Here is a 72,089-nt window from a genome sequence, read left to right on the forward strand (position 1 = left end):
TCTAAATTATAAAACATACCTTCTCAGGCTATGTTTTCCTACTTTTTCCTATTAAACTTCCGCACCCAACAAATTGAAGATTAATAAGTCCAAGTTCATTAAGCACAAGGAATCCTAGATTGATTTCATTGATTCTTAAATCTATCTCTAGCATTCAATACTACAATGGTGATTATTCAAGAAGCTTAACATGATTCATTTCTCAATCTCATCATATTCATCAAATAAATTCCATTAAAAATAGAATAACCACACAATCTATGTACTAGAATATGGAAATAACAGTAATCAATTCATTAACCCATAGAAATCCAAACTTAATCAAAACCCTAACCCAAAATGGGTTAGTTCATAACTAAATCAAAATACACAGCAAGAAAAACAACAAACACAATGTTCAACATATTGAAATGTAGAGAAAAGAGTAGCGATCTCCCCTAGTTGAAGAATCCATAAGATTTAAGCTCAAATCTTCTCTCTATATATCAAAATCAATTCCAAACTCAATGAGAACAGACGAAAACTGGACAACCCCTACGAAAATGGTAAAGTTTCTCTTTTATACCTCGCCCAATGACCTAAAACTTTCCTAAAATAAAACTGTACGTTTTGGAGAAACTAAAATTCACAAACTTTGCCGCGGCGAAGAAAGAGTTTTGCCGCAGCGACGAGGTAAAATGAAATCTCGTGCTTAACAGTTTTCGCTGTGGTGAAGAATAGACTTCGCCACAGCGAACCTTTATGAAGAATTCTAAAATTACAGAATTGGCCTCCGCTTGCTTCTTTGCTTGAATCTTCAATCTTCGATGCTCTCCCATAGGAACAAGCTTCATAGTGCTTCACTCTGCTTCAGAACTCTCCCAACTTCTGAGATCCACTTACTTCTGGGTCCAGAAACTCTAATTCACTCATTATTTTCTCAAAATGTCCATTTTGGCTTGAACACAAAATGTAAAGAATTAAGTAGCAATTCAAGCAAAAATGAACTAAGAAGTATCTACAATCCGGCCAAAAAGCCTAATAAAAACGGTATAATTCTCAGATTATCATATTTGCCCTATTACCATTCTATAGCCAAATTGATGGTTTGGCAGTGAAGTTATCAACCACAACAGACTTTGAACAATCATAATTTTGGACAATGGTTAGGCTACCAATTTCATACAATTTGTTAGACAATTTTTGATAAGTTATAACGAAAATGAAATGTCGAACTCAAGGATATCTTGATCTATTAGAATTCCATAGTACAATAATGATCGAACCTAACAATTCCATCTGTTCCTATATTGGTCACTCTCAGGTTATTTTTTATAGTCAGATTAAGTATTGAGCAGTGAGATTTTGAAATGAATAACATGTTGATTTAAGAAGAATAAAATCTTATTGGAAAAACATTATAAGGATAGATTCGATAAGTTGTTAAACATGTAAACAACATTTATACAAAATGGTTAATCATTCAACTAATAATAATAGGATAAAGGTTTGTTCAACAAACGTCTTATTACCATTCTATAGGCAAATTGAAGAATAAAATCTTATTGACACAAGTTCAAAGGATATTACCATTCTACAGGCAAAGTTCAAAGGATATTACCATTCTATAAGCAAATCGATGATCTTGTGGTGGGAACCGAAGCACACGTTGAACAAGTATGATAATGGATAATGGTCACACATCCACTGTATCAGTTCTTCCTAAAAAAGTTATAACAAAGTAGAAACGTGACTAATCAGATGGTGCGTGCTTGGAAATCTGGTAGATCAACGTATCCTTGAGTTTAAAATTCCACTGCCAAACCATCATCATGATGTGATCACTCGCATTTCTAATTCGTTCACATCATATATAGAACACAATATTATCAACCAAAAATGAAACAACAAACACCAACAAAACAAATAACAAAATTAAAATAGATCGAAAACAACAAATTCCCCATGAAATACATATACACGATACAAAACTTTACATGATCCAACTTCGCAATCCCAAGTGTTCCTATATTACAAATAAATTTTATCGAACCAATCTTAACGGCTCATCAAAACCAAAAACCCACAACAATAAAATATCTAAGTCCTCAATTTCCAGCCATCTTCCACTCCAACATCGATTCGGTGTGCTAACTCTAGCACACATTTGTAGCGGCACTATTTACAGACGAAATGTTAGTTTCCCTTTTTGATAAACCCAGAGGAAATCAATTCTACCTTACCAATATAAAGCATGGAATAGTCTCTCAACAAATATCACAATATGTTACTCCGTATAAACAATACAGACAAAAATTAATTGCTTGACATATTAATATACTTTAAGACATATACTCACAGTTTGGCAGGGCATAGAAACACCCTCATTTTTATTTCATTAATACACATGAATATTTTCCAAGAAGACAAAATTGACCCAAATTTAAGGGATTATCATATCAAGACTGATAAGAAATAAACTTATAATTCCACAGTACAAAACCAACTATTAATTCAAATAACACCTATTAATTGGAAAATGGAATCAGCCAAAATTAATTCATTTAACATATATACTCGCACATCAACGGGACATAAACAATTAATCATTCATCTAACAAATTAAAATACATGAATGTTTTTACAGAAAACATATTCAACACAAATGAATTGTTTCTACTAATATAGATATGACGCATACTTACAGTTCGACAGACAATATGATTATCCTCGATTTGATCTTAGTAAAGTACATGAACATTTCCTTGAAAACAAACATAACAAAATTTAATCGATCTTCATGTTAAGATTGTTAAGGAACAATTATTCATTCGTATAACAATTGTTACCTGAAACAAAATCAATAAAAGTTAATTAATCTTCATATTAAAATTGTTAAGGAACACGCTTACCGTTCGGCAGGACTAACACAATTAATCATTCAAATAGATTGACCGAACAAAAACAATCATTCAATCAAATAATAACCGTTAAAATAGTTAGGAGATATACTTACAGTTTCGTATTAAATAAGTTAGAAGATATACTTACAGTTCAGAAGAATGAATCAAAATAACAACTCATTTGAAGATGTCAATCAGACATCCTACCTTTATGAATGAATCAAAATAACATCCTACCTTTATTCCATGCCAATTCATGAATCTGTGACCTGTATACAACAACAAAAACATAAATAAATAAAAAATCATCGATTAACAAAATCATGAAGAACAGGCGTATTATTGACACAAACTAATAAGACCTATAAACAATTAACAAAAGATCAGACGTATTGTTGACACCAACTAACATATTGCGATAATACTAAGGGTGGGATAAATAATCTGAAAACCGGACCGAACCGGTAACTGATCCAAAACCAAACCGAAAATTAGGTTTGTTTACAAACCGGTTCGGTTTCGGTTTGAAAATTTCAAAAAACCCAAAAACCGGTTCAGTTTTCGATTTGAAAAATATTCCAAACCGGTTTTACCTAACTATATAAACAAAAAAATTATTTCACTCTTCTCTATTTCTCTTCAGACTCTTCTCCGCCTCTAAATCTCCACACTTCCAGTCTTCCACAATGCACACTCCATCCATCCACACCATGAGCTGACTCCAGTACTCCACTATTCAATCTTCATTAGTCACTCCATTGTCCAGTCACCACTCCATCTTCATTCTTCATTTCTTCGCAATTCGCACGTTCGCTAGCACCCAGCTGGTCCCAGCAGACTCCATTCTCTAGTCAGGCAGTCATGCCATTGTCCCACCGTGAGCAGACTCCACTCTCTAAGCTCCGATCTTCATAATCCACACTTCATAGTCTCCGATCGTCGCACGTTCGCCAGCACCCAGAAGACTCCAGTCTCCAGTCATGCCACTATCCCACCGTGAGCAGACTCTACTCTCCAAGCTCCGATCTTCACAGTCTCTGCCATTCGTTCACGCTGTACTTTTTTGGCAAGATTGGAGTTTTGTTTACTGAGATTTTGAAAGGAGATCGTTTGTGTGTTATTTGGAGGTTGTTTGGGATCGGTTAATAAGTGTTTTGAGTTTGTTTCCTGGGATTGATGGAATTCGTGGAAGGATGATCGAAGCTTTGTGAATTTTTGCACTCCACCTGTTTGTAAAAATTCCCAAGCAACTCCCCTATGAATGGTGGATTTCTCTTTTTTTCCTTTCCTCCCCATTTTTCTTTTCTCTCTTTTTTCTTTGATGATTGATTGATAGTATGTATTTTGTATTATGTGATTAAATTGTTTAATAGATTATTGATTTGGATTGGAAGTGTTCGTAATTAGTGGTGGTTTGTGGCGGTGGTGATGGCTGCATGGGGTGGTTCTGGTGGTTGGTCATTTTCAGTTTGAATATTTAATTTGGAAGGACCATTCTACCTTTTACTATTATATTAATCAATTGTCTATTAATTTAAGAGTGGAAATTAGAATTTATTAAACAAGGTGGGAACTTGCCATTTCAGAGTTGAAGCAGTGGAAGAGAAAGTTTTCAATGATCAAGGCAGTGCTCAATGATGCCGAGGAAAAGCAACTGAAGAACGAGGATATGAAAATGTGGTTAAATTTATATTTGTATTTGAGTTTATTAATAAGTATTAAAAATTGAGTAATGTGTAATTGAAAATGTGGTTAAATTTATGTTATGTATTTGAGTTTATTAATGAGTATTGACTATTGAGTAATGTGTATTTGAGTTTATTAATAAGTAATTTAATGTATTTTTCATACAAAGAATACAACAATAATACCAAAATAAAAGGGAAAAATAGTATGAAATTATATATAAAATAATAAATATTTGAATTTAAGGACTTAAATGAAACATTGAAGACTTTTAGGGATTAATTTGAAAACCGGTTAACCGGTAACCGAACCGAATATTCCGTTTGGTTTACATGCAACTGGTTTATAACTGAAACCGGTCTGGTTTTCGGTTTGCATTTTCTCTAAACCGAATAATCGGTTCAGTTTTCGGTTTTGCTTATCCGGTTCGATTAACCGGATTATCCCACCCTTAGATAATACACAACTATAGACCTTTCGAATGCCAACGCAATTAAATATGAATTGACTACGAAGAAAAGTTTGCAATGTCAATACAATGCACCTATATAATTATTAATAGCAATCCTAGACTGGTGTCATTAGACCAAAATTATTAATAGCAATCCAATGCACCTGTATACTTGTTATTAATGCACATCCAACACGTCAAAATGGTTACAGCTTTGGAATGTCAATGCAATGCACCTATATTATTATTATTATTAATTATTAATACAAATCCAATAATTTTTATTAATTATTAATTATAGATGGAGTAATAAATACAAACTCAACATATCAAGATGAAACAATTTGATTGGGCTAATTAAACCACAAATCCTAGCTGTCAATCCAATGTGTCAAGATGAAACAATTCTACATCCCCAAAATGAGTTCTAAAATATGTCACGTGTCAAACAACCAAAGGGGATATATATATATATATATATATATATAGCTAAATAATAATTATTATTATTAGGTTCATTACTAACAATAATAATTATTATTATTATAAACGATAATATTATGATGTTGTTATTGTTATTGTTAGTCATTATTATTCCCTTAGCCTTTCCGAGCATCTTAGCTCAATTATGATCAAGAATTCAAGCCCTTACGTCTTTACATCTTACTTTACGAGCTAATTTATGATACTACAGTGGTATGCTAACGTTACAAATTAATGCATTAATGTTACGTAATTATTGTAGATAATAACCATCAATCACGTTTAATGTAAAGATAGATAAGAGGGAAAAATATTATGAGATATCATAATATTATTGGATGATAAAATGGATGATGTGATATCCGGTGCCATTCTAGATTTTTCCCTTCATATCGATCCCTCGTTGTAGAAGAAATCACATTTATAGTAAAAGATATTATACAAGTGTTGTTATTTAAGCCTCACTAAATTTATTTATATACCCCAATAACAATTGTAGTTGCTTATTTTTCGTTCTCAGTAAAATCGTCCTTTCATTCGGACTTTGAACCCAATGGCCTTCATCTCAACTCACTTGAATACCTCAAACCTGGACTCTGCAAAACAAGAGTAAACGACTTTTTCCCACCCAAGGTTGGCCTTAATGACACTTTCCCACCCAATCATCATGTTCCGTTAGTAAATTCTGTTAAACACCCCTAACTGTTTGACTGGAAAATGTGTTTTATTAGTATATGTCATGTCAACACCATCAATTACCAATTTATATACCCCATTTTAATTGTGTAATTACCAACATACCCCCAACTATGTGTAAAGATTAAATTACCAATTTGGTCCCTAATGCTAAAAATCAATCGGCAACTTTTGAGATTTTAAAATTTTGAAGCAGTTGAAATTACTATTTTGTCCCTAAGTTTGATGCAAAATAAATTGACATTTATATAATGAATTTTGTCAATTTAAACCCAACAAGAGTGTAGATTTGAAAATCACAATGCGATATGTTGAATTGAAAATGAAAAAAAAAAAAAAAATGGGATGGCAATACAAAGATCTTCAATCTGGAAAAAAATACAAGCAGGTTTTAAACGAGGGGAACACAAAATTTGAGTTAAAATTACTTCATTATCATTGTCACAATTATCAATAAAAAATATCAAAGTTAATTAAATGTCATTGTCACAATTCTCATTCAAAAATATCAAATCCAATTTAGTCTCCATCTCCCAACATACCACTATCATAAATCTATGATCAGTAATATATACTAATAAAAATGGGGTATATATAGAGCAAAAATATGACCAATATTTGATCTGTCCTAGGTGACAAAAATGGTAAATAAACATCAGGCTTTAATTATGGTCCTTGACTGCAAACCTTTGATGATCTCCAAGTGTTATGACCTGAAACAAATTAAAACAATAACTTTCTCTTAGAATTTCCACAAACTTATAATACAGACACTATATAATATTTGTACTTGTACCAGACNGCTGCCGTTAGAGAAGTCAAAGAATGAGGGATCGTGGAGCTGCTGTGAGAGTGAGAGAGTGAGGGAGTGGAGCTGCTGTGAGAGGACTGGAGCAGTGGAGGTTGTGGAGCTGCTGTGGAGGAGAATGGCTGCGTTTTTTTTCTTTTCTCTAATAAGTTTTGCTATTTTACTTTAGATTAGGGTTTGAGTTGAGTGAGATGTGAGACAGTGTCACAGTGAGAGGACGAGACAAGTCATTCTGATTCAGCAGTTTTTTTTTTTTTAAATTTTGAATTTGCGGGTCAGCGGGTACCCGCGGGTAGTACCCGGTCCACCCGTAAAAGTCACGGGCGGGCCGGGTACGGGTTAATTTTTTACGGGTCGAGATATGTATTACCCGTACCAGCCCGTTGGGTACGGGTACCCGTTGACCCGCGGGTACACCCGCCCGTTTGCCAGGTCTATCCCTAATGCTAAAAATCAATCGGCAACTTTTGAGATTTTAAAATTTTGAAGCAGTTGAAATTACTATTTTGTCCCTAAGTTTGATGCAAAATAAATTGAAATTTATATAATGAATTTTGTCAATTTAAACCCAACAAGAGTGTACATTCGAAAATCACAATGCGATCTGTTGAATTGAAAAAAACAAAAAAAAAAAGGGATGGCAATGCAAAGATCTTCAATCTGGATAAAAATACAAGCAGGTTTTAAACAAGGAGAACACAAAATTTGAGTTAAAATCACTTCATTGTCATTGTCATTGTCACAATTATCAATAAAAAATATCAAAGTTAATTAAATGTTATTGTCACAATTCTCATTCAAAAATATCAAATCCAATTTAGTCTCCATCTCCCAACATACCACTGTCATAAATCTATGATCAATAATATATACTAATAAAAATGGGGTATATATAGAGCAAAAATATGACCAATATTTGATCTGTCCTAGGTGACAAAAATGGTAAATAAACATCAGGCTTTAATTCTAGTCCTTCACTGCAAACCTTTGATGATCTCCAAGGGTTATGACCTGAAACAAATTAAAACAATAACTTTCTCTCAGAATTTCCACAAACTTATAATACAGACACTATATAATATTTGTACTTGTACCAGACTTTTTTTTTTTTTTTTTTAAATGTAGATATAAGAAGAGCATTACATTGATAGGACAAACCCAACAAAGGAGGAGAGTTTAAAATAGGACAACCCCAGAAGGGCATTAAAACATTTGTATTTGAGAACAAATGTGCTTAATAGGATTTATGTCATTGTCACTGTACAAATTTGGACAAGCAATTCCATTCCAAAAAATAATTAACCAGCTTTACACATTCATCAGCACAAAAGTCATAAGACGTATCAACCACCTTAAACTTTCCAACAAAAGACAAGTCAAACCGATCATATTCCATAGTTAGTTGAACATATCCTAAAAGCGACAGAGGTCGTGTAATGGAGTTCAAAAGGAAGCATCATGAAACAATATCAAAAGATTCCTCATAGGCCACATATTTACAAAACTAACAAGATGTCTAAACTCCAACTTTTATCATGCAACCATCCAGAAATTCAATTACAAACCATTACATTTCCACTTTCAGCAATCTACTGCAACTAGTAGCAAACAACGATTACCTAGAATTCATCCTCCATGGAAGCAATTGGCATAATTCATTCACACTAAATCAAACTGATAAGTGCTTGAAAATACACTTATACTTAGTGGTTTATAGGTATCATTTGTGGGAAATTATGATTAATTCGCATGAATTAACTTAATTTTTTCATAAACACACTTTTCGGGATCACTGGTATTTTTGTTGTGTTTTCAGGGAATAAGGCTCAAAAATAATATTCAGATGAGAGATGATGTTGGCGAGAGAATTTTTGATGACTGGAAACAAACGGATCGAGAATCGGAGTTGAATTGAAGAAGTTATGGAAGTTGAAGTAAAGAGAAGATCCTAGATTACGTTCCAGCTTGAGCATGCCTCGGTATTTTGAGAATATATTGAGGTGTAGAACTAGGATTAAGATGATTCATGGACTGTTGGAAAGCTGATTCAAAGGGCTACATTTCATATGTTTACCACTTTTCCAAATTTCATCGTTATCGAGTTCAAAAATCACCATCTCTGAAAAACAGTGGAATGACATGGCACACTTTTTCCAGTAGCTACTGTGCCGCAGCACAGTGCCGCGACACAGTCACGACAGCTAGGAACTTTTCTTCCATTTTTTACTAGGAAAATAGGGTTTAAGAGTCCTAAACTAACTAGAATTAAGGAAAACAAAACCCTAACCCTTGTGGGATATAAATAGAAGTCTTTTAGCATTATTTTGGGAGAATTCTTTTAGAGATAAAAAAAACAGAGAGAACAAAGATATTCAAGAACTGAAGAAAAAGGGAGATGAAAGAAGGCTTGGAGAAGAAGAATTGGAGGAGATCATCATCAACTTCATTAATCCAACCAAGTTTCACTAAGTTTTTATTCTTCTTTGTTATTATTATTTGTTATGAACAATACAATGATGTTCTCATATTTATTCATGAAGAACTAATTCTTTTGTGATTAAGGGTGATTTCAAAACCCTAGACATGTCTTGTGATTAATAAAATCTGCATCTTTTTATCTTTTGATCCCTCTTGGTTATGTGATTATTTCTCTGAAAATAGGGTTTAACTAGATTTTTCTAATTGTTTAAGTGGCCAATTAAATCGTTAGGATTAATCTATTAATGCCAATTTAGGTTGTTTAGTACGAAATTGCTTTATTAACCTAAATACCTAGTGGTAAAGTGTATGCATGCATACATGGGGGGTAATCACTCAAGATAACTAAACCGACCATATGAGTTTAGCCTTGATTCAGTAGGTCTCTCGCAACTTAATGCTTTTATTACTTTGAATCTAGAGATCGTATCCTAGGTTATCTAATAAATAGGGAATTAGGTTATGACCGTGTCTAATCCAACGACTCAGTAAGCAGAGATAGAACTTATCAACATTTGGTATTTTCTAAGCTGATGTGATTAAGAGGGTAGAAAGTTAAAGAGTGCTTTTATTTTATGTAATTCATGTCTAGTGGTGGTGAATAAACCTTCAATCTAGTTTCTCTTATTTATCTCTTTCGTGATTGTCTGCTTGTTTTATTTTGTTTAATTTTAGTTTGATAGTTGTTGTTGAGCTTTTATAATTCGTGACAAACCTTGTTTAAAGTAGATAATTAATTGAGTTCACAAATCCTCTGCGGGAAAGACCCTTACTTGCTCTTTGCTAGTACACGACTTTGCATTAGAATTTAGAGAGGTAAAATTAGCTGTTGCATTTGCACACATCAATTTTTGGTGCCGTGTCGCCAGGATTTTCATTAACTTAATTATTTGTTTACTTTTTGTTTATTTTTAAATTTTTATTTGTTCTTTGTTTTTTAGTTGTAGGTGTTTTTGTTGAATGAACTCGCGATACAATTTGAGATCGAATCCGCATTCTGATCTAACTCCACCTATTACTCATTCGAAACAACCTTTGCATAGATCAACTCTCGATCAAGCAATCCATACCGATCTTCCACTCACAAGTGATTCTTCTAATTTTTCTAATCAAGAGGAGATGGCTAATCTAACTCTCAAAGAGATGGCTGCACCAACCATTGACCAACAACCTTTATGCATTCAATACAATGATACGGTAGGGGGAGCTTTTGAGCTTAAATCTAGGATGATTCATCTTCTACCAATTTTCAGAGGTTTAGCGAGAGAGGATCCAAACAAGCACCTTAAGGAGTTCCATGTGGTGTGCTCGAGTATGAAACCAAATGGAACAACAGAGGAACAAGTGAAGTTTAGGGCGTTTCCATTTTCTTTAGCAGATAGCGCTAAGGAATGGCTTTATTACCTACCATCTGGGACCATAACTACTTGGAATGAGATGAAGAGGTTGTTCCTGGAGAAGTATTTTCCAGCATCTCGAGCCACACTCATTAGGAAAGAAATTTGTGGGATTCGGCAATACAATGGGGAAAACTTATATGAATATTGGGAAAGGTTTAAGAAATTTGTGCTAGCTGTCCGCATCATCAAATAAGTGAGCAATTACTTCTCCAATATTTTTATGAGGGATTGATGCCAATGGAAAGGAGCATGATAGATGTAGCAAGTACTTCATCACATTTACTGATGATTATTTGTAGATATGGTTATGTCTACCTTATGAGACATAAATCTAAAGCCTTTGATAAGTTCAAAGAATTCAGGAATGAAGTACATAATATGTTGGGCAGAAGTATTAAGGCTCTTCGGTCAGATCGAGGAGGTGAATACTTGAACTTAGGGTTTTCTAAATACCTAAAAGAGTATGGGATAGTATCACAACTTACCCCTCCATATACATCCAGCACAATGGAGTGTCTGAAATGAGGAATAGGACCTTGCTTGATATGGTTTGGTTCATGATGAGTTTTAGTGATCTACCCGCATCATTTTGGGGCTATGCCCTAGAGATTGAGACTCGTGTATTGAACCGTGTGCCATCAAAGTCTGTCGATAAAACTCAATTTGAACTATGGAGTGGGCGAAAGCCCAACTTGTCTTATCTAAGGATTTGGGGTTGTGAAGCTTATGTCAAGAAATTGACTTCGAACAAGCTGAGTCCAAAATCTTGTAAGTGTATATTTGTAAGGTATCCGAAGGAGACCAAAGGATACTATTTCTACCACCCAGAAGAGCGCAAAATTTTTGTCACTCATACTGGTGTCTTCCTAGAAAATGAATTTTTCCTAAGAAGTACTAGTGGAAGAAAAGAAGAAGTCGATGAAGTTCTAGAACCACAAGATACATTAGGCCAAGGACGGGAAGATGTGCCACAAGAAGTGGTTAAACATCGTGAGAAGGTTACTTCATAATCCGTGGATCAAAGTGAACCACCTCAAGTAGCACAGGAGTTGCGTAGGTCTGGGAGAGTACATCATGAGCCCGAGAGATATGGTTTTCTCATGACTCAACATGGTGACGTATTGGTCTACCAAGACAATGAGCCAAGAACTCGGATCCAAATTCCGTTAAATGGCTTGAAGCCATGAAATCTGAGATGGACTTCATGTACCAGAACCAAGTATGGTCTCTGGTGGATCCACCTGAAGGGGTAAAACCGTTAGGGTGTAAATGGGTCTTCAAAAAGAAGACTGACATGGATGGCAAGGTGTATACTTAGAAGGCACGACTGGTTGCCAAAGTTTTCAAACAAATTCATGGTATTGACTATGAAGAAACTGATGCGTTGTTACTACAACATACATAAATAGCAAGTGCACTAGTCGCACAAAGTAATAAAGTGATGAGTGAGTATCGTTCCCACGAGGATTGGTTGCTAAGCACTAAGTTTTCTACTGTTTTCAAGTTGGAGCAATCGAGTTGTTTGGATTAATGGGAGAAAATTAAACTTAAAACTAAAACAAAATTTCTAAATATTCAAAGTTAAATTATGAAAGCAAGATTAAAAACAAGGTAATATCAGTTTAAAACAACGGGTAGGGTTTTGATTTCATTCGGACTCTATAGATTATACCTACAGATTATGCTATTTCATATTCACATGCATTGATTGTAAATCGAATTCTCTAAATTGTAAACATACCTTCTCAGGCTATATTTTCCTACTTTTCCCTATTAAACTTACACACCCAACAAATTGAAGATTAATAGTTCTAAGCTCATTAAGCACCTAGAATCCTAGATTAATTTCATTGATTCTTAAATCTATCTCTAGCATTTAATACTACAATGGTGATTACCCAAGAAGCTTAACATGACTCATTTCTCAATCTCATCATGTTAATCAATTAAAAACAGCAACAACCCACAATCATTGCAATAGCATATGAAATAATAAAAATCAATTGCTAATCCATGAGAATTGAACTACATCAAAACCCTAACAAAATGGTTAGTTCATAGCTAAATCAATACAATAAGTAAGAATAATGATAAACACAAAGTTCAACTGATAAATGAGAGAAAAGACAAGAGATCTCCCCTAGTTGCAGAATCCACCAGAGTTAATCCCAATTCTTCTCACTTTTTCAACACAAATTCGTCAAATCTAAAACTAAGAAGATGAAAAAGCTGTTCTAGACTAAGGAAAACACGACTCCCTCTCAAAATGGTAAAGTTTCGCTTTTATACCTCGCCCAAAAACCTAAAACTTTGCCTAAAATTGAAACTATGCGTTTTAAAGAAACTGAAAACTGCAGACTTCGCCGCGGTGAAGAAGAAATCTCGCTGCAACGACGAAGTGAAATGGATTCTTGTGTGTGACTCATTTCGCCGGCGAACCTCCATGAAGAATTCTGAAATTACAGAAATGCCCTCTGCTTTCTTCTTTGCTTGAATCTTCGATCTTCGGTGCTCTCCCATGGAAACAAGCTTCATAGTGCTTCACTTTGCTTCAGAACTCTCCCAAATTCTGAGATCCGCTTACTTCTGAGTCCAGAAACTCCAATTTGCTCATTATTTGCTCAAAATGTCCATTTTAGCCTGAAACATAAAATGTAAAGAAATAAGTAGCAATTCAGGCATAAATGAACTAAAAAGTATCTAAAATCCAGCCTAAAAGCCTAATAAAAATAGTATAATTCTTGAATTATTAGAAACCTTCTCACCAGTTGCCATGATCAAGTCCATCCGGATTATGCTTGCGATTGCTGCATATCATGACTATGAAATTTGGCAAATGGATGTCAAAACAGCTTTCCTGAATGAAAACCTTGAAGAGGATGTGTATATGACACAATCCGATGGCTTCGTTCGGATGGACAAGCTGATAAAGTATGCAAGTTGCAAAGGTCCATTTATGGACTCAAGCAAACTTCAAGGAGCTGGAACATTCGTTTTGATGAAGCCATAAAGGAATTCGGTTTTATTAAGAATGAAGATGAGCCCTGTGTTTACAAAAAGGTAAGTGGGAGCGCAGTGGCATTCTTGGTGTTGTATGTCGACGACATACTTCTGATCAAGAATGATATACCGAACTTGCAGTCAAGAAAGACTTGGTTATCCAAGTGCTTCTCCATGAAGGATTTAGGAGAAACAACCTACATCCTCGGAATAAAGATCTATCGTGATAGATTACGTAGGTTGCTTAGCCTAAGTCAGAGTACATACGTTGATAAAGTACTAAAGAGATTCAGTATGGAAGAATTCAAGAAGCGATTTCTTCCGATGTCACATGGTGTCTATCTCTCTAAGGATATATGTCCTAAAAAACACGATGAAAGAGATAGAATGAAGAGGATCCCATATGCGTCAGCAATTGGATCCATATGTATGTCATGTTGTGTACTTGGATTGATGTCTCATGTGCATTGAGCACTTGTAGTAGATATATATCAATCAGATCCAGGTGAGCGTCACTAGATAGCTGTCAAGAACATTTTTATGTACCTGAAGAGGACTAAGGACATGTTCTTGCTTTATGGAGGGGAAGATGAGTTCACTGTAAGAGGATACAATGATGCTAGTTTCCAAATGGATAAAGATGATTTTCGCTTGCAATCCGGGTTTATATTTTGTCTCAATAGAGTTGTAGTGAGCTAGAAGAGCTCAAAGCAAAGTACTGCAGTGGATTCTACAACTGATGCTAAGTATATCACATTATCTAATGCAGCCGTGTAGGCGGTTTGGATCAAGAAGTTCATTACTAAACTTGATATGGTTCCAAGCATTGCTAATCAAGTAAAGTTCTACTGTGACAACAATGGAGCCATCATTGTGGCTAAGGAACTATGGTCTCACCAGTTATCCAAACACTTACTTAGTTGATTCAATCTGATCTAAGAAATCGATTAGAAAAGGGGATGTGCAGATTTGCAAAATACCTACTTACCCACAGTTAAAGTTTCTGTTGCAGCAAAAGCTTGATAGGCACTTAGGGTCATTCGGTGTTGAGTACATGAATGATTGGCTATGGTGCAAGTGGGAGATTGTTAGAGTTGTTGCCCTAGAGCCAATTAATTATTGTAAAATTGACTCTTTGTAATAATGTTTGTTAATCAATAGAAGACAACTTTCTTCTATATCATGTAAATCATAATTACGTGCATTGATATATGTCCTTAGGATGGTAGAACCGTGACGAGGGTATCAAATATTTCAAATCTTAATAGTGAGAACCCTATGATCACATATAGTGGTCATTCTAGAAATATCCGTAGCTCCAGTATTATTCAGACCAAGGACACAGATAATATGGTAAGGCTATCATAGTGTTAAACGACCCTGTTGAAAGACAGTGACTGATCTCACTTGTCAAGGTTGTTTGCTAACAACCTGGACGCATGGGTGCTTGCTGCAGGCAAGTTCACTAGACAGACTCACCAGAGGATTCCATATAGATGGTAACCCTAGTGTCTATGGAATAAATCCTCTAACGAATGGTGGTGTATGTGATCCTTAGACTTGAGATCACTAGAGTGCCTTGTGCATCGATTGGTATAGTTTGACACCAGCCTAATGTAATTCTATTCAAATCTATCAATACGGTAGTGATTGGCTGTATTGAGAAGTGTATTAAGACTATAATGGATCAACAAAGGATTCATCACTCCCGAGTATGGGAGAATGACACTAAAGTTATGGCCACAATGGGATTGAGTTGTTGCTCAATCCAATTTATTATTTCGGTCATTGGTCCAGTAACTGAATACAAAGATATCGAAGATAACTGAGGTTGAAACTATTTCTGTACCTTAGCCTCGATGAGATAATAGATGATGAAAGGATCGGTTTGTACGGTAACCATATCGTTGATAGGCAAGCTGTTTCGCTGAATCCAAATCTAGCGGGTGGCCATGATACCTTGCTAGAGGCCAATCTTGGTCTATGTTTAGTGAGACGATTAATTGGTGTCAATGGCAAGACTACTCACTATCGATATGATGAGGAGCCTTCGGGTCACACACATAGAAGACAGATTAATAATGAATTGGTGAGAAATGGTATTTTCATCATTTGTGATGAAAGGGTATTTTTGTCGTTTATGATAGAAATGATATTTTCGTCTTTTGAGATGAAAGGGCATTTTGGTAATCTCATAGTGCAATTAAATTTGCTGAAGTCTTTGCCTATATTTAATTTCATATTGAAGTTAAAATTAGGGAGATTATGTATTTAAATATATTTAAATATTTAAATATTATGTATATATTATTTAATATTAATATTTGATGATATTAATATTAGTGAAGATAATATATATATGAAATATGAAATTCATATTTGAATTTAAATATATATTCAATATTAATATTTGATGATATTAATAAAGATAATATATGAATATGAAAATCATATTTGAATTTGAATAAGATGCCATGTGGATTATTACCTTGTTTGGTAATAAGGATTTACTATTCTAGTCATGGAATAAATTTATTCCTAACTAGATTAGGGTTTTAATTTTTGCTGCATATAAAAGGTAACTTAAAATTAAAATAAAATGGGAGAACACATTAATTAAATCCAAGCCACTCACCTCACTCTCTCTCACGTTTTTCACTTGGTGGAGATGAGAATTTTTCTTGAAGAAAAATTATGCATCCTTTTGCTTGTGTGTCTTGCCAGCACTTGAGACCGTAAGTCGATCGCCATCCTGTCTTCGTGTAGATACCAAGAGTTCACTCTTATCTTGGAGTGGGAGGGATTCGTATCGATTGAAGGAGCCTCCAAATGCTGGTATGAAATCTGAAAATTTTATATTCAATATCATTTCATATGTAAATAACGTAAATCAGGTATAAGGTTTTTGAATTCAATTTTGTTGTTGGGGATTTTATTTTTGTTTTCCGCTGTGTAAACCCCATCAGCGACTAACAATCTGCACACACAAGGAAACAAGCATGAAGTGAACAGGAAAACACCAGGGTGGTGTTTGTCGTAGGCACTTTGATACTCAAGTCAGCAAGACTGAATAAGACTAATTTAGTGAGGGTAAGGGAAAGAGAGGGTTACCAGAAGTTTAGTCAGAGACTAGAACTATGGCGGTAATGTATAGCTCTCAAGGGTGAGAACTAGGGAGCTTGAAAGTGTAAAAGTGGAATGCCTTATGAGAGGACATGCCTCTATTTGTATATTAGTCGTAGGATCTCCGAATCCTAATAGAACTATGAGTCCATAGTAGTAGACATTTAGTGAATAGGAAAGTCTTTGATTTCATTCCTTTGAAGGAGTTGGAATCCCATTCAATGTAAGATCCAGGATCTTAGAGGAACTGGGATATTCATGGATGTTTTAGAAAAATCAGGATTGTACCAAAAGAGGAAGTAGATGGCTTTAGAGTAAGAGTAAACTCTGGATTTTGAGAATGATTTGGATCGATGGGCCTAGACTCGAATAAGCTGGTGATGAGGCCTAACCAAATTAGGGCCTTGGTGATTGGATTTGTTCTCTGGACAACCCGATCGATGTAATGGGCTGGCCTATTAAGTGAATCTTACCGTGGGCCCAACTTGGGTTGTGGTTTTGGTCCACATAGAAGATGCTTCGTATTTGGGCTTGCTAAGGTCCATGAAATTTTTTGGCCCTAACAAGCATAAAAATAAACACTTAGAACATGAAATTAGAACTAAAAGCAACTCAAATCATATAAATTAAACTATTGTATCAAAGGTTACATCAAAACCATAACTCAATAGTTTAGATCATGGTCAAAATTGAAATAAAACAAGAGGAACAAAAGGAATCAAAGTTCATCATGGAAAACTAAACATGTTTGGAGAATCTTCTCTAAGATTTGGCTTGAATAATCACTTCTCTTCTTCTCCAAGTGTCTTCTTCCTCCTTGAACGAACCAAAGACCTCCAGCCTCATTTTCCCTTCATTTTTGCTTCAATTCATATCCCTCTCATTGAAGGACGAAGCCTTAGCAAGCCAAAATGTATCGTTTTATTTTTTTTCGCATCTGACGCAATTTCACCGCAACGAAACTTTTTCTTTGCCACAGCAAAGCTTAAATGGTCAAAATGGAGCATGATACCGTTTGAATCTGGAAATGTGGTAAACATAAGAATCTTAGTCCTTTAAAAATCACCCCAATCCGAGGTCTACATCTCAAGTTATAGCTACACTACTAAAGTACGTTCCAAAAAAAAAAAAATGTGTCATTTAGTTCGCAAACATGCCGTTCACAACTTCAAGCCAAGTTTTCACCCTCTTCCAATCAAAATTAGGAAAATCCCAGATCATGCAAGTTGTATATCTGCCTTCTAGATTTCTAAAGATCCTTGATTCAAAATTTTCTGACTTAACAAGCTCAAATTACGCCATTTACACTCAAAACCATCATTTATGCTCAAAATCATCGTTTAGGCTTGTAAAACACACTTAATAGAATCAAGTATCAATTATGGAAAAAAATGTATAAAAAATATCCTAAATCCTAAACCATACAAGTGGCAGTCAAGATTAGCACAAGTCAAATACAAAAGAAATTACATTAAACAATACATAGGAAATATAAAAAGGCTATTCTATTAGGTCTTCAATTCTAGGCAACTTGGAATTTAGCAAAACATGTGACTTTCCCAAAAGAGAAAGGGACAAGGAGCCGCCCAACATTGTCATAACTTGCTTTTGCCAAAAATAGAAAACCTTGAGCCACCCTTGTCATGCTTTGTCTCCTTGGATTTGTGAACCCATGTGCAAGGGTTGACCTTCCCATGAAGCTTCCCTCTGAATTAATTCTTTTGAATCTTTTTTTATCATGTTATATCCCAAAGTTGGATTTGGACCCATTAATTCTAGAGATGGCAATGGGCTCGAGATTTTTGGGTACCTGGCCCGGTCCCGCCAGAAAAGGGTGGGCTTTACCCATGGGTGACGGGCTTGGGCTTGGGCCTGGGCTTAATTTTAAGGTCGGACCACGGGTACGGGCCGGGCATGGGTATATCTTCAGTCCCGACCCAGCCCGCAAGTTTTAGTATCAATTTTACTAATATACCCTTATACTATATATTTAATTACAGTATTATCCTAAATATATATAACTATTTTTCCCAAACCCTAACCTCAATTCTCAATTTTCTCATCCCATTCCCTAAACTCTCTCCACCTGCTGCCCTTCCTAACAGCTAACATATCTCTCTCTCCGTTTACCGTTCTGCAACTGCATCTCTGTCGTCGCTGCCTACTTAGATAGGTAAGACTCTTGACTCTTTCTTTTTTTTTTTTAATCATTGTTCCTCTGAACTTTTGGATGAGCATTAAAATAAAAAATAATATATTAATTTGGGACCCAGGAGCATCAGAGGTGGCTTCTGTAGAGTTTGACTGCTTTTATTTACATATAAATTGGTGGAAGAGAAAGTACTTTTTTCAAGGTAGTATCCCAGTACGGCTGCATTTTGTAATGAATCTGTTGTGTATTTTGCTATTTTAAGCTCAAAGAATGGACGGTTTTGATTACATCATGTTTACTATTGTGTGCATCTGATGTGAATAATAAAGAAGAAGCAAATTTTGTGTAACTCTGAGTAACTGAGAAGTCGTTCCATTTTGCTGTTCTGAGGTTTACAAGGAATTAAAATACGCTTCAAATATTTATCATTGCTGATATTTTTTTTGATATCTTGTACACTTTGTACTTTGCATTAAATGAGCTTAAAGTTACTCAATTTCTTTATATTTCTCAAGTTTTAGCTCTTTTGTTAACTTGAAGTTATATTTCCCCAAATTTTCACTTGGAGTTGCTTGCTGAATGTTAGACTCTTTAGTTGGTGGTCAATAATATGAACAAACATCTAATTAACAGACTCACCAATTTCTATCTTTGATTGATGTTTTTCACAAAATCATCCTTTCTTTCTTTAGTTTTTCCCATGGTTTCAGCGTGTAAGACCTCCTTTAACTTTTGTTGATTCTTTTGCTGAGTTACTTTGATTCTCAGATTAATAATTTCAGTCTTTTAATTTTATCTTGTCATGAATTTCGTCGCTTTCAATTATTAACGAAATAAATCAGATTCTGTTTTGTTTGTTTGAATTTGAATTCTCTGCTTGGTTTTCTTGTTATTCTTTTTCAGGCAGTTCAATCTTTGACGAAGAATTTGTTGCTTCTTGGTGCAATTTCGTATGTGCTGTTGGCTAAACATATTATCTGACTTATATAAATTCCAATGTTATTTGATTATTAAAATTGTCCATACTTTAAATAATTGACAATTGGGACATTGTAGGCCATGCAATTCGTTAAAGTCTAAAGCTAACCACTTTACTGATAAATATTATTTTTTAACAAATTAATATGACATATCATCTCTTTTAATTTTATTTTGTAATGTTATTTGATATTCATACTTTTTGTTCATTTCTTTTAGGTTTCAACATGTCAATTCAAACTTCTTTACTTGGTAAACAAAAAAGCTTAGAGGAGGAGATGAATCTACCTTCTGACTCATCGAAAAAATTGTCAACTCCGGATCTGATTGGAAGTAATCAAAGTCAATCCCCAATTGTTGATACTGAGGAAGAAACACATGAAGAAAATGCCCCCCTTAATGATGTTGACAATTGCAACAATACTGTAAGGACAAAATCAGTTGTATGGCATCATTTCAAGAAAGTTAAAGTTGATGGCAAGGATAAAGCAGAGTGTAACCATTGTCGTAAACAACTTGCTGGTGGTTCCAAAAATGGGACAAGGCACTTGCATGCACATATTAAAATTTGTCCAAGGCAAAAGTATGGAGATGTATCACAGAAGATTCTGTAGATGACCCCGGGAGAGGATTCAAGTTCAAAGTCACAAATGACCTTAACTTCGCATCGCCGACGACTATAACTCATTCCACTAGTGAAGGAACCCAGGATTTTGATCATTAAATTAAATTTTGACGACTTTGTAACTAGGCTTGAGATGACAAAGTCTCCCAATCAAGTCTTTGGCATGAAGCCAGAGAGATCATTTGTAGGTCCGATGTGTAAATACGAGTTGTCATTGAATTGTAGCACGTTTACGGTTGATCTCTGTCCCACAACGAAAACAGGCATTAGAAGTCCAGAAATTTACTGTAATGCAAGATGTTTATAAGGCGTTTCATTATTGACTTAACCATAAACTACTTCATCTCTCTGTTTATTCGAAAGAATATATTAATTATGAATTCGAATATCCCTATCTAGGGTGTGCAGGTTCGAGTACTCGCCAAAATTCCAAGACAGAACCAGATCTGAAATGGCCAGTTCCTGGGATTTGGAACCAATCCTAAATATTTGGAACCCAACCTAAAAACAGGTCCGGTTTCGATTCTGAGTACCCATAAAAATAACAAATAAACCCCTATTACTTACAAAATGACAAATAACCCTTTGAAAATTACAATACCCAACCCATTTGTTTACAAAAATTACAAATGTACCCTATAGTCTGTTTAAAAAATAGAAATGTTGTGTGTCACCTCAGGCCAAATCGGCCTATTTGCAACGGCGTCGACCACCCTTGACACACCCCACATACTCCCTTTAACCCCCCCTTTCACCCCGTACCCTTCGCCCTGCCATTTGCCGGCCACCCCCACTATTTGGCTTGTGCGTTCAAGCCTTTTTGGGTCACTTCGTCATTGCAATCACCCTGTAATGCCCACATAGAGGTACGTAATTTAATTTATGCTCTATACCTTTAGTTGATTTTTGCTAAAGTTATTTTGAGAAAATGTGAAGAAAAGGCCTTAAACTGCATTAAGGGTAAAATGGTCTTTTCACTCAAAATTAGTTGAAAAAGTGGGGAGTGAAAAGAGATAGATTCATGGAGAATGCATAAAAAGATAGAGCATTATGTAATTGACTAAGGGACATAGTGAAATTTAAAGAAAGTGCAAGGGCAAAATGGGAAACTACCTATATATATTATATAATATATATATATATATATATATATATATATATATATTATTTTTTTTTTTTTTTTTTTTTTTTTATGTTAGATCAATTGAAGAGTGAAACCTAGCCACTCTTACCCATTTTCACGCCACTTTCACCTCCATATCTCTCAAATTCTTCATTCTTCTTCAAGGAAATTCATAGGCTTTGGGTATTTGAGTGGATTTTCAATCCCAAGCAACTTTAGGTAAGATCCTTGCACTAAGAAGTGATTTTTCATTTTTAAAGTGTTGAATTTTGATGGTTTGTGCTCATAGGATTTAAAGAAGAGAGTTTGATCAAAGAAGAGTCTTAAAGGGTTGGTTGCTCATATCAAAGGTAAGTAAATCACACCCAGTTATGATTCGAGAAATCAAGTGTGTAGGATTTTACATATATTATTGCTTATGATTTTGAGATTGTTGATGAAATTGATGAGTTTGATGATTATTGATTAATAGAATTTACCATGAGAAGTGGTTTTGGTTTGTATGATGATTAATGAAGTTTGGTTGAAGTTAAAAGAGTTGAATAGAACTTTGGGAGTGTATTGTTTGGACAGGTTTGGTAATTGTTTAAGGGAGTTTTACTCCAAATATTGGTGGCTTGAGAAAGAGGTAGAATTGTAGTCAAATTAGATATTGATTATGCATGCAATATGTTTGATCAAATGTCCAAAAGAATGTATGCATGAGTTTAATTCATTTATGAATTGATTGTTTTGTAGATGGTAGAGAAGAAACTTATTTTTATGCTACATGGCATCCTTGCATTTAAACATTTGCATTTAAAAGAATTATAAGCATGAAACCATCTACATGCATACATCTTCATAAAGGATGAAAAAGCAGTAAAATATGTTAAAAAAAATAGAAAAAATGAGAATATCAAAGATATTCAAATCTGAAATTTTAGTTAAAAAAGTGTAAAAAGATAAAAGAAGAGAAGGTTGTTGCAATGGGGGCCCATGAGTGCATTATATCTCTATCGCACGCCTTTAGTGGGCGGCCTCAGAATTCAGAAGAATAATTGTACAGTCTATTAGAAGTGCATGTGGGTACGACTGTTACCCAGAGTTAGAGAATTCACTCACACGGCCAGGCTCCAAATCCATGCCTCACGTCGATCCGATCAAAGAAAGAAAGATAGAAAGAAAGAAAGAAAGAAAGAAGAAAGAAAGAAAGAAGAATAGAAAGAAAGAGAAAAAAGAAGAAGAAAGACTAGAAAGAAAGAAATAATAGGATAAGAAACAGAAACGAATGAGAAAAATAAAAGAAATGCATAATTTATGCATTTGTGCATTTGCATCATAAAATTCATTTGTGCATTTGCAAATGAAAATGCATAATACCATGCTCATTATCGTGAATAGTGAAAAAATTAGAAAATTGAAGAAAAAACAATGAGCAAAACAGAGAAGAACAGAGAAATAGAGAAGAATGAGAATACTCAGGAAATGAGTTGTAAGAAAGAAAATTCAGGTTTTAAGCAACGGAGAGAGAAGGGTAGCATAGCGGTTTACTTACTGGGCAATTATCTCACTCCGTTTTTCAATGTTTTTGTAGGTAATAGGTGAGTTGCAGTCACTCGGAACGTCACACGTGGAAAGGTTGGGCTACCACTGTAGTTGCTATTTTGAGAATATTTGGTAATAAAGAAAAATTAAACATAGGCCCATACTTTATTACTCGTTTATAGTGTATTTTTTATTATATTTTTAGTGAGTTTTATTGATTTTTACAAGTATACTAGCTAGAAAGAAAGCATTAACACCCCCCATCACCAACAATCATTCACTGGTATCCCTTTCCTAAAACCTCAACAAACCCAACCTCGGTAGCCCACCGCGCGCCACCCTCCTCCACCTATGGTTTCACTTGAATGATGAATTGGTTTTATTCGATTGAAGTTGTTTTTGTTGGAATTGGTTGTGGATTGGGTTTTGGACTGTTGTGTTTTTGATTTTTTCGGTCACCAAGTGCTTCCCACTCCCCCACCTTCTTCCTCTTCTAGCCTACACACCACTTGCTGCCCACAACCTAGTTTTTTAGTCCTAGCTACCATGCACCAAATTTAGAATCAGAACCGACAACTAGGGTCTCTACGAGTTCTAATTCTATCCTAAAATCTTCCCACCCTATCCATTTGCTATAATCAAATATTGGATATATAAATCATGTATTAATGATATATATTTGACATACAATTTTGAAATACCCTAATTAGCTTAAAATGTACAATATTACTCTAAGTTTATAACTTAAAGAGCAAACGACATATCCTACCCGGGTTTAGGGAAATCCCAAGTTGGTACCTCTAGTTAATTTATTCCGTTTTGCCACTCTTAAAATAAACTATTAATAACTGGTGGATTTGACACAATGATAGCGAGTGTTAATGACTGAAATACCCTTGAACCTTTGAATTTGGCAAATAAAAAACTAAATAGACTTGTAAAAACCAAAAGGCCCCATACTTAGTTTTTTCCAATGATGACTTGCATTTTTTTAAATATAATAATTACCCTAATGCCCCTAAACCATTTAAAGTTCAGCAATATTGTTTGAATGTTGAGGGTTTAACTACATAATGGCAAAGTAAATTTTCTTAAAATTGGCATACTCCTGAGTTTAAGTTGAACACAAACACATCCTACACAAAACCAACATCAGATGATCATACTAACACCATACTACTGAGTTAAAAACTTTTGCATTAACCATATAATGAAAATACATAATTTGGCATTGAAATGTGATGATCAACAGCCCAAAATAGGAAATTAATGCTACATATTATGTCAAAACCACCGCAGTAGTCCTAAATCAGTGACACATTTACAATAGAAAACCTAATTAGTTGTTATCGGTACAGTTTATCACACCATTTGCACACTTTTAATAACAAACAAAGTACTATATATTGCTTCCCCAAATTTCACCAAAATACATAGTAGTAACTTTCACACAAAATACAACAGCATGGTTCAACTCCACACACAAAAAACCAACATATTCTTATTAGTTTTATCACACCAAAAAACCTGCTTAACTCCACACTCCTTAGTACTTGAAAAAAAATCATAAAATCAATTTAAAGGGTTGCCCCTGACAGTTTGAAGCAATGTAACAATTTAAAAATTTGATGGACTGGTTACATCATCCTTTTACCCTTGACAGTTGTGTAATGTTAGAAACTTGCTTCAATGTTGACCTGTCTGACTGTTAGGGCTGATAAGCTTCTCTTCTCTAAACAAAGCAAAGAAAACAATGTTAATGCAAACAATTCTGTTACAAAAACAATACTAATCATGTTAAATAAAAGTTTTGAAATACCCTTTGCTTCTTGTTGCTTGGATGATTTTGTGGGGCATTTCCTCCTTTTGTCCTAGAGTTCGATAGATCCCACACCTCAGTGTTGCACCTTTGGTCCTCCTTGGTTCGCATCAGCTCCTTTTTTCTAGCATTTTTGGGTCTCCAACCTTGCTATGTTGATGCTATGTCGTCATCGTCAGGGGTGAACGAATAGCAGCCATAAGTGTCTACTATTACTAAGTGTCATCAACTATCATGCTGGATATGAGTGAATGTGATCTCAATGACAAGTCATATATCCTTCATATTCCCAATGTTTCTAAAAAGCAAACAACAGACTGCATGCACACAGGGACTCCAGAAAGTTGTCATCTGCCACAGTCACAAGTTTGAGATTGTATTTAAGATGTAACATCTACAAGGAAGGTAGTTGTTGTCCCAGTTCAAACTCATCTTCCCAGGCCAGATAGCTTCAACATGTTAGTCACTAGTGGGGTTCCCAAAAAAAAAAAAAAAAAAAATCCCCACACAACAACATAGATGCCAAGGAACTTATACCAAATTTACGTTATTTGTATAAGAAGTAAAAATCCAAAAGTATACCTACGTTTGGGGCTCCTTCTTACGATGCTCGCTCCTACTCTAAGCCAAGAGTGCACTTCGATGGGTATCCACATAAGACAGGATGGGTGATTGCCTTGCGGTCTCAAGTGCTAGCAAACTCAAAGATCAAGGATGCTAATTTTTCTGGAGAAATTCTCTTCTCACCTAGAGAGGAACGTGAAAGAGAGAGAAGGGGTGGCGGCTAGGTTTCTTTTATTTTGTAAAAAGGGTTATCTCATTTAATTATAGTTGCACTTAATAGTGCACACTAAAAACCTAATCAATATGGAATAGCAATCTACTTATTCCATACTAAGATTAGCAATATTCCAATACCAACAAAAGCAATCAATTCAAATTTGAAATTAATTTGAATTCCTGTTTCAATTAATATTAATAATATTAAATTAATATAAATAATAGTATTATATTAAATATTTAAATAAAAATATATATACTGATATATATATTTAAATATAAAATCTTACTAATTTAATTTCTAATGAAATTAAATAAGACATAACCAGCACATTCAATTGTACAATGAGATTATGTAAAGGCCCTTATTAGAAGATTCAACATTTACAAAATGGATTGGCCCTAAGCATCTACTCTAACAATCTCCACTTGCACTATAGGCAATCACTCAAATATTAATATCAGAATAACCTTAAGGATTTTCATGCTTCTGCTGCGACAAAGGCTTAGTTAGTGGATCTGCAAGATTGTCATAGTATGTACTTTGCAAATCTACAGATTTTTCCTCCAACCATTTCTTTGATGAATGAAATTGCGTAAGTATGTGTCTAGACTTCGGTGAGACCATGGTTCCTTTGCTTGAGCTATTGCTCCATTATTGTGCAATATACATCTATTGGATCAACAATCGTGGACCCACCAAGTTCGGTGACGAACTTCATAATCTAACCCCTCCTTGGCCACATAGGATAATGCGATATACTCAGTCTCCATTGTAATTTGCTACAGTAATTTGCTTAGAGCTCTTCTAGCTCACTGTAGCTCTATTGAGACAAAATACACCAGATGCGATGATAATCATCTTTATCCGTTTGGAAACTAACATCACTGTATCATCTTACAATGAGCTCATCTTCCCTCCATAAACCAAAATCTATCCTTAGTCTTTTTAGGTACTTAAGGATGTTCTTGACAGCTATCAATCTCCTCACCTGGATCCGATTGATTCTACTACAAGTGCTAATGCATTGAGACATCAATCCAGTACAAACATGGCATACATGATGGATAGATTGCTAACGCATATGGGATCCTCTTCATTCTATCTCTTCATCATGTGTTTTAAGACAATATCCTTAGAGAGATAGACACCATGTGGCATCAGAAGAAACCCTTCTTGATTCTTCCATACTGAATCCTTTAGTACTTGTCTATATATATACTCTGACTTAGGCCAAGCAACCTACGTGATCTATCAGATAGATCTTTATTCCGAGGATGTAGGTGGTTCTCCTAAGTCTTTCATGGAGATCACTTGGATAACCAAGTCTTTACTGACTGCAAGTTTGTAGTATACATTCCCGATTAGAGGTATGTCCGACATACAACCCAAGTACCACTACGCCCACTTACTTTTTGTAAACACAGGCTCGTCTTTGTTCTATGAACCAAATTCTTTTATGACTTCGTCAAAATGTTCCACTCCTTGAAGCTTGCTTGAGTCCTAAATGGACCTTCGCAACTTGCATATCTTATCAGCTTGTCCACAAGACGAAACCATCGGATTGTGTCATATACACATCCTTTAAGTTTTCATCAGGAAAGCTGTTTTGACATCCATCTTCCAAATCTCATAGTTGTGATCCACAACAATTGTAAGCATAATCTGGATAGACTTAATCAAGGCAACAGGTGAAATGTTTCTTATAGTCAATGCCATGAATTTGTTTGAAAACTTTGGCAACCAGTCGTGTCTTTAAGTAAGACCTTGCCATCCATGTCAGTCTTCTTCTTGAAGACCATTTACACCCTATGGGTTTTACCCCTTAGGTGGATCCACTAGAGACCACACTTGGTTCTAATCACTGGATCCGTCAGAATTTCATGGCTTCAAGCCATTTAACAAAATCTGGATCGGATATACATCATCGTAGGTCTAGTTCATTGTCTTGTAGACCAATACGTTGCTATCTTAGTCACGAGAAACCATATCTCTTGGGCTCATGACTACTCTCTAGACCTACGTAACTCCTATGTTACTTGAGGTGGTTCACTTTGATCCACAAATGTGTGAGTAACCTCCTCACGATGTTTAACAACTTCTTATGGCCACCCATCCCGTCTTTCATCTAATGTATCCTAAGAACAGTAAAAAGTTATTTTGAAGAATGCCGAGAAGATAAAAGATAAATGGTGTCATCTTCTCTCTAACAAGAGAAAATGCTAGGCGGAGCCAGGATTTGAAGTGAGGGGTAGAGGCGGAGCCACATGCAGGCCTGGGGTGGCGATGGCCACCCCAAGCCAGCATGTGGCGTCCCATAAAATAATTGTAAAAGTATAATTACCCCATTATAAAACATGATTTTCTCTTGTATGGCCACCCAAAATAAGAGTTTTCATATGATGATCATTCTTTATATAGGATTATTATTGGCGAAAAAGTTTGTGATTATCTGCCCTTTTTTTTAACTCTTATTATCCTATATTTCAAAAGATAAAAAAGTATTTCCTATTTTAAAAGTTTTCATATGACGAGCATTATTTATATAGATTGTTCTTGCATGACAATTATACCCATTTATTTTGTCTCTCCATATACTTGCTTTCTCAATATTATCAATTAAACAATATTAATAAAATGAACTTTAATTGCAACTAGAAATGAACTTTATAATCTTAGTTTGTATAAGATATGACAAATACATGACGAATGATGCTAGGTACTATTTTATTTGTTGATATATAAATCTAATTAATTTCTTCATGACTATGATCTAGCCGAAGTAAAACCATGTTCTGAAATATTCAGAGAACCAGTTCCCTCAGTTTCTCATCAATCCTTGAAGTTTCAAAACCAACTCTGGTACTTATGGCCTGCAATCAATAATATTGAAAAGTTTTTAGCATAACCAACTAGTTTTATATAAAGCAAATAGTTGATAAATGCAACAAACACAATTCAATACCTTGGACCTAATTATGAAGATGAATTTATCATCGGCATGAATCTGTGAGGCATGAATAACTTCCGCTGCTTCTTCCTGAAGCACACTTATTATTTCATATAACATAAAGTTTTTATCCAACCGACTAATCAAATTCACTTCCAAAGTCGAATCATCAAAATGTTTGATGTTCATTATCGTACGTAACTCTGGGATTACAGTCATGTTATCAGTACTAGTATTACATGTTGTTTCCTCTCCTTTCAACTGCGCTTTCCTTCTTTTAAGACGTTCTTTATTCTCTTGCAACTGCTTTATATAATTTGTGGCTTGATTCAATATTTCAAGTACTGATAACTACAAAAATATACAAACAGCATTATTTCACGCTAGATAGAAGAATATGAATGTAGACTAAGAATAATATTTTGTTAAAGAGAATTAATTAACCTTGGAGGTTTGAGGAGGAATGACACAAGCAAGCCGGCGAAGGTGATCTTTCATGTGCATTCTTCGATTTCTCTCCTTCATATTTCGCTCAATTCTTGATGAGTTGCTGCGGCGCCCCATAATTTTCTTAAGATTCACACAAATAAAAAACAAGAATAGCAACTTGAAAGGAAATGAAGCTCTAGTGATCTGAAGAATATCAAAGCATGTAGTTTGTAAGGATATTTATAGTGTAGGAGAGTGGAGGCTGGAGACAGAATATTGGAAAATCAATGGCAATATTGGAAAGACGTGGATCAAGCAAACCTAAAAGAAGCAGCTCTGGCCCATGATCTTCTTGAGGATAAGAATCAATTAAAACAAATAAAACAATGACAAGTGTAAATGTGGCCCCTGAAGATATATAATTTATTAAATAAATAAAAATAAAATAGATATATTATTATTGTATATTTATAAACGTCAATCTCAACTGGCCCATTTTGTCAACTTCTTTGTCACCAAACCATTTGAAATTGAAGAAGAAATTTTGTTTTTTTCTTTCTTTTCATGGTTCAGAAGTTTTATTTTAATTTTGTTTTTCCACCTTGACACCTTTTTTTTTTTTTTTTTAATTCAGGGTTTATTTTCGTTTTGCTTGTTTGTTCGGATTCTATATTTTTGATGATTCGTACATTATGAAGATGAAGAAGCAGTGATATGAATTTACAATATATTTTCAGATATGGGGTTAGGGGCGCGGCCGGGCGAGTATTGCATTCCTCTTTTGGGGATTAGGGCTAGAGGGATGTTACATCGAGGCAGCGGCTAGAGGTGAAAGTCTCCTACCCTATAATTGCCACCCCTGGGATGAAGGTTACGTGGGACCTTTAGGATTTTGATTTATAATGTAATTGAAGAAACAATATTGTTGTCCTCTATGTAACAAGTTAAGCTATATGTGCTTTTGATAATTGTGAAACCTTTTTTGAATCTATATTTGCGAAGACTCAGTCAAGAAATTCATGTAAACTTTTATTCCATTTACTTATATCGTCATCTAATTCAAATATAATGAAGAAATTTTCTTCTTTATTTAGCTCTTCTCTTTAACAGCTATTAGTTAAAACCTTATTCAATCACAATCAATTTTATGGCATGACATCCGAAAATTCCCGAAGAAAGGGTTGATTAGACAGGAGCATGCACCTGACAAGGAAAAAATACGAGAATCACATCACGCCGAAGACTAATAACTCATTCACTAGTGAAGGAACCCAAGGATTTTGATCATTAATATTAAGAATTTTGACGACTTTGATAACTAGGCTTGAGATGACAAAAGTCTCCCAATCAAGTCTTTGGCATGAAGCCAGAGAGATCAATTTGTAGGTCCGATTTGATAAATACGAGTTGTCATTGAAATTGTAGCACGTTTACGGTTGATCTCTGTCCCAACGAAAACAAGGCATTAGAAGTCAGAAATTTACATGTAAATGCAAGATGTTTATAAGGCGTTTCATTATTGACTTAACCATAAAACTACTTCATCTCTCTGTTTATTCGAAAGAATATATTAATTATGAATTCGAATATCCCTATCTAGGGGTGTGCAGGTTCGAGTACTCGCCAAAATTCCAAGGAACCAGAACCAGATCTGAAATCGGCCAGTTCCTGGGATTTGGAACCAAAATCCTAAATATTTGGAACCCAGACCTTAAAAACAGGTCCCGGTTTCGATTCTGAGTACCCATAAAAATAACAAATAAACCCCTATTACTTACAAAAATGACAAATAAACCCTTTGAAAATTACAATACACCCACATTTGTTTACAAAAATTACAAATGTACCCTATAGTCTGTTTAAAAAATGAGAAATGTTGTTGTCACCTCAGGCCAAATCGGCCTATTTGCAACGGCGTCGACCACCCTTGACACCACCATCATACTCCCTTTAACCACCCCTTTCACCCCGTACCCGTTCGCCCTGCCATTTGCCGGCCACCACCCACTATTTGGCTTGTGCGATTCAAGCCTTTTTTGGTCAATTCCGTCATTGCAAATCACCCTGTAATGCCCACATAGAGGTACGTAATTTAATTTATGCTCTTATACCTTTAGTTGATTTTTGCTAAAGTTATTTTGAGAAAATGTGAAGAAAATGCCTTAAACTTGCATTAAGGGTAAAATGGTCTTTTCACTCAAAATTAGTTGAAAAAGTGGGGAGTGAAAAGAGATAGAATTTCATGGAGAATGCAATAAAAATGAGGGCATTATGGTAATTGACTAAGGGACATAGATGGAATTTTAAAGAAAGTGCAAGGGCAAAATGGGAAACTAATATATATTTTTTATGTTATATCAAATTGAAGAGTGAAACCCTAGCCACTCTTACCCGTTTGCACGCCACTTTCACCTCCATATTCTCTCAAATTCTTCAATTCTTCTTCAAAGGAAATTCATAGGCTTTGGGTATTTTTGAGTGGATTTTCAATCCCAAGCAACTTTAGGTAAGATCCTTGCACTAAGAAGTGATTTTTCATTTTTAAAGTGTTGAATTTTGATGGTTTGTGCTCATAGGATTTAAGAAGAAGAGAGTTTGATCAAAGAAGAGTCTTAAAGGGTTGGATTGCTCATATCAAAGGTAAGTAAATCACACCCAAGTTATGATTCGAGAAATCAAGTGTGTAGAGATTTTACATATATGTATATGCTTATGATTTTGAGAATTGTTGATGAAATTGATGAGTTTGATGATTATTGATTAATAGAATTTAGCCATGAGAAGTGGTTTTGGTTGTATGATGATTAATTGAAGTTTGGTTGAAGTTAGAAAGAGTTGAATAGAACTTTTGGGAGTGTATTGTTTTGGACAGGTTTGGTAATTGTTTAAGGGAGTTTTACTCCAAATATTGGTGGCTTGAGAAAGAGGTAGAATTGTAGTCAAATTAGATATTGATTATGCATGCAATATGTTTGATCAAATGTCCAAAAGAAGTGTATGCATGAGTTTAATTCATTTATGAATTGATATGAGTTTGTAGATGGTAGAGAGAAACTTATTTTTATGCTACATGGCATCCTTGCATTTAAACATTTGCATTTAGAAAGAATTATAAGCATGAAACCATCTACATGCATACATCTTCATAAGAGGATGAAAAAGCAGTAAAATATGTTAAAAAGAAAATAGAAAGAAATGAGAATATCAAAGATATTCAAATCTGAAATTTTAGTTAAAAAAGTGTAAAAAGATAAAAAGAAGAGAAGGTTGTTGCAATGGGGAGCCCATGAGTGACATAGTCTCATATGCACGCCGCCTTTAGTGGGCGGCCTCAGAATTCAGAAAGAATAATTGTACAGTCTATTAGAAGTGCATGTGGGTGACGACTGTACCCAGAGTTAGAGAATTCACTCACACGGCCAAGGCTCCAAATCCATGCCTCAACTGAGTCCGATCAGCAAGAAAAGAAAGAATAGAAAGAAAGAAAGAAAGAAAGAATAGAAAAGAAAGAAAGAAAGAATAGAAAAGAAAGAAGGAATAGAAAGAAAGAAAAGAAAGACTAGAAAAGAAAGAAATAAATAAAGGATAAGAAACAGAAAACAGAATGAGAAAAATAGAAAGAAAATGCATAATTTATGCATTTGTGCATTTGCATCATGAAAATTCATTTGTGCATTTGCATAATGAAAATGCATAATACCATGCTCATTATCGTGAATAGTGAAAAAATTAGAAAATTGAGAGAAAAACAATGAGCAAAACAGAGAAAGAACAGAGAGAAGAATAGAGAAAGAATAGAGAATACTCAGGAAATGAGTTGTAAGGAAAGAAAATTCAGGTTTTAAGCAACGGAGAGAGAAGGGTAGCATAGCGGGTTTACTTACTGGGCAATTAGTGCTCACTCCGTTGTTTTCAATGTTTTTGTAGGTAATAGGTGAGTTGCAGTCACTCGGAACGTCACACAGTGGAAAGGTTGGGCTACACTGTAAAGTTGCTATTTTGAGAATATTTTGTAAATAAAGAAAAATTAAACATAGGCCCATACTTTATTACTCGTTTATATGTGTATTTTTTTATATATATTTTTAGTGAGTTTTATTGATTATTTTACAAGTATACTAGCTAGAAAGAAAGCATTACACACCCCCATCACCAACAATCAATTCACTGGTATCCCTTTCCTAAAACCTCAACAAACCCAACCTCGGTAGCCCACCGATCGCCACCCTCCTCCACCTATGGTTTCACTTGAATGATGAATTGGTTTTAATTCGATTGAAGGTTGTTTGTTGGAATTGGTTGTGGATTTGGGTTTTGGACTGTTTGTGTGTTTGATTTTTTCGGTCACCAAGTGCTTCCCAACTCCCCCACCTTCTTCCTCTTCTAGCCTACACACCACTTGCTGCCCACAACCTAGTTTTTTAGTCCTAGCTACCAATTGCACCAAATTTAGAATCAGAACCGACAACTAGGGTCTCTACGAGTTCTAATTCTATCCTAAAATCTTGCCCACCCTATCCATGTCTGCATATATCAAATATTTGGATATATAAATCATGTAATTAAGATGATATATAATTTGACATACAAATTTTGAAATACTACTAATTAGCTTAAAATGTACAATATTACTCTAAGTTTATAACTTAAAGAGCAAACGACATAATCCTACCCGAGGTTTAGGGAAATCCCAAGTTGGTACCTCTAGTTAAATTTATTCCGTTTTGCCACTCTTAAAATAACACTATTAATAACTGGTGGATTTGACACAATGATAGCGAGTGTTAATGACTGAAATACCCTTGAACCTTTGAATTTGGCAAATAAAAAACTAAATAGACGTGTAAAAAACCAAAAGGCCCCAATACTTAGTTTATTTTCCAATGATGACTTTGCATTTTTTTAAATATAATGAAATTACCCTAATGCCCCTAAACCATTTGAAAGTTCAGCAATAATTGTTTGAATGTTGAGGGTTTAACTACATAATGGCAAAGTAAATTTTCTTAAAAATTGGCATACATCCTGGAAAGTTTAAGTTTGAACACAAACACATCCTACACAAAACCAACATCAGAGATCATACTACAACCATACATACTGAGTTAAAAACTTTTGCATTAAACATATATATGAAAAATACATAATTTGGCATTGAAATGTGATGATCAACAGCCCAAAATAGGAAATTAATGCTACATATTATGTCAAAAAACCCACCGCAGTAGTCCTAAATCAGTGACAACATTTACAATAGAAAACCTAAATTAGTTGTTATCTGTACAGTTTATCACACCATATTTGCACACTTTTAATAACAAACAAAGTACTATATATTGCTTCCCCAAATTTCACCAAAATACTATAGTAGTAACTTTCACCAAAATACAACAGCATGGTTCAACTCCACACATCCAAAAAACCAACATATTCTTATATAGTTTTATCACACCAAAAAACCATGCTTCAACTCCACACTCCTTAAGTACTTGAAAAAAAATCATAAAATCAATTTAAAGGGTTGCCCCTGACAGTTTGAAGCAATGTAACAATTTAAAAATTTGATGGACTGATGTTACACTATCCTGTTACCCTTGACAGTTGTGTAATGTTAGAAATCTTGCTTCAATGTTGACCTGTCTGACTTGTTAGGGCTGATAAAGCTTCTCTTCTCTAAACAAAGCAAAGAAAACAAATGTTAATGCAAACAAATTCTGTTACAAAAACAATACTAATCATGTTAAATAAAAGTTTTGAAATACCCTTTGCTTCTTGTTGCTTGGATGATTTTGTGGGGCATTTCCTCCTATTATGTCCTAGAGTTCGATAGATCCCACACCTCAGTGTTGCACCTTTGGTCCTCCTTGGTTCGTCATCAGCATCCTTTTTTCTAGCATTTTTGGGTCTCCTAACCTTGCTATGTTTGATAGGCGGGTTCAACTGCCTACCCCTAAACAAGTTAGGCCAACTAAGTGGGTCAGGTATGGGGTGAATGTGATCAACATATGCTTTCATGTATGAAGTGATCCTCAATGAAGAGTCCATATAATCCTTCATATTCCCAATGTTTCTAAAAAGCAAACAACAGACTGCATGCACACAAGGGACTCCAGAAAGTTGTCATCTGCCACAGTCACAAGTTTGAGATTGTAGGTTTAAGATGTAACATCTACAAGGAAGGTAGTTGTTGTCCACCAGTTCAAACTCATCATTCCCAGGCCAGATAGCTTCAACATGTTAGTCACTAGTGGGGTTTACCCAAAAAAAAAAAAAAAAAAATCCCCACACAACAACATAGATGCCAAGGAACTTATACCAAATTTACGTTATTTGTATAAGAAGTAAAAATCCAAAAGTATACCTACGTTTGGGGCTCCTTCTTACGATGCGTCGCTCCTACTCTAAGCCAAGAGTGCACTTCGATGGGTATCCACATGAAGACAGGATGGGTGATTGCCTTGCGGTCTCAAGTGCTAGCAAGAACTCAAAGATCAAGGATGCTAAATTTTTCTTGGAGAAATTCTCTTCTCCACCTAGAGAGAGAACGTGAAAGAGAGAGAAGAGGGTGGCGGCTAGGGTTTCTTTTATTTTGTAAAAAGGGTTATCTCATTTAATTATTAGTTGCACTTAAATAGTGCACACTAAAAACCTAATCTAATATGGAATAGCAATCTACTTATTCCATACTAAAGATTAGCAATATTCCAATACCAAACAAAGCAATTCAATTCAAATTTGAAAATTAAATTTGAATTCCATGTTATCAAAATTAATATTAATAAATATTAATATTAATATAAAATAATATGTATTATATTTAAATATTTAAATATAAAATATATATACATTGATATATATTTAAATATAAAATCTTACTAATTTAATTTCTATATGAAATTAAATAGAGGCAGTAACCTCAGCAAATTCAATTGTACAATGAGATTATGTAAATGCCCTTATTAGAAGATTCAACATTTACAAAATGGATTGGCTCTAAGCATCTACTCTAACAATCTCCCACTTGCACTATAGGCAATCACTCAAATATTTAATATCGAATAACCTTAAGTGATTTTCATGCTTCTGCTGCGACAAAGGCTTAGTTAGTGGATCTGCAAGATTGTCATCAGTATGTACTTTGCAAATCTACAGATTTTTCCTCTCAACCATTTCTTTGATGAGATGAAATTGCGTAAGTATGTGTCTAGACTTCCGGTGAGACCATGGTTCCTTTGCTTGAGCTATTGCTCCATTATTGTTGCAATATACATCTATTGGATCAACAATCGTGGAAACCACACCAAGTTCGGTGACGAACTTCATAATCTAGACCCCTCCTTGGCCACATAGGATAATGCGATATACTCAGCCTCCATTGTAAAGTTTGCTACAGTAATTTGCTTAGAGCTCTTCTAGCTCACTGTAGCTCTATTGAGACAAAATACAAACCTAGACTGCGAGTGATAATCATCTTTATCCGTTTGGAAACTAACATCACTGTATCATCTTACAATGAGCTCATCTTCTCCTCCATAAACCAAAAATATATCCTTAGTCTTTTTTAGGTACTTAAGGATGTTCTTGACAGCTATTCAATATCACTCACCTGGATCCGATTGATATCTACTACAAGTGCTTAATGCATATGAGACATCAACCCGAGTACATAACATGGCATACATGATGGATTAGATTGCTAACGCATATGGGATCCTCTTCATTCTATCTCTCTCATCATGTGTTTTAGGACACATATCCTTAGAGAGATAGACACCATGTGGCATCAGAAGAAATCCCTTCTTGGATTCTTCCATACTAAATCTCTTAAGTACCTTGTCTATATATATACTCTGACTTAGGCCAAGCAACCTACGTGATCTATCATGATAGATCTTTATTCCGAGGATGTAGGATGGTTCTCCTAAGTCTTTCATGGAGATTCACTTGGATAACCAAGTTTTTACTGACTGCAAGTTTAGTATATCATTCCCGATTAGAGGTATGTCATCGACATACAACACCAAGAATACCACTACGCTCCCACTTACTTTCTTGTAAACACAAGGCTCGTCTTTGTTCTTGATGAAACCAAATTCTTTTATGACTTCGTCAAAATGAATGTTCCAGCTCCTTGAAGCTTGCTTGAGTCCATAAATGGACCTTCGCAACTTGCATATCTTATCAGCTTGTCCATCAAGAACGAAACCATTGGGTTGTGTCATATACACATCCTCTTTAAGGCTTTCATTCAGGAAAGCTGTTTTGACATCCATCTTCCAAATCTCATAGTTGTGATACACAACAATTGTAAGCATAATCTGGATAGACTTAATCAAGGCAACAGGTGAAAATGTTTCTTATAGTCAATGCCATGAATTTGTTTGAAAACTTTGGCAACCAGTCGTGTCTTATAAGTAGACACCTTGCCATCCATGTCAGTCTTCTTCTTGAAGACCAATTTACACCCTATGGGTTTTACCCCTTTAGGTGGATCCACTAGAGACCACACTTGGTTCTAATACATGGAGTCCGTCACGAATTTCATGGCTTCAAGCCATTTAACAAAATCTGGATCCGATATACCATCATCGTAGGTTCTAGGTTCATTGTCCTTGTAGACCAATACGTTGCTATCTTAGTCACGAGAAGACCATATCTCTTGGGCTCATGACATACTCTTCTAGACCTACGTAGCTCCTATGTTACTTGAGGTGGTTCACTTTGATCCACAAATTGTGGAGTAACCTCCTCACGATGTTTAACAACTTCTTATGGCACACCATCCCGTCTTTCATCTAATGTATCTAGAGATGGCAATGGGCCCGAGATTTTTGGGTACCCGGCCTGGCCCGGCCCGGCCCGAAAAGGGTGGGCTTTACCCATGGGTGACGGGCTTGGGCCTGGGCTTGATTTTAAGGCCCGACCATGGGTACGGGCCGGGCATGGGTATATCTTCAGTCTCGGCCTGGCCCGACCCGGCCCGGCCCGCCAGTTTTAGTATCAATTTTACTAATATACCCTTATACTATATATTTAATTACAGTATTATCCTAAGTATATATAACTATTTTTCCCAAACCCTAACCTCAATTCTCAATTTTCTCATCCCATTCCTAAACTCTCTCCACCTGCTGCCCTTCCTAACAGCTAACATATCTCTCTCTCCGTTTTCCGTTCTGCAACTGCATCTCCGTCGCCGCCGCATGCTTAGATAGGTAAGACTTTTGACTCTTTTTTTTTTTTTTAATCATTGTTCCTCTGGACTTTTGGATGAGCATTAAAATAAAAAATAATATATTAATTTGGGACACAGGAGCCATCAGATGTGGCTTCTATAGAGTTTGGCTGCTTTTATTTACATATAAATTGGTGGAAGAGAAAGTACTTTTTTTCAAGGTAGTATCCCAGTGCGGCTGCATTTTGTAATGAATCTGTTGTGTATTTTGCTATTTTAAGCTCAAAGAATGGACGGTTTTGATTACATCATGTTTACTATTGTGTGCATCTGATGTGAATAATAAAGAAGAAGCAAATTCTGTGTAACTCTGAGTAACTGAGAAGTCGTTCCATTTTGCTCTTCTGAGGTTTACAAGGAATTAAAATACGCTTCAAATATTTATCATTGCTGATATTTTGTTTGATATCTTGTACACTTTGTACTTTGCATTAAATGAGCTTAAAGTTACTCAATTTCTTTATATTTCTCAAGTTTTAGCTCTTTTGTTAACTTGAAGTTATATTTCCCCAAATTTTCACTTGAAGTAGCTTGCTGAATGTTAGACTCTTTAGTTGGTGGTCAATAATATGAACAAACATCTAATTAACAGACTCGCCAATTTCTATCTTTGATTGATGTTTTTCACAAAATCATCCTTTCTTTCTTCAGTTTCTCCCATGGTTTCAGCGTGTAAGACCTCCTTTAACTTTTGTTGATTCTTTTGCTGAATTACTTTGATTATCAGATTAATAATTTCAGTCTTTTAATTTTATCTTGTCGTGAATTTCGTCGCTTACAATTATTAACGAAATAAATCAGATTCTGTTTTGTTTGTTTGAATTTGAATTCTCTGCTTGGTTTTCTTGTTATTCTTTTTTAGGCAGTTCAATCTTTGACGAAGAATTTGTTGCTTCTTGGTGCAATTTCATATGTGCTGTTGGCTAAACATATTATATGACTTATATAAATTCCAATGTTATTTGATTATTAAAATTGTCCATACTTTAAATAATTGACAATTGGGACATTGTAGGCCATGCAATTCATTAAAGTCTAAAGCTAACCACTTTACTGATAAATATTATTTTTTAACAAATTAATATGACATATCATCTCTTTTAATTTTATTTTGTAATGTTATTTGATGTTCATACTTTTTGTTCATTTTTTTTTAGGTTTTAACATGTCAATTCAAACTTCTTTACTTGGTAAACGAAAAAGCTTAGACGAGGAGATGAATCTACCTTCTGACTCATCGAAAAAATTGTCAACTCCGGATCTGATTGGAAGTAATCAAAGTCAATCCCCGATTGCTGATACTGAGGAAGAAACACATGAAGAAAATGCCCCCTTTAATGATGTTGACAGTTGCAGCAATACTGTAAGGACAAAATCAGTTGTATGGCATTATTTCAAGAAAGTTAAAGTTGATGGCAAGGATAAAGCAGAGTGTAACCATTGTCGTAAACAACTTGCTGGTGATTCCAAAAATGGGACAAGGCACTTGCATGTACATATTAAATTTTTTCCAAGGCGAAAGTATGGAGATGTATCACAGAAGATTCTGTCGATGACCCCGGGAGAGGATTCAAGTTCAAAGTCACAAATGACCTTAACTTCGCATCAGCTTGATCAAGAGTCGGTGAGGAAGGACCTAGTAATGATGATTGTTCTACATGAATATTCTTTGAGCATGGTTGATCATTACGGGTTTAGAAAATTTTGTAACAACATACAACCGTTGTTTAAGGTTGTGAGTAGAAACACTATTAAGAAAGACATATTCAAGATGTATGATGTAGAGAAAGAGAAGACAATGAAATTGTTAAACAAAAACCGCAGTAGGATTGCTATCACTTCGGATTTGTGGACTGCCAGCAATCAAAAGAAAGGATATATGACAATCACAGCACACTTTATCGACAACAACTGGGTCTTACAAAGTCGACTCATAAGGTATTATTTTTTAAGGTTTTATCATTCTTATTTTGTAATACTTTGTAGCTATATTAATAATATGTTTTATGTATAATTAATGTTGTAGATTTGTGTATGTACCTTGCCCACATACTAGAGATGTGCTTGCTGCAGCATTGATGGACTGCTTTTATGAGTGGAATATTGATAGAAAGTTGTCGACATTGACGCTTGATAACTGCTCCACCAATGATGCAGTTGTTGAAGATATCTTGAACGAACTTCCAAGTGCCTCACTTATGCTACGTGGTTCATTGTTTCATATGCATTGTTGTGCGCATATTCTGAATCTAATTGTTCAAGATGGATTATCGGTGATTGGACAAGCAATTGCAAGAATCCGTGAGAGTGTTGCTTATTGGTCAGCATCTCCTAAAAGAGAGCAAAAATTTGTTGAAGCAGCACGTCAAGACGGCATTGAAAGTACAAAGAAGTTTGCTCTTGACTGTAAGACTCGCTGGAACTCAACTTATTTAATGCTTGAAACTGCTTTCATTTACAAAGATGTGTTTTTTCATTTAAAGCTTCGTGAGCCACAATATAGATATTTGCCAACTGAGGAGGAATGGGAGTTGGCAGAACAAGTTTGTTCAAAGTTGAAAATATTTTATGTTGCCACAAACTTGTTCTCTAGAACAAAATATCCGACATCTAATATTTATTTCCCAAAAATTTGTGAAATTAGAATTGCATTGTCTAACTGGCTTAGATGTGGGAATGATTTGATAAGGAATATGGCAACAAAAATGCTTGAAAAATTTAACAAGTATTGGGATGTGATTCACGGTATCTTGGGGGTAGCGAGTCTTTTAGATCCTAGATACAAAATGAAATCGTTAGATTATTTTTTTCCTCGGATCTATGGAGTTGATGGTAAATATCATATTATGAGAATTCAAGGATTATTATCAGATTTATTTAATCAGTACCAATCTAAGCAAGGAAGTAGTCAACCTCTTCCCAATGCAGCACCTTCTTTTCAGACTAATATTCCTTGTAGTGAGGATGATGGGTCCGTTAGTGACTTTGAGATGTACATTGCCCAAGAATTAAATGTTGTTGAAGGCAAGTCAGAACTGGATTTTTATTTAGAGGAGAAACTTTTGCCTGGGACTCCTAACTTTGACATATTAGTTTGGTGGAAGGCAACTGGGCCTAAATATCCAATCCTCTCTTCTATTGCTCGAGACATCCTTGCTATTCCTGTCTCCACAGTTGCTTCTGAGTCTATATTTAGCACGAGTGGGAAGGTAGTAAGCCCACATCGCAACAAACTTCATTTAGATACATTAGGAGCATTGATGTGTGCTCAAAATTGGTTATGGGCGGACATAAAAGGTGATTATATCGAAATTTGATTTCTTTAACATATTTGTCTAATTGTCTTTAATATATATTTTTTATTTCTTTAACGTATTTGTCTTATTATCTTTAATGTATATTTTGCATTCTTATTAGGTCAACAATCATGCTCGACATTTNCCAATCAACACTATCAGTGGACAGTCATGCCTTTTGGACTTAAAGTCGCTCTTCCCTGTTTCAGAAAGCCATGACGAAGATTTTTGCTCCCCTTCTACATACATGTCTTATTTATATTGATGATATCCTTCTTTTTTCAAAAGATGAGGAATCTCATATACGTCTTCTTCGTGACTTTGCTGATATCATCCACACTTATGGTATCATGCTCTCTGAGAAGAAAATGCAGTTGGGACAAACAAAGATTGATTTTCTTGGTATGGTGATTGCTGATGGCAGGTATGATCTTCAACCTCATATTGCTAATGAATTGCAAAAATTCCCAGATGTTTTCACAACCAAGAAAGAAATACAATAATTCTTGGGAATTGCCAATTACATGCGCTGTTTCATTCCCAACATTTCTCGTTTCACTACTCTACTTTCCCAGATGCTTAAAAAGAATCCTCCAGAATGGTCTGAAAAGCAGACAAATGCAGTCAAGAGTCTCAAGCGCTCATCCTTCCATACACAGCAGTTGAAGATTCCTTCTTCGGAGAAACGCATTCTTCAGACGGATGCTAGTGACACTCATTGGGGTGCAGTGCTTTTTGAACAAGATGAAGACAAGATACGACATTTGTGCAGATACCAGAGTGGACAATTCAAACCATACCAGCAGCATTATCGTTCCACTTTCAAGGAAGTACTAGCAGTAAAAAATGCCATTGAAAGGTTTGAATTCCACCTTGTTGGACATCGTTTCTTTGTTGAAACTGATATGAAGTCTTTTGATCAAATGCTTCGTTTCCATAAGAAAAAGGTTCCACATCAGCAATTACTTCGCTGGGCAGAATGGTTCAGTGAATATTCCTTCACCGTCCAGCATATCAAAGGTCATACCAACACCATTGCAGATTATTTATCCAGACCTAAAACTAAACAAGTTGGTTTCATGAACCCTAGATCCAAACCTCTTCCATGTTTCATGTTCTAACCATTAACCTAGTCCAGTTCCTGTTCATCATCCTCTTCACCAAACCATACTCTAGACGTACCTCCTGAATTCGATGCCCTTGTTCAAACACGTACCATTGATGAAAATGCTACCACCCTCATGTTTTCTTACCAACTTCAATGCATTGAAAAATGTNGGCAGATAAATTGGAGTACTTGGTCAAGTACTATATCTATATTCATGAAGCTACAATTTTGTTACACTGCAAAAATGATGGCAAAAAAATGCGGGCTTGGGCCGGGCCTGCGGTCCTAAAAAGCCCGACAGACCGGGCCTGAGCTTTGTTTATCATACCCGCAGCGGGCTCGGTCCGGGCTTGGGCCTGGGCCATCAGGTCGGGCTTGGGCCTGGGCCAAGGGGTACCCCGTCCCGGCCCGGCCCGGCCCGGCCCATTGCCATCACTAGCCAGATATTAACCAAGCCCTGTATCTCCTACATGATGAATTCTGTGGATTACCTCACTTTTATGAGAACCAGGTCAGAGAAGAATACTTTAAGATGCGATGTTGTTCTCTAAAAAAGACAGATCTTGACAGGCATTACAAAGAGATGGTAAAAAGATATCATATACTTAGGGGTATGGATGATCCTAATATGAAGCAAGCCTTTTTGGCATCAATTCCTGAATCCCTAAATCATGAAGCAACCAAGCTTATGCAGTCCCAGAACAAACAACTTGGATCCACTTCTCTTGGCAAAATTTACCAGTTTGTTATTCTTGCTCTGGAAAAACTCTGTTCTCAAAAACAATTTTTTGACGATTATATGAAGCGTTCTAAACAGCTGACAAAGGTTTGTCAACGACCAGACTTGCAGATCAAATGCAAATCAGATCGCTCATGTTCTTGTCCTACCAAGAAGAAGTTTCATTCTAGACGCATCAAGTTTTTCCACTTAATGCTCCGGCTCGACGCAAATTTCGACGTTTCAAGAACCGCAAGTTTCTTCGGAAAAGGAAACGCAAAGGCAAACAGTCTAATCGGTGTTATTTGTGCAACCGCCCGAGTCATTTTGCCAAAAATTGACCAAACAAGCCCAAACAGTCAGTCAAAATGATGCAACAACTTTCTCAGCTCACAGATATCAATTTTTCTGATGATGATGTTGAAAGTTGGTTTTCAATGGATGACGAACCCACTTCAGACACCATTTTCCAGTTTGCAGCCACTGATACTGAGTACTTCTTGGGTAATCACCATTATAGTATTAGATGCTAGAGATAGATTCAAGAATTAATGAAATCATTGTAGGATTCTTATGCTTAATGAGTTTGGAATTGTTAACTTTCAAATTGTTGGGTGCGGAAAGTTAATACAGTAGAATAGGAAAACATAGCCTGAGAAGGTACGTTTAACACCTTAGTGAGTTCAATTTACAACCAATGCATATGAATGTGAATGTAATTTAATTTTTAGGTTTAACCCATAAAGTCTAAATGAAGTCAAAACCCTAGCCTTTTTAATTGAATTGATTTTATCCGTATTTTTTTCACCTCGCATTTCATAGTTAAATTTTAGTCAGTAATTTCAGATTTTGTTTTCTTTAATTAAAATTGCTCCCATTAATCCAAAAGAAGTCGATTGCTCCAACTTGAGAACAGTAGGATACTTAGTGCTTAGCTAGCAGTCCTCGTGGGAACGATACTCACTCATCACTTTATTACTTGACCAATTAGTATACTTGCTACATATTACATGTTGTAGGAAACATGCATCACCCCTACTACTGTAGTGGATATGACCGGAGTAATCATGAATTGAGTTTGTCGAAAACTCAAAGGTGGAGCACTGGGAGTTGCTGGAGACTTAAATCTGATAGTTGTTGTTCCATCCTTGTTATCATGCATGGTAGATTCTGTAGAAACCACCAGAGTTTCTTTTTTGTTAAGAGACTCGTAACTCGTCACCCAAGAGTCGGGTAACAAGTTAATCAAATCATCTCTGGAAATTTGCCTGGGAATATTGATGCAATGAGGAGTATTATGAGAGTCAACAGTAAGGAGCAGTGCATCAGTAGTCGTAGGGATAGCGAGATCAAGAGCATGGTCTTGGATTCGCCAAACCATTTGATAATGCAAAGTAGCTGCAATACTCCCTGGATTTAAATCTGCACCAACGATCTGTAATTGAACTTTAATAGCCTTGAAGCAATGAACATCGGAGAGAGACATGTTGAAGTTAGGAAACAGTGTTATAGTGATTGTCCCAGCATTCAAAGTTTTATGTGCTGTCCCTATACAAGCATGTTGATATTGGACAAATCTGGTGTCCAATAATGCAATTTGAACAGAGACTGGGAGTCCTTTTCTGCGATGATAATATAGAGCGAGTTGGATAGCGCCAAAGTGTACATGAGAATATCCGTCATGGATCCATTGAGTAATGGATTCTTAAGGGATTTCCAAAGTAACATATTGTTCTTGGGTTATGGCTGGAATTTGACACTTGTCAAAAGTACTAGTCTGGACATACTCTTTGACTGGCTTTCTGGAAGGTCGGACAAGAGTTTTAAAGGTTTTAGACAAAGAAGACGAAGACTTGGAAAAGGCTGTATAAGGATTTACAATGGGAGAAATAGTGTCTTGGATTTTTTGATTTTCTGGGATATAAGATATTTCATACAAACTATCTACCTTAGAAGAAGATCTAGATAAGCTAGTATTAATGGGAGCAGTAAACGTAGATAAAGCTGAAGAGGATTCCATGTGCATATGTTCAACCTCTTTGATGTGTAATATCACCTCAAATGATAAGGATAGCGCAAGACCAGATATTAAACATAAAATAAAACATAACCAAAACTTAAAGGAGCCAATATCCGATGGAAGGTAATCCTCTGCACACGGATTACTAGACCTTAGAGATGCTGTTAGAAACTCATGGAGTTTATGCATGTGGAAAACTATGATAGTCGACCTAAACGAAACCAATCAACACAACGATCGGTCGAAATGATGGTCAAGGCCCTCCTTTTATCCCACACACATGTACACCCACACAACTTCTAACATCATCTAAAAGGGCTAGTGAATATTAAACAACAACATAAATGGAGAACATGAAAATAAATGAAGAACATGTACAGAAATGAAGAACAAGAACATAAATGAAAACAGAAATATTAAACATGTTAAGAAACATAAATTAAAAGCATATATGGGATCTTTTGCTATCTATAACTTTATCAGAGTATTACATCACCCTTGAGGTTGAGGGAAACTTAGAAATATGAAAGAAACATGGAAGAAGTATAGTAAAGATGTGTAGAGAAAGTACGGAAGTGTAGAGAAAATATGGAAAAGAAGAGTGAGAAAAATAAACAAAAGTGTTTACAAAGTTTACAACAAAGTTCCTCCTCCTCCCCGAGAAGGTAAAAGGCTTTATTTATAGATAAAAGGGGTACAACCACTCATAAAGGAAACATTAAATACAAGACTAACCTTTTGACTAGTGGTTTTTTTTTTTAACATTAAGTAGCCTACAATTCTTGACAAAACATAAGCTTACAATAGTTGACTTTTTAAAAAGGATACGGGAGATATTACATTGAAATGGCAAATTCCCATTTAGTCCACTCCTATTTTACATAAAAGACACAACTATTTATTTTAGGACAGTCATGCCTTTTGGACTTAAAGTCGCTCCTTCCCTGTTTCAGAAAGCCATGACGAAGATTTTTGCTCCCCTTCTGCATACATGTCTCATTTATATCGATGATATCCTTCTCTTTTCAAAAGATAAGGAATCTCATATACGTCTTCTTCGTGACTTTGTTGATATCATCCACACTTATGGTATCATGCACTTTGAGAAGAAAATGTAGTTAGGACAAACAAGGATTGATTTTCTTGGTATGGTGATTGCTGATGGCAAGTATGATCTTCAGCCTCATATTGCTAATGAATTGCAAAAATTCCTAGATGTTCTCACAACCAAGAAAGAAATACAACAATTCTTGGGAATTGCCAATTACATGCATTGTTTCATTCCCAACATTTCTCGTTTCACTACTCCACTTTCCTTGATGCTTAAGAAGAATCCTCCAGAGTGGTCTGAAAAGCAGATAAATGTAGTCAAAAGTCTCAAGCGCGCATCCTTCTATACACAGTCGTTAAAGATTCCTTCTTTGGGGAAACACATTCTTCAGATGGATGCTAGTGACACTCATTGGGGTGCAGTACTTTTTGAACAAGATGAGGACAAGGTACGCCATCTATGCAGATACCAGAGTAGACAATTCAAACCACACCAGCAGCATTATCATTCTACTTTCAAGGAAGTATTAGTAATCAAAAATGTCATTGAACGGTTTGAATTCCACCTTGTTGGACATCATTTCTTTATTAAAACGGATATGAAGTCTTTTGATCAAATGCTACGTTTCCACAAGAAAAAGGTTCCACATCAGCAGTTACTTCGATGGGCAAAATGGTTTAGTAAATATTCCTTCACCGTCCAGCATATCAAAGGTCACACCAACACCATTGCAGATTATTTATCCAGACCTAAAACTAAACAAGTTGGTTTCAAGAACCCTAGATCCAAACCTCTTCCATGTTTTATGTTCCAACCATTAACCCAGTCCAATTCCTGTTCATCATCCTCTTCACCAACCCATACTCTATACGTACCTCCTGAATTCGATGACCGTGTTCAAATGCGTACCATTGATGAAAATGCTACAACCCTCATGTTTTCTTACCAACTTCAATGCATTGAAAAATGTGGTCAATCCATGTATGATATGTTAGGGGTCCATCCAGATTACTCCTTTTCAAAAATCTTTTGCTTACCTCCAGGTCTTGATATCATATTTCTAGAAGAATTATTATGGTTCTTTTGGTATATGTTACACCAATACCACATTGCTATTCAATCCTGATCCATCATATTTTGAAAATAATTTCCCAATACCAATCAACCTCAACCCCTGAATTACGCTTTTTGATGACTTCTCTCCGATGGTTCAAAACCCTAGATAAATGGAAATCTATGTTTGCTCACCAACTTGCCCGATACAAAGGTCCCGTGTCTACCAAAATGGCATGGTCTATAATTTTTTTTCACAGACATCACTCTATCAAGTCCGATGGCCTATATTTTTCACAGCATCAAGTCACAGTTCATCGGTCTAATCCATATGACCTCGTCCATAATATGTTTAATCATCCTGTTGAGACTAGATCAATTCAAAAAATCTTTTTTGAAAAAAATCACATCATTCTAGATGCAATATGGCCATCCTTTCACGATGATGCTCCGTGGGAACTCTTTCCTCCAGACTACACTGAGAAATTACTCCAAGCCAAGCAGACATGCATACGTTCCATCAATGCTCAATTCGATACCAATTCAGATTATCTAGAATGGTGGTATCCAGACTCCTAGCCAGATACTGTGGAAGAGGAAGAACTTCAGCAGTCTCGTAATTACTATCTCCATAAATCTAGGCGATAACAATACATGCGTGCACCAAGTACATCTGCAAAGCAAACATCTCAGATTCCAGACATCTCTTTGGATACTCATCCAGATACATTCCCCGACACATCCCTGCTGACTGGATTCAATCAATGGGTTGTCTCGACTTCTAGGATGAAGATTCGTGGCACGTTACCAACTTGTCAGATGATTAAAGACCTGCGTGCCCTAAAATAAATAGTTGTGTCTTTTATGTAAAATAGGAGTGGACTAAATGGGAATTTGCCATTTCAATGTAATATCTCCCGTAACCTTTGTAAAAAGGTGTGTCTTTTATGTAAAATAGGAGTGGACTAAATGGGAATTTGCCATTTCAATGTAATATCTCCCGTATCCTTTGTAAAAAGTCAAGTATTGTAAGCTTATGTTTTGTCAAGAATTGTAGGCTACTTAATGTTAAAAAAAAAAACCACTAGTCAAAAGGTTAGTCTTGTATTTAATGTTTCCTTTATGAGTGGTTGTACCCCTTTTATCTATAAATAAAGCCTTTTACCTTCTCGGGGAGGAGGAGGAACTTTGTTGTAAACTTTGTAAACACTTTTGTTTATTTTTCTCACTCTTCTTTTCCATATTTTCTCTACACTTCCGTACTTTCTCTACACATCTTTACTATACTTCTTCCATGTTTCTTTCATATTTCTAAGTTTCCCTCAACCTCAAGGGTGATGTAATACTCTGATAATGTTATAGATAGCAAAAGATCCCATATATGCTTTTAATTTATGTTTTTTAACATGTTTAATATTTCTGTTTTCATTTATGTTCTTGTTCTTCATTTCTGTACATGTTCTTCATTTATTTTCATGTTCTCCATTTATGTTATTGTTTAATAGTCACTAGCCCTTTTAGATGATGTTAGAAGTTGTGTGGGTGTACATGTGTGTGGGATAAGAGGAGGGTCTTGACCATCCATCATTTCGATCAATCGTTGTGTTGATTGGTTCCGTTTAGGTCGGCTATCATAGTTTCCCACATGCATAAACTCCATGAGTTTCTGACATTCATGTGATTTATATCTAATTTAATAATTAAATTATGTGGTTCAGGCCAATTTATCAAGTAAATTGTGGATGAGGAAAATAGGGAAGTTAACTACCACTGGGTGGCCTGATGATAAAAGAATAAAATGTGCTTTATAAACTTTTGAGTTTAAGTCTTCTCAAACACTATTAGAGGTGACCATTGAGACTCTTACTAAACCGACAGTTTCAAGACCTTGGAAGATTAGTTGAGATATGCGCAAATAGATATGAATGCCCTTAAGTGATAAAATAAAATAGATAGGGCAAGTGGGGCTTTTAAAATTTTAATTTAAAAAAGATAGGGGTGATTTATTATGATATAGATGTGCCAGATAAAAATTAAGATCAATCTTATATCTGGTTACAGTAAAAATGAAGAGTCAATTCTAGCTACTTCATCGCACAAAGACATAAAATATATATATTATAGTTCATGTAGGGCTTGGGCATTTTTGGTGCTTAGTGCTTACACGATACTGCTATGACATTATAAATTATATATATAGTGTCACTTAGTCAAAAAAAAAAAAATCAATAAACAAGATTTGCAAGATCTCGTCTGTGATAAAATGCCCTTAATAAATTCTAACTAATTATTTGATGCACGTTGAAGAAAAGATTACAACTAAGCTAACAGCAAAAGTCACAAAATTATTGTAATCTTTCACAATATTTAACTAACTATCCAATCTAATTTGTAGATCTTGACTCATTGTTTTTGTTTATTTCATAAAAGTTAATTGATATAGAAAATTTGGTGAGCAAAGAAGCGCAATCAAACGATTAACACATTGTTTTTGTCCATTTCATAAAAGTTAATTGATTAAACTTATTGAATTGATATAGAAAAGATGCACAATGATGATTTAACTGGTTATCTAAAATAAGTTAAACGTGCATATCAATTACTAAGAGTAGTGCATCGAAATGACCTCAAGGCCGACCGATTCGACGATCCGTGTGGCTCTACTTTTTTTTTTTAAGCTAGTTAGGGTGGGACTGTAATGATCTCCATAACAGTCGTATATAAGTCTCATACATATTTAAAACTCTAATTAATTAATTAATAACTAAAGTATTAGATTGGTTTTGTCATAAGAATTCACATAATATTAGGATAGTTATTGATTGTTTCACTCATAACTTATATTATGAATAATGTAATGTATAAAAATCAATCATACAAGTTGATGTAGATGAGTTTAAACTGTTTCTTGAAAATTAATGTGACAATCCTATATGTTAAGAAATTATTTTAATTTATCTCTAATTTTAAGAGATTCAGTTATATTTAAATATATCAATTTGTCTAAGTAAGTTTGTATATATTCTATTAATCCTTCTTACTACAACATACTATTAATTATATAAATTAAGTAGATGCATAACAGTTGTATGGAGATCTTTTTAATTATTATAATATTAATCCTAATATTTGTGAATAAAGGGATTTTGGATCATCTAGATGCAAAAAATCTACCGTCATGAAAATATGGTCTGATCTCGTGAGGTTGAGGCTACTGATAATCTGCTAGACCTGCACACATGAAAGGGCAAGCGTGAAGCTTCTGGAAAACACCGAGGTAGTGTTTGTTGTAGGCACTCCGACGCTCAAGTCAGCAAGGCTAAAAGAGATTATTTGATAAGAATTAAGGAGATGAAGAATTACTAGGAGTCTTGTCAGAAGCTAGGACTACGGCAGAGGTGTCGGGTTCTCAGGAGCAAGAACTTTAGGAGCAAATAGATGGTTTTGAGTAATATAGATTGACTATGGGAGATTGTCCCATAATGAGAGGGCAAACCTTTGTTTTTATAATGAACCCAAGGGGTTGGAATCCTAGTAGAACATTGAGTTCTCTTTTTTGGAAGATAATCCATATCAAGAAAAAAATATAATTTCTTAACCTTATTAGATTAAGTTTAATAGTTTAAATAAGATTTAGAATCTTAGTAGGACACTAAGTCCTATTTTGGGAGATAATCCCTATCATGAAAGAAATATGATTTCTTGACCTTATCAAATTAAGTTTAATAGTTTAAATAAAAGTTGGAATCTTAGTAGGACACTAAGTCCTATTTTGGGAGATAATCCCTATCATGAAAGAAATATGATTTCTTGACCTTATCAAATTAAGTTTAATAGTTTAAATAAGATTTGAAATCTTAGTAGAAGAGGAAATAGAATGGGATTCTAATTCCTTATTTATAGACTGTTGCAGGCTAATGGGTTGAAGCTCAGTTTAACTTAACTTATAGGATAGTCCAACTCATAGAGTGAGTAGTTCACAAGATGATTTTAAGCGTAAGCCCAATCGAGATTGGGTTGAGGCCCAAGACCATGACATGTTTATTTCGTTATTGAGCCTCGTGAAGCGACGATTTTTTGCCCTAACGGATCATTAATGGAAAACAAAAACTCAAATCAGTAATTAGTCACAAACACAGTTATTTGTCTCTAGAAGGTGGACGCTGAATTCTCGACCACCAATGTCTGGTAATTACATTTAACATTTATGTTATCATTCTTATTTCTTAACTGTATATATCTCTTAATCAAACTATAAAACTGGCATGTCATATCGTAAAAATTGACAGAATGTTTAATATTTATATATATTAAAATAGTAATATTATGTGTAAAATAGATTGATATGACAATCACATTACATGAGTTTTATATATGTATGATCTGCACGAGTAATAATCTTGATCTAGTTGCTAAAACTGTACATATTATATTGTATATGTTATACGGTTATATTATTTAAGAGACATTGAGTTTCTTTTCGTTTGCTAATGCAGGTAACTACTGAATTTCTTATTCGGCCGGTAGTTCCAAAGTTTTTGAGGATTAGTTAAGGTACGCGTAAACTGATCCAAACGTCCTCCATGATTAAAAAAAAAAAAATATATTGTTCAAATTACATATGATATTCAGTTTTTAAATTATTTTTATCACAAATCATTTTTCTTTTCATAAACCAACATTTTATATATGTTGGTTTTTGATCAAAAGTTCAAAAAAGGTATTTGTCAGAAATTTGAGCCAACCTCCTAGGTGGTTTGTAAATCGACCCTTAATTGTCTTGCATTAGTGCTGCTTTTGCTCTAATCTCATGATTTGACTGACAAATTGTAAACAGATACAACTAATTAATTTATTGCTATTCTTTTGAAAGCCATTACAATTTCGTACAATCATACACCAAAAGATAAATAACACGACGGCAATACACGCTGCCACAACAGAATTCCATGAAAATTAATACAGTACATTACCACTCACGAAACATGCTAATTAGAAATGAACTTATTACACACAAATACTAGTAGAAAATAAATCAAGGGTAAAGCTCAATGAGAGACCTTAGACCTAGTATAGGAGTTATCTTATAGCGAGTGAAACCAGCTTCTAAGAAGAGCTTCTTCCACTCTTTGACGCTCCGTTCTTTGCCGGTGTTGAACACAAACATCATTAACATGTCGAAGCATAGTTGTGTCTCCGTTGACTCTTCACTTTGATCTTCCATTCTGATGGCCAGTTCTATTATGATCACCTTCCCTCCCTTTTCTTTGCTTGGAATCGCTTCTCTACACCTTTTTGATATCTTCAAGCTCTCTTCATCACCCCAGTCAAGCAGAATCCACTGCATATTTTCCCATAATTAATTTATATATTCACTGTTAGTCGTTGTTAAAAACCTGTAATCTGAATGCAAATCAACATAGCTAGTCGTGAAAATGTTATGCTATGAATTATGAGAGTAGTTCTCTGCAATTTAATTTGATTTGGTATTGGTAGGATAGGAATGTTGGATACAATTAAGAATAATATATGTTTGGTCTGGTGAACGACGTCGTTCACAATATAGTGTGTGTCACACTGTATGAAAAAAAAAAAATTAAGATTGATTTCACATTAAGCATGAAGAAACTAAATTAATGGAAAATTACGTATAGCTGTTTACCTTGAGTAAGATTGCATCAGCCGAAGGTATTGCCTTAAACATGTCTCCTCCAAGAAAAGCCAAGTTCTTAGTCCCTTACAAATTTTTCAACAACATGTGGGAGATCAAAAACAGTGCATTGAATCTCCGGAAAAGCTTTGGCTATGATTTCGGCCATAGTTCCAGTGCCACCACCCACATCAACCAGCCCCTTAAGCACTTTATGGTCTTCAATCAAAACTCTCGCTACCAGCTGAGACTCACTGACCATGGCATCATAAAAAATGTTTTTAAATTTAGGTTCATTAGCCACACAATCCCAAATTTTTTTCCCACTAGTTGTTTCAAACGGTTTGGGATCATCATTCTTGAACCAAGCGCTCAAGGAATTAAAGGGACAAATTATGAGTGGATCAAGCATAAGAAATGCAAATGGTGCATGTGGTGGTGGTTGTTTGGCCAGGTGTTGGTGCTAGTTTGTAGGGTGGACCAACTATAGTGGTAGTTTGGAATGGGATGGTTTGGCTGGTTGTAGTGATGGTTTGGGATGGGATGGTTTAGAATTGGTGGAGGACAGTTTGATAATATCACATCTCAGAGCCAACCGTTACGGACGACATTCATTTAAAAGGGGAATCTGGAATTTATGAAATCAAAGTACTAACCTTGTGTTTCGCCAAACATTAGTGAGAAAATGTGGTTTACTGTAATTATTATATATATAAATTTCCATCTAAGATGATGGTATGGATCCCTTATCCATGGAAATCATAATGAAGGTCATTTATTGAGCACTGCATGTGTCAGTTCAATGGACAACAAGTGATAATATTGAGATAAAGATGACGTTTCTGTTTAATTTTCTTTAAGATATTTTGAAGGCTATTTAAGCCTTTAGAGAGGGCATTGAAAAGTATATGGAGATTTTTCTCTCATATCATATCAATTGGGAATGGGAGCCCATATGGCCATATCCATCTCTTTTTACACTTTCATCCTCCTTACTTCAATCTTTCATCTCATCTCCTTAATAAAATAAGTAATTTTACATAATAACTTTATTGGTCGACTCATCCACGTGGCAATCAGGATGAGGGTCGAATAGGGATTGAAAGAGGGGCATTATAATATCTGCCTTTATAATAATTTTCAGCTGGGCCGTGAATCTTAACCAAATCTCCTGTGTCGGTTCCTTGGCCCATTGCTTCATCTTGTTTATTTATTTATACATTTTATCATCTTTTTTGACTTCTTTAAGTTGCTTATTGGTTCCAATCTCTGTGTGTGCGGAGGATTACCTCCCCTCGGATATTGGCTCCTCTAAGTTTTGGTTATGTTTTATTTCTCTGTTTCATATGTTATGTTTTATTTTTTGTTTACTATTTGGGTCTTGCGCTATCCTTACCATTTGAGGTGATATTACACATCCAAGAGGTTGAACTTACGCACATGGAATCCTCAACTTTATCTACGTTTACTGCTCCCATAAATACTAGCTTTTCTAGATCTTCCTCTAAAATAGACAGTTTGTATGAAATATCTTATATCCCAGAAAATCAAAAAATCCAAGACACTATCCCTCCTATTGTAAATCCTTATACAGCCTTTTCCAAGTCCTCGTCTTCTTTGTCTAAAACCTTCAAAACTCTTGTCTGTCCTTCCAGAAAGCCAGTCAAAGTGTATGTCCAAACTAGTACTTTTGACAAGTGTCAAATTCCAGCCACATCCTAAGAACAATATGTTACTTTGGAAATCCCTCAAGAATCCATTACTCAATGGATCCGTGAAGGATACTCTCATGTGCACTTTGGTGCTATTCGGCTCGCTCTCTCTTATCATGGCAGAAAATGACTCCCAGTCTCTGTTCGAATTGCTTTATTGGACACCAGATTTGTCCAATATCAACATGCTTGTATAGGGACAGCGCAGACAACTTTGAATGTTGGGACAGTCATTATGACACTGTTTCCTAATTTCAACATGTCCCTTTCTGATGTTCATTGCGCAAAGGCTCTTAAAGTTCAATTACAGATCGTTGGTGCAGATTTAAATCCAGGAAGTATTGCAGCTACTTTGCATTATAAAATGGTTTGGCGAATCCAAGACCATGCCCTTGATCTCGCTATCCCTACGACTAGTGATGCACTGCTCTTTACTGTTGACTCTCAGAATACTCCTCACTGCATCAATATTCTCAGGCAAATTTCCAGAGATGATTTGATTAAATTGTTACCGGACTCTTGGGTGACGAGTTACGAGTCTCTTAACAAAAAAGAAACTCCAGTGGTTTCTACAGAATCTACCATGCATGATAACAGTGCGGAACTACAACTATCAGATTTAAGTCTCCAACAACTCCCAGTGCTCCACCTTTAAGTTTTCGACAAACTCAATTCATGATTGCTCCGATCATACCCACTACCGCAATACGGGAACCTGGACTTTCCATTCATTCTTTTTAACAATCTGGTGCTCTTATCTATCATTAATATGATCCAGTCACTGGTCACACTCCATTTGATCTTGACTGCCAATGCTCGGAATGCCGTGATGATCCTATTTGGGAAATCGATGAGCATTATCTTCTAAGATGAAACTATTTCAACCAGAAAAAGAAGAAAGCTCCTGCAGTCAGACAGATCTTCATTCCTGATTTAAAGAACATGATCCTAAAGTTGGTCTTCTTTGTCAACCGTCTGGTAAATTTGACTATTATGTCAAATATTCTCCACCCGCCAGAAAAGATTCACCATCCAGTAATCCCTCATGGGACATCCCTCTAAAACCTCAACCCAAATCACCTTTAAAACTATCCAAACTTGCCAAATCACCTTACTTTAAATAGCCTTTACCATGTTATCAACAGTCTCTGCGGTGGATTGCAAAAGAACATAAACCAACCCATTCACCCCTTGCTCATACTCCCCTTGTTCAGTCCATTATGATGATCCAAACCCCTGAGCCCTCAAAGACAGGACAACATTTCAATTATGATACAGATTTTCCTTCTCTTCAGGAAACTACCACTCAACAACCAAGAGTTGTTCCTTCCAAAGCTATACAGCCTGATGGATCCACACCTAAACTCTCCCAAGCTAAAGCAGTTCTCAATTGGCAGACTGAAAATGCTTTAGCCCAAAACAAAACCATGACCAGACTTGAACAAAAACTGGATTTAGTAGCTCATCAGGTGGACTCTCAGTCTCAGAACCAAACTATGCTGATTTCTCGGCTACAAAAACAAATTGATCATCTCCAAAATCGGATTGATCAGCTTTATCAGGAATTAATGCACATTGTCAGTAGCTCTCATGGCTATTTAGTTCAGTTTCTCTAGTCATTAAAAACCCAAATGGCATTGCTTTAGCAGGAATATCTTAAGCAAAAACTCAGATAACCACCGACTTTCCCAGAAATGTCATTAGTACCAACCCTTTTGATTCCACAACAGCATGGCCACAACCCTCTTTTTCCCCTTTCCCAAAAATTAGCCAACCGTTGGTCTCACCTCATACACCTTCTGGTGCTGTTCAAGCTTTTGGCAACACTGAACAGTTATATGCCAAGCTCCGCAAAGAACGTGATGAAAAGATCAAGCTGGAACTTGAACAAAAGAAGCGAGAAAAGTATTCTGCTAGACCGCAGACCCCATCTGCTGATATTCCTAACTCTTTCTCTTCTAGTCACTCAGATCCTCCATCTCCTAAGCCTCATCGTCCTTTATATAAGGATAAGGCTCCAATACACATAATGATGATGGAAGACCGCCAACCTTCTGCTAATCTTGCCTCTTCAGAAAATCCCGTCTCTTCCAATTTTATAAGCTCCTTTTTTAGAAACATGGCAGAAAGACAACGTCTTGCCGCTTCGGGTCTTTCTCAGGATTCTCTATCTACCTTCCATATAGAATCAGAAGCCAATATACTTTCGACTGATGAATTATTTGAAAGTGACTTTGACTCTGACAGTAATACTTCTGATCAACATCCTAATGTTTATCCCCAACTGATGACCCATCAACCTGAATCATCCAGACTAACTGTTGTTTCAGAGGTCGATGATGAGATGTCTGAAGGTGATGATTCTATTCCAGACTCTTCGCCTATGTATTGACAATCTCGTCATACTCCGGCTGAACGTGACTCTTATATGGCTTCAGCAAGGCTCCACACTTTTACCGTCGATGATCTTCCTCCACACAAATGGAGAACTCGAATGTATGAATTTCAGGCCTGGTTACAAGCTGAGATGCTGAAACTTGATGCCCAAGTCTTAACTGTACTTACGCAGTTTACAGCTAGATTTGGTGGCATTCTCTATGATTGGTGGATAAGTCTTCAGGAATATAGACAAAATTTGTTCATCCAAATGCCAGATATCAACCAAGCCCTGTCTCTCCTGTATGATGAATTATGTGGATTACCTCACCTTTATGAGAACTAAGTCAGAGAAAAATATTTTAAGATGCGATGCTATTCTCTGAAAAAGAAAGATCTTGACAGGCATTATAAAGAGATGGTAAAAAGGTATCATATACTTAGGGGGATGGATGATCCTAATATGAAGCAAGCGTTTTTTGACATCAATTCCTGAATCCCTAAGTCATGAAGCAACCAAGCTTATGCAGTCCCAGAACAAACAACTTGGATCCACTTCTCTTGGCGAAATTTACCAGTTTGTTATTCTTGCTTTGGAAAAGCTTTGTTCTCAAAAACAATTTTTTGATGATTATATGAAGCGTTCTAAACAGCTGACAAAGGTTTGTCAACGACCAGACTTGTAGATCAAATGCAAATCAGATCATTCATGTTCTTGTCCTACCAAGAAGAAGTTTCATTCTAGACGCATCAAGTTTTCTCCACCTAATGCTCCGGCTCGACGCAAATTTCGACGTTTCAAGAACCGCAAGTTTCTTCAGAAAAGGAAACGCAAAGACAAACGGTCTAATGGTGTTATTTGTGTAACCGCCCGGGTCATTTTGCCAAAAATTGTCCAAAGAAGCCCAAGCAGTCAATCAAAATGATGCAACAACTTTCTCAGCTCACCGATATAGATTTTTCTGATGATGATGTTGAAAGTTGGTTTTCCATGGATGAAGAACCCACTTCAGACACTATTTTCCAGTTTGTAGCCATTGATACTGAGTCCTCCGATTCAGATGATTGCCACTATTTCTACCATATCCAATAAGCACCACAATCCCTTCCATCATTAGCCTTCTCATGTCACATACCTACAACAAAAGTTCAGATCTTCCCCAACAAATACTCCAAGCCCATTTCAGTCATAGCATTTTTTGATACAGGTGCTACTCGTACCATTATCAACCCTAAGATCCTCCCAGCCTCTCAGTGGAAACCTCATCAGGAGGTCTTCTACATGGCTAATAGTGAGACTTTCACTACTCATCTGATCAGCAAACCCATTAAAATCCAAATTTTCCCAGGCTGTTTAACTTTTCATAAAGTTCTTGGTTCCGATCTACCTGGCAAAGATATGGTTCTAGGTTTTGATGTTTACTCTAAACTCAATAAACTTAGAATCCTCCCTGATGGTGTTCGGTACAAGATGTTTTTTCAAGTCTGTGTCGTTTACAGCAACTACTAGCAAGTGCACTAGTCTCAAGTAATATAGTATAATAAAATACAGGTTATCGTACCCAAGGGATTGCATAAACAAGTACTGAAATATTAATTAGTCTTAACTTTATCTAGATAATCAAAACTTAGAATAGTGATCTTTAAAACTGAAAATATTAAAATCTGAAATATTAGAAACGAATTGCAATAAAACTAAAATTAAGAATTCAATGATAGAAAACGGCTAAGACTTCAGGCTCATCTATAACTTCTCTGCACCGCTCAATTTACTATGGTCAATGAATTTATTTAATTAATGTGACAACGGGATTTCCAAGGTTAACCAATATTCTCTCTCAAGCAATATTAATTCTACTTCTATTTCACAACCTAGATATCTCTATATAGATTTAATGAAATAGACGAGCATTTAGCTTTGTGAAATCTTCTAGCTTTCAGCAAAAGTTAATCCTGCCTATGACTATTGCATGTATCAATTCATATATCTCTATATCCAATTAATCCATGGCCTATATTACTAGAGCACTATGTGAGATCTCTTCTCGGTCTCAATCACACAAAACAATTCTATCAGAAATTGATCAAGTTCCTAATAGCATTAAGCACATAATATAGACTCATCATTAGAAAAATAATTCACTGACCAAAAAGTAAAAGATTGATCACAGATCCATAAATAGACTAACCCTAGTCTTAGCCTGGGAAAATTAGTTCATAATAAAAGAAACAAGAGTAGAATCCAAGAAATAAATCATATTGAAAAAGTAAAAACAAACTCTTTGATGAATTTTGTTCTTGATTCTCCTTTCTCTTTTGTTATACAATAATCTCCCTTCAAGAATAGGTAAAATTCAGCCCCCCTAAGGAGTAATCTTAATCATCCTTAAATACCCAAAAGAGTTCTAAACGAAAAAGGAAAGAAAAACTAATAAAAACCCTAAAAGTGCCCGACACAGCCCAGGCCGTGTCTAAATGTACGTCAACACAGCCTAGGCCGTGGTGTTTCCTGTCCTCGTTATTTTATCTTCATTCCACCGCCACGGCCGTGGTAAACCACCAAGGCAAGGCCATGGCTTTCAAACTTGTCAGCAAATCTCAATTTCTTCAAGCTTTGAGTTCCAATTTCATTCCAATGCTCCAATCTACTCAATTAACGCCTGAAAATTACAAAATTCTCCAAATCAATAGCTAACCATTTATATTTCAAACTTAACAAAAACTAACATAAAAACACATAAAACAAATGAGAAATTAACTAGAAGGCTATAAAAACAAACCTAAAAATACTAAATTTATGCAACTTATCACCTGGACCACTCAGCCTAATTTATTCCAGATTGAAGGCAATCCTATTGAGCAGATTAAGACCCAGCTTATTTCCCGCTCTTACGCAGATTCTCATGCTGATTTTCTCACTAAATGTGCTCATCCATTATGGAAAAATTCGGAATTCTTTATCCGTCTTCCATTCATCAAGAGCGAAGATATCAATCCCACTAAAGCTAGTCATTCCGGCATGTCACCAGAACATCTCAGTCTCGCCCAACAAGAATGTACTCAGCTTTTATCTCAAGGATTGATTGAACCCACAGACTCTCAATGGGCATGTGAAGCTTTTTAAGTCAATAAACGGGCAGAACAGGCCAGAGGAAAACTTAGACTTGTTATCAATTATCAGCCATTGAATTTCTTTCTCCGCGATGATAAAATTCATCTGCCTTCCAGACAACTTCTTTTTGCAAATCTCCATAATGCAAAGATGTTTTCCAAATTTGATCTCAAAGATGGATTTTGGCAACTTGTAATTCATCTTGATGATCGTCATAAGACCGCTTTCTGCATTCCCAATCAACACTACCAGTGGACAGTCATGCCTTTTGGACTTAAAGTCGCTCCTTCCCTGTTTCAAAAAGCCATGACGAAGATTTTTGCTCCCTTTTTGCATACATGTCTCATTTATATCGATGATATCCTTCTCTTTTCAAAAGATGAGGAATCTCATACATGTCTTCTTTGTGACTTTGCTAATATCATCCACACTTATGGTATCATGCTCTCTAAGAAGAAAATGCAGTTAGGACAAACAAAGATTGATTTTCTTGGTATGGTGATTGTTGATGGCAAGTATGATCTTCAGCCTCATATTGCTAATGAATTGCAAAAATTCCCAATGTCCTTACAACCAAGAAAGAAATACAACAATTCTTGGGAATTGCCAATTACATGCACTGTTTCATTCCCAACATTTCTTGTTTCACTACTCCACTTTCCCAGATGCTTAGGAAGAATCCTCCAGAATGGTCTGAAAAGCAGACAAAAGTAGTCAAGAGTCTCAAGCGCTCATCCTTCCATACACAGCCGTTGAAGATTCCTTCTTCGGGGAAACACATTCTTCAGATGGATGCTAGTGACACTCATTAAGGTGTAGTACTTTCTGAACAAGATGAGGACAAGGTACGACATTTGTGCGGATACCAGAGTGGACAATTCAAACCACACCAGCATCATTATCATTCTACTTTCAAGGAAGTATTAGCAGTAAAAATGCCATTGAAGGGTTTGAATTCCACCTTATTGGACATCATTTCTTCGTTGAAACTGATATGAAGTCTTTTGATCAAATGCTTCATTTCCATAAGAAAAAGGTTCCATATCAGTAGTTACTTCGCTGGGCAGAATGGTTCAGTAAATATTCTTTCACTGTCCAGCATATCAAAGGTCACACCAACACCATTGCAGATTATTTATCCAGACCTAAAACTAAACAAGTTGGTTTCATGAACCCTAGATCCAAACCTCTTCCATGTTTCATGTTCCAACCATTAACCTAGTCCAGTTCCTATTCATCATCCTCTTCACCAAACCATACTCCAGACATACCTCTTGAATTCTGATAATCTGTGGATTATACCGTTTTTATTAGACTTTTTAGTCGGATTTCAGGTATTTTCTAGTTCAGTTTTGACCTGAATTGTTGCCTAATTCTTTACATTTCATGTTTTAGGTTAAAATAGACATTTTGAGCAAATAAGGACAAAATTGGAAATTCTGGACTCAGAAGTAAGCGGATCTCAGATGTTGGGAGAGTTCTGAAGCAGAATAAAGCACTATGAAGCTTGTTTACAAGGGAGAGCACCGAAGATCGAAGAATCAAGCGAAGATACAAGCAAAAGGGCAATTCTATAATTTCAAAAATTTTCAAGAAGCTTCGCCGCGGCGAAATGTGTCAGTCACGAATCATATCTGCTTCTTTCTTCGTCGCGGCGAGATTTCTTCTTCGCCGCGACAACAACCAAAATTTCCAGTTTTGTAAAACACACAGCTTTACTTTTGCGGATTTTTCTTAGGAATTTGGGCGAGGTATAAAAGAAACACTTAGCCTTTTTGCGGGATCGTTCAGAAAGTAGGGTTGGCAGCTTTTACAATTTCTTGGTTTCATTTTGAGCATTTTTGGAGATTGAACAAGGGTGAAGATTCAATTTTGAATCAGGAGATTCATCATTTGGGGAGATTTCTTATCTTATCTTTTATTTTCATTATGTTAAACTTCAGTATTTTCATTTATTTCATTTGTGTTGTTGATTTAGCTATGAACTAACCCATTTTGGGTTAGGGATTTGACTGTAGTTCAGATTTTTATGGGTTAAATTATTGAGTATTTTCTTTTCATATGATTTTGCTTTCATTGTGTGTTTATTCTGCATTTACTGGCTTTATGTGATGAACATGATGAGATTGAGAAATAAATCATGTTAGGCTTCTTGGGTAATCACCATTTTAGTATTGGATGCTAGAGATAGATTCAAGAACCAATGAAATCATTTTAGGACTTTGTGCTTAATGAGCTTAGAATTATTAACTTTCAATTTGTTAGGTGCGGAAGGTTAATAGGGAAGAGTAGGAAAACATAGCCTGAGAAGGTATGTTTGACACTTTAGAGAGTTCGATTTACAATCAATGCATGTGAATATGAATTTAACTTAATTCTTTAGGTTTAACCCATAAAGTCCGAATGAAGTCAAAACCCTACCCGTTTTAATTGAATTGAATTTATCCACGTTCTTCATCTCACGTTCATAGTTAAATTTTTAAGTTAGTAATTTCAGCTTTAGTTTTTATCTTTAATTTGCTCCCATTAATCCAAAAGAAGTCGATTGCTCCAATTTGAGAACAGTAGGAAACTTAGTGCTTAGCTAGCAATCCTTGTGGGAATGATATTCACTCATCACTCTATTACTTGAGCAATTAGTATACTTGCTACATATTGAATGTTGTAGGAAACACGCATCAAGTTTTTGGTGCCATTGCCAGGGATTGAGTTTTAAATTAACATTGAGTCTTTCTATAGTTAGCTAGATTAGAGTTTTTGTTTTTGTTTTTATCATATTCTGTTTTATTCTCGTTTTTAATTTTCAATTGGTTTGTGATCTCACTTTCCTTCATTTCTAGTTGTACAGTTTATGCGAAGAGCGAGACGTCAACCAGTGGTTCCTGTTGATCTTGAGATTGAAAGAACCACCAGACGACTTAATAGAGAGAGAAGAGAAAGAGAGGAATTAGTGGTTGAATCAGAAGAAGAAGTTGTTGAAATGGCATAACCAGAAAACAGAACACTAAGGGAATTTTTAGTTCCTACAGTGAATGGCAGTGGGTCGAGCATTACTTGGCCTACAGTACAAGCCAACAATTTGAGATTAAGCCGACAATCATCCAGATGATCCAGCAGTCGGTTAGATTTAATGGTGATTTGAAGGAAGATCCGAATCAGCATATTGCAAATTTCTTAGAAATTTATGACACCTTCAAATCGAACGCAGTGTTAGATGATGCCATTAGGTTGAGGTTATTCCCATTCTCATTGGGCGATAAAGCAAAGAGGTGGTTAATGGCACTACCACTGGGAACTATCACAACTTGGAATGATTTAGCACAGAAATTCCTGACCAAGTTCTTCCCTCCAGCTAATCAGCAAAACTGAGAAATGATATCACATCATTTCTACAAGATGAGTCTGAGTCATTGTATGAGGCTTAGGAGAGATACAAGGAGTTAATGAGGAAATGTCCACACCATGGGTTGCTAGTTTGGCTTCAAGTCCAAATATTCTACAATGGACTGATAGGTAATGTGCAAACCATGGTTGATGCAGCTTCAGGAGGAGCCTTGCAGAATAAGACACCAGAAGAGGCTTATGAGTTCCTTGAGGTTTTGGCAAGCAACATCTATCAAAGACCAAATGAGAGATCAATACCAAGAAAATCTTTGGGTCTACATGAAGTTGATGCTTTTACAGCCATCTCAGCCCAACTCATTGCACTTCAAAAACAGTTGGGAAGTATGCAGGTAAACTCTATTCAAGCACCTCAACTAACTTGTGATTTTTGTCAAGTGGGGAACACATTTGCTTCGTCATCTTCATCAACGGAGCAAGTGAACTACTAGCAGGAAATCAGAGGCAACCAAACAACCCGTACTACAACACATACAACCCGGGGTGGAGAAATCATCCAAATCTGGCTTGAGGCAATCAGAACCAGCAAAATAATCAATAGAACCGAAGGATATTGCCAAACAACCAACCAGGGGTGAATAATCAATCGGGAGATCCAAGAGTGACAAAGTTGGAGGATATGTTTGGAAAATTTATGCAGGAAACCATAGGGTTTATGAATGAGATGAGGACAAATTTTAGAAATCAAGGGGCGTCCATTCAGAATCTTGAGGCACACATGGGCCAATTGGCCGAGATGCTAAATGATAGACCACATGGGTCCTTACCAAGCAACACAGTGACTAACCCATGTAAGCAAGCAAATGCCATAATTTTGAGGAGTGTGACAGTTTTGGAAGAAGTTGAACAAGCTAGAAAGGAAGATTCTAAAGAAGTTGATGAAGAGATCATTGTTGATGAGAAACCAAGTGGTTTAGAGGAAGAGATCATTGTTGATGAGAAACCAAGTGGTTTAGAGGAAGAGATCATTGTTGATGAGAAACCAAGTGGTTTAGAGGAAGAGAACAAGAAGAAGGAAGAAAGGCAAAAGAAGAAGGAGAAATTGCCATTCCTTGAGATAGCACCAGAGTTGGCACATCACACCCCACCCGTGCCTTTTCCTCAGAGATTGAAGAAAAAGAATCAGAATAAGTAATTTTCAAAGTTTATTGAAATTTTTAAAAAAATGCATATTAACATTCCTTTTGCAGATGCTGAGTTATGCGAAGTCCCTTAAGGAAATCCTATCGAACAAAAGGAAGTTAGAAGATGAGGAAACGGTGATGCTTACGGAGGAATGCAGTGCCATTCTCTAGAAGAAGTTACCCCTGAAGCTCAAAGATCCAGGGAGTTTTACTATTCCTTGTATTATAGGAGATATTACTTTTGATCGTGTTTTGTGTGATTTAGGAGCTAGTATTAATTTGATTCCCTTTTCTATTTTCAGGAGATTGGGAATTGGTGAAGTGAAGCCAATGACCATGTCGTTGCAACTAGCGGATAGGTCAATAAAACACCTGAGGGGGATTGTAGAGGATGTGTTGGTGAAGGTGGACAAGATAATTTTTCCAGCAGATTTTGTGGTGTTGGACATGGAAGAGGATAAGGAAATTCCTCTGATTTTGGGCTGACCATTCTTAGCCACAGGGATAGCACTTATTGATGTGCAGGAAGGAAAGTTAATGTTGAGAGTTTAAGATGAAACAGTAACTTTCAATGTCTTTGAGGAGATGAAGTTTCCGTCTGAATCGGATTCATGTTTTAGTGTCGATGTGGTGGACAAATTAGTTGTGGACGCTATTGAAGAGAATACCCCACAATTACCTCTAGAAGCATGTATAACCAAATAAAAAATAGTGGAGGTAGATGAGTCAACTAGTAATGAATGTGCTAGGATGTTAGAAGCACTTCAACTCATTGATGAGAGTCAAGATGTAGAATTTGAGGAGTTTGATTTTGACAAAGAGAAGAAGAAGGAAAAGGAAAAAAAATGAAGAACCTCCAAAGCTTGAATTGAAACCCTTACCTTCCCACCTCAAATATGTATATCTTGGAGACTCAGAAACTTTCCCGGTGATCATTAGTTCAGGTTTGAGTAAATTAGAGGAAGAGCGGTTGATTAGGGTGTTGACGGAACATAGACTAGCAATTGGATGGACCATTTCGGACATTAGAGGTATCTCGCCATCATTTTGCATGCATAAGATTCTCATGGAGGATGATATTAAGCCCAAAGTGCAACCACAACAGAGATTGATATAAAGGAAGTGGTGAGAAAGGAGGTGGTGAAACTCTTAGATGCGGGGATTATTTATCCTATTTCCGATAGTCCATGGGTGAGCCCTATACAAGTGGTTCCGAAGAAGGGAGGTATCACAGTAGTAAGGAATGAGAGTAACGAGTTGATACCAACTAGGACGGTGATGGGCTGGAGAGTGTGCATTGACTACCAGAAACTGAATGAGGCAACAAGGAAGGATCATTTCCCAATACCTTTCATTGATCAGATGCTGGAGAGGTTGGCAGGACATGCCTATTACTGTTTTCTGGATGGGTATTCAGGATATAACTAGATTGCCATTGCTTCTGAGGATCAAGAGAAGACGACCTTCACTTGCCTCTACAGCACCTTTGCTTATCGAAGGATGCCTTTTGGGTTATGCAACGCACCAGCGACATTTTAGAGATGCATGATGTCAATCTTTGGAGACATGGTGGAACGGTTCATAGAAGTCTTCATGGATGACTTCTCAGTTTTTGGTTCATCTTTTGATAATTGTTTAACTAATCTTTCTCTTGTTTTGCAGCGATGTAAGGAGACGAACTTGGTGCTCAATTGGGAGAAGTGTCAATTCATGGTACAAGAGGGAATAGTGCTCGGACATAGGATTTCCAAGGACGGAATAGAAGTTGATCGAGCAATGACAGAAGTGATTGAGAAGCTGCCACCACCATCAAATGTCAAAGCGGTTCGAAGTTTCTTGGGGCATGCGGGGTTTTACAAACGCTTCATCAAGGATTTTTCTAAGATTTCTAAACCCTTTGCAATCTGTTGAATAAAGATGTTGTTTTTGACTTTAATGATGATTGCATGCATGCCTTTCTAACTCTAAAAAAATTATTAGTATCTGCACCTATTATTGCAGTTCCCTATTGAGGACTGCCATTTGAATTAATGTGTGATGCTAGTGATTTTGCTCTAGGGATAGTTTTAGGACAGAGGAAAAAAAAAGTGTTGCATGTAATTCAGTATGCTAGCAAAACACTCATTGATGCACAATTGAATTACACCACCACTGAAAAAGAATTGTTGGCTGTAGTTTTTGCTTTTGACAAGTTTCGTTCATATTTGTTAGGTGCAAAGGTGATCGTCTACACGGACCATTCAGCACTCAGGCACCTATTGGCAAAGCAAGAAGCAAAACCTCGGCTGATAAGATGGATTTTACTACTTCAAGAGTTCAAGTTGGAAATTCGAGATAAGAAGGGGTCGGAAAATGTTGTGGCAGATCACTTGTCAAGGATTGAGAGACCAATCAAGGGAACTGAGGAGGAAATCCCAATTAGAGAAACATTTCTGGATGAGAAACTGATGAGAGTGGATGAAGTACCATGGTATGTTGATTTTGCAAATTATCTATCATCAAGGGTACTCCCAAGTGATATGACATACCAACAAAAGAGAAAATTCTTCTCAGATTTGAAGTATTATTTTTGGGAAGAGCTGTTTCTTTACAGACATTGTGCTGATCAAATGATATGGAGATGTGTCCCGGAGGAGAAGATGGAAAGCATTCTATGGCATTGTCACGAGAAGGAAGTAGGTGGCCATTTTGGAGGAGCTAGGACAGTAGCCAAGGTTTTACAATCGGGGTTTTATTGGCCAACCCTCTTTAAGGATTCATTCGGGATGATTCAAGAGTGTGACCAATGTTAATGGATGGGTAATATTTCAAAAAGAGATGAGATGCCATTGAACAACATCTTGGTGGTTGAGCTTTTTGATGTGTGGGGGATTGATTTTATAGGTCTCTTCCCAAGTTCTTTTGGGAACACATATATTTTGGTGGCGGTGGACTATGTGTTGAAGTGGGTCGAGGCAGTTGCATTACTGACTAATGATGCTAGGGTAGTGATTAGGTTTGTGAGAAAGAATATTTTCTCAAAGTTTGGGGTACCACGGGCAATCATTAGTGATGAAGGATCCCATTTTTGCAATAGGCAAATGGATGCGCTATTGAGTAAGTATGGAGTGACACATAGGGTTGCAACACCTTACCATCCACAAACGAGCGAGCATGTAGAAATTTCTAACAGAGAACTTAAGGGGATTCTAGAAAAGACAGTTAATGCATCTAGGAAGGATTGGTCAAGGAAACTGGATGATGCATTATGGGCCTATCGAACTGCCTTTAAGACTCTGATTGGCATGTCTCCATTTAGGATGGTCTGTGGGAAAGAATGTCACTTACCGGTTGAACTCGAGCATAAAGCGTACTGAGCAGTTAAGCAGCTAAACATGGACTTGAAAGCTACTGGAGAAGAAAGGATGCTGACTTTGAACGAACTTGATGAGTTTCATCTCGAAGCATTTGAAAATGCCTGGATTTATAAGGAGAAGACAAAAAGGTAGCATGACAAGCATATCCGGAAGAAGGATTTTGAAGTAGGACAGAAGGTGTTGTTGTTCAATTCTAGACTTAGGCTTTTTCCCGAAAAACTTAAGTCTACATGGTCCTGACCATTCACAGTGACAAGAATTCACCCATACGGAGCGGTGGAAGTGTCACATGAAGAAAAGGGCACCTTTACGGTAAATGGATAGAGATTGAAGCCCTACATAGATGGGATGCTGAGTTGCAAATCAATCCCAATCCGGCTTGACATTCGGACATGAAAGACATAGGAGAGTCGAGCTATCGACTTTAAACAAGCGCTTCTTGGGAGGCAACCCAAGTGTTTTTAATTATTTGTTTTTCATTTTGGTTGTTTGAATTTGTTTGAATTCATGATGAGTTTGTTTGAATTTTAATCGATATGTTTTTGGGTGTTTCAGGTGAAATTTTCAGCAAAGGAAAGGACACAAAATGCTCCAGACTTCGCCGGGGCGAAGATGTATTCTTCGCCGCGATGAAGCACTTTGTAGAAAAAAAATTGTTTTTGAAAGTCCCAGACTTCGCGGGGCGAAGATGTATTCTTTGCCGCGGCGAAGCAACCTGGAAAACATGTCAGCTCCTAGAAGTTTTCGCCCCGGCGAAGAAGATGGGACTAAATTTGACTAAGGCATTTCACCACGGCGAAGACTGTTCTTCGCCGGGGCGAAGTAAGCTGAATAAAAAATGTGTAGCCTCTGTAAGTTCTTCACCGCGGCGAAACCTAGGTTTCTTTTTTTTTTAGGGTTCTTGAAAGATGAACTTCACAAGCTTCGCCGCGACGACGGTGGTTTTCTATAAATACCCACTTTTCTTTTTCATTCTTCACGCGACTCTCCATATCCACTTGAGAGAAAAATTTTCAAACTTCAATTCTTTGCCTCACAGTGTTGACCCAACCAAATTTCTTGCTCCTTAACCCTCCTAAACACCAAAACAACTCATTTCAACAACAATTTTCGCGAAAATTTCACGAAAATTTTTGGATCAAGAATTTGGGGTTTTTCAATCTATGCTATTTCTGGCCGAATTGGTGGTGACTAATCCTTCATATTGGTAAGTGCTTTTGATCACACAATTTCAAGTTTTAAATTGTAGATCTGAAAAAATTGGTTGTGGTTGAGTTGTGGAATTTGGGTGATTGTGAGTTTTGATTTTGTTGAGGAAGGATTGTTTGGATGTTGTGTGATTTGGAGGAGTGTGGGTTTTGAGTTTTGAATTGTTTAGGTTGAATTTAAAAAAAAAAAAATTAGTTTGGGGGTTGAAGTGTAAATTTTTGGAAGTTTTGTCAATTGTTGCAAGATTGAATTGGTTTGTGTAAGACCCTTAGGCTTGAATTTTTGGGGTGCATTTTTTGAGTTGAACTATAATTTTAGAGAAAATGCCGGTCAAAGCCAAGCATCAATACAAGGGCAAGGGAAAAGGAAAGAAAATGGATGACCGCTTCGTGAGTGAGGAGGCCCGGCAAAGATATGAAGGGGCTATCAAAAGAAAGGATAAGGGCTTTGTCCCTGAGCACGGGTTGACCGCGAGTCAAGCCTTAGAATGGAGTCGAGGGAGACTGTGGGAAGTGTTTTTGAGTGCTCCTGCACAACCGGTTGTAGAGCCACTTGTGAGAGAGTTTTATGCCAACCTCCCAGATTGTGATGAGGGTATGGCATTTGTGAGAGGGGTTGATGTGCCGTTTTCTGAAAAAGGTGATCAATGAGTTCTATAAACTGGCTAGGATTCCGGGATGATTACGCGAGTTTTAAGAGGTCAAGTTATGACGATAATATCATTCTTCTGGTTATTGCAAAACCGGGTGCAACTTGGGCAGTGTCAAAGAAACAAAAGAAAACCCTCAAGGGAATAGATTTAACACCGATGGCTTGACTGTGGCAGTATTTTGTTAGTGCGAAGATGATGCCGGAAACACACTATAGCACAGTAACTAAAGAGAAGGGAGTATTGCTTTACTCCATTGCCACAGGAAAGACTATTGATGTGGGAGATATTGTCTGGAACAGCATTAAGCATGCTTCCAAACCAGGGCGAACAAGTTACGCTTTTCCGCATCTCATTACAGCTTTGTGCATTCAAGTTGGAGCCAAGGTTAATGATGATGAGCAACGTATTCATGCTGCCCCAGTCCTAGATTCAGATTTTTATCAAAAGCATCTTGATCGTCCAGCAGCTGAGCAACCAAGAGCGGGGACAAAACGGCAGAGAACCACACAAGGCCCTGCCACATCCTCTAGCTCTACAGCTACACAGAAAGAGATGATGCAGCAGATGATGGGCATGATGAAACGTTTGACAAAACGGCAGGATTGGTTGGCTGAACAGAACCGGATGATGTATGATATGCAAAAGAGCAATTTCGACAAGCTCAATGTTGACACTACGGAATTCTAATGGGCTGATTGGGACTCAGATGAGTGGATGGGCTCCGAGGAAGAAGAGGAAGATGAGGGAGGAGAAGAATGCGCACCATAGCACCTGATTTTGTTTTTCTTTATTTTATTTTGTTTTAGTTGAATTGGTTTTTCGTTTGAAACACTAAACTCAGTTGATATTTTTGGTTTTGGATTGTGTAGTTGTTTTAGTTATTTTCTTTTAATTTGTAGTTGTTGCAAGGACGAGATTAGGTTGTAATATTTTCAAGTTAGTTTGTGAATTTTTGCTAACACAAGGGACACCACAGTTTCAATTGTTTTGACAGATTCTGGGTGATGAAAAGTCCGAGACTGGGTGTGCATTGTGGAGCGACACTTCACAGATTAACCAGTGAGCTTTCTCGTACCTTTGTTATTTTTGATTTTCTATTCCTGATTTATGCGTAATGGAACATTGGGGACAATGTCATATTTAGTTTGGGGGTATGAATAGAAATAAAGTCTAGTTTAAGGGTATACCGTGGAAACCAGAACCCGCCTTAAAAACGTCTAGCAGTGTTAGTAACAGTCCCGTATACGCAGCGGAAACAAAAATAATATAACTTAAGGATCGTTTACATGAGCCAAATCGGGTATGATTTTACAATTTTATCATAATAATAATCTGCAGAAATATTAACATGAGTTAAGAGAAACAAACGCACGTTGGAGGCTCCTCCAAATTTGTCGACGAATGTTTTGCTACCAATCCAAGTGTGGATCGAACCTGCGTAGTCCACACGAGACAATCTCAAAAAGAACCAAAGAGGGATTTGCTAGATCCTCTTTGGCTTCAAGATTAAGAAGAAAACAAATCATTGAAATTGATTTTCCATCTTGTTTCTGCCGTAGGAGTCTCAATGGGGCTATTGTTTATTTTTCTAAAGAAAAATCTGCCTAATTTAATTAACACACTT

The 72,089-nt window shown here is 36.0% G+C and overlaps 1 long non-coding RNA gene, 2 other non-coding genes and 1 pseudogene across 3 annotated transcripts; all 4 read right to left on the minus strand.

Moving 5' to 3' along the window:
* Positions 1–10,968: 10,968 nt before the first annotated feature.
* Positions 10,969–11,075, minus strand: LOC116132444. Its single transcript, XR_004128412.1, has one exon. It is a non-coding gene; the product is annotated as a small nucleolar RNA R71 (small nucleolar RNA).
* Positions 11,076–28,715: 17,640 nt separating this feature from the next.
* LOC116132426 lies at positions 28,716–29,073 on the minus strand. Its single transcript, XR_004128409.1, has 2 exons — positions 28,978–29,073; positions 28,716–28,885 (listed from the first exon to the last, which is right to left on the minus strand). It is a non-coding gene; the product is annotated as an uncharacterized LOC116132426 (long non-coding RNA).
* A 23,823-nt stretch (positions 29,074–52,896) lies between these two features.
* LOC116132428 lies at positions 52,897–53,934 on the minus strand (annotated as a pseudogene).
* Positions 53,935–64,084: 10,150 nt separating this feature from the next.
* LOC116132443 lies at positions 64,085–64,191 on the minus strand. Its single transcript, XR_004128411.1, has one exon. It is a non-coding gene; the product is annotated as a small nucleolar RNA R71 (small nucleolar RNA).
* Positions 64,192–72,089: the final 7,898 nt, after the last annotated feature.

Source organism: Pistacia vera, unplaced genomic scaffold (genome assembly GCF_008641045.1).
Source record: "Pistacia vera cultivar Batoury unplaced genomic scaffold, PisVer_v2 Contig252, whole genome shotgun sequence".
Taxonomy (NCBI): Eukaryota; Viridiplantae; Streptophyta; class Magnoliopsida; order Sapindales; family Anacardiaceae; genus Pistacia; species Pistacia vera.